General features: G+C 45.4%; 1 protein-coding gene, 9 non-coding genes and 2 pseudogenes across 10 annotated transcripts; all 12 read left to right on the top strand.

The window, feature by feature from the left end:
* Positions 1-18,941: 18,941 nt before the first annotated feature.
* Positions 18,942-21,196, top strand: LOC125536337 (small ribosomal subunit protein uS3x). Its single transcript, XM_048699535.2, has 6 exons — positions 18,942-19,110; positions 19,196-19,343; positions 19,447-19,618; positions 20,498-20,552; positions 20,636-20,767; positions 20,863-21,196. The coding sequence occupies exons 1-6, from the start codon at positions 19,081-19,083 to the stop codon at positions 21,016-21,018; spliced, it is 693 nt and encodes a 230-aa protein (XP_048555492.1). The 5' UTR covers positions 18,942-19,080; the 3' UTR covers positions 21,019-21,196.
* A 380-nt stretch (positions 21,197-21,576) lies between these two features.
* Positions 21,577-21,720, top strand: LOC125541985 (small nucleolar RNA snoR135). The gene has a single exon (XR_007297773.1). It is a non-coding gene; the product is annotated as a small nucleolar RNA snoR135 (small nucleolar RNA).
* A 75-nt stretch (positions 21,721-21,795) lies between these two features.
* LOC125541984 (small nucleolar RNA snoR135) lies at positions 21,796-21,940 on the top strand. The gene has a single exon (XR_007297772.1). It is a non-coding gene; the product is annotated as a small nucleolar RNA snoR135 (small nucleolar RNA).
* A 46-nt stretch (positions 21,941-21,986) lies between these two features.
* On the top strand, positions 21,987-22,131 carry LOC125541986 (small nucleolar RNA snoR135). The gene has a single exon (XR_007297774.2). It is a non-coding gene; the product is annotated as a small nucleolar RNA snoR135 (small nucleolar RNA).
* Positions 22,132-22,345: 214 nt separating this feature from the next.
* LOC125541830 (small nucleolar RNA SNORD96 family) lies at positions 22,346-22,437 on the top strand. The gene has a single exon (XR_007297676.1). It is a non-coding gene; the product is annotated as a small nucleolar RNA SNORD96 family (small nucleolar RNA).
* A 166-nt stretch (positions 22,438-22,603) lies between these two features.
* On the top strand, positions 22,604-22,695 carry LOC125541834 (small nucleolar RNA SNORD96 family). Its single transcript, XR_007297679.1, has one exon. It is a non-coding gene; the product is annotated as a small nucleolar RNA SNORD96 family (small nucleolar RNA).
* A 121-nt stretch (positions 22,696-22,816) lies between these two features.
* Positions 22,817-22,904, top strand: LOC125541983 (small nucleolar RNA snoR118). The gene has a single exon (XR_007297771.1). It is a non-coding gene; the product is annotated as a small nucleolar RNA snoR118 (small nucleolar RNA).
* Positions 22,905-23,257: 353 nt separating this feature from the next.
* Positions 23,258-23,353, top strand: LOC125541941 (small nucleolar RNA Z43). Its single transcript, XR_007297735.1, has one exon. It is a non-coding gene; the product is annotated as a small nucleolar RNA Z43 (small nucleolar RNA).
* A 240-nt stretch (positions 23,354-23,593) lies between these two features.
* Positions 23,594-23,687, top strand: LOC125541881 (small nucleolar RNA snR60/Z15/Z230/Z193/J17). The gene has a single exon (XR_007297721.1). It is a non-coding gene; the product is annotated as a small nucleolar RNA snR60/Z15/Z230/Z193/J17 (small nucleolar RNA).
* Positions 23,688-24,367: 680 nt separating this feature from the next.
* Positions 24,368-24,455, top strand: LOC125541876 (small nucleolar RNA R16). The gene has a single exon (XR_007297716.1). It is a non-coding gene; the product is annotated as a small nucleolar RNA R16 (small nucleolar RNA).
* A 19,267-nt stretch (positions 24,456-43,722) lies between these two features.
* LOC147984279 (uncharacterized) lies at positions 43,723-46,870 on the top strand (annotated as a pseudogene).
* Positions 46,871-49,021: 2,151 nt separating this feature from the next.
* On the top strand, positions 49,022-49,780 carry LOC147984280 (secreted RxLR effector protein 161 pseudogene; annotated as a pseudogene).
* The last annotated feature ends 22,068 nt before the right edge of the window (positions 49,781-71,848 follow it).

Genomic DNA, 71,848 nt, shown 5'->3' on the forward strand with positions numbered 1-71,848 from the left:
GATTAACACCCATAGTTCACATCGACATGTGACCAGCACCCAAAGGGTTTACTAGAGTCAATAATCTAGTTCACATCGCTATGTGATTAACACCCAAAGAGTACTAAGGTGTGATCATGTTTTGCTTGTGAGAGAAGTTTAGTCAACGGGTCTGCCACATTCAGATCCGTAAGTATTTTTTGCAAATTTCTATGTCAACAATGCTCTGCACGGAGCTACTCTAGCTAATTGCTCCCACTTTCAATATGTATCCAGATTTAGATTTAGAGTCATCTGGATCAGTGTCAAAATTTGCATCGACGTAACCCTTTACGACGAACCTTTTTGTCACCTCCATAATCGAGAAACATATCCTTATTCCACTAAGGATAATTTTGACCGTTGTCTAGTGATCTACTCCTAGATCACTATTGTACTCCCTCGCCAAACTCAGGGCAGGGTATACAATAGGTCTGGTACACAGCATGGCATACTTTATAGAACCTATGGCTGAGGCATAGGGAATGACTTTCATTTTCTCTCTATCTTTTGCTGTGCTCGGGTTTTGAGTCTTACTCAACCTCACACCTTGTAACACAGGCAAGAACTCCTTCTTTGACTGTTCCATTTTGAACTACTTCAAAATCTTGTCAAGGTATGTACTCATTGAAAAACTTATCAAGTGTCTTGATCTATCTCTATAGATCTTGATGCTCAATATGTAAGCAGCTTCACCGAGGTCTTTCTTTGAAAAACTCCTTTCAAACATTCCTTTATGCTTTGCAGAATAATTCTACATTATCTCCGATCAACAATATGTCATTCACATATACTTATCAGAAATGTTGTAGTGCTCCCACTCACTTTCTTGTAAATACAGGCTTCACCGCAAGTCTGTATAAAACTATATGCTTTGATCAACTTGTCAAAGTGTATATTCCAACTCCGAGATGCTTGCACCAGTCCATAGATGGATCGCTGGAGCTTGCATATTTTGTTAGTACCTTTAGGATTGACAAAACCTTCTGGTTGCATCATATACAACTCTTCTTTAATAAATCCATCAAGGAATGCAGTTTTGTTTATCCATTTGCCAGATTTTATAAAATGCGGCAATTGCTAACATGATTCGGACAGACTTAAGCATAGATACGAGTGAGAAACTCTCATCGTAGTCAACACCTTGAACTTGTCGAAAACCTTTTTGCGACAATTCTAGCTTTCTAGATAGTAACACTACTATCAGCGTCCGTCTTCCTCTTGAAGTTCCATTTAATCTTAATGGCCCGCCGATCATTGGGCAAGTCAATCAAAGTCCATACTTTGTTCTCATACATGGATCTCATCTCAGATTTCATGGCCTAAAGCCATTTCGTGGAATCTGGGCTCATCATCGCTTCCTCATAGTTCGTAGGTTCGTCATGGTCAAGTAACATGACCTCCAGAATAGGATTACCGTACCACTCTGGTGCGGATCTCACTCTAGTTTACCTACGAGGTTCGATAGTAACTTGATCTGAAGTTACATGATCATCATCATTAGCTTCCTCACTAATCGGTGTAGTAGTCACAGGAACAGATTTCTGTGATGAACTACTTTCCTATAAGGAGCAGGTACAGTTACCTCATCAAGTTCTACTTTCCTCCCACTCACTTCTTTCGAGAGAAACTCCTTTTCTAGAAAGGATCCATTCAAAGCAACGAATATATTGCCTTCGGATCTGTGATAGAAGGTGTACCCAACATTTTCTTTTGGGTATCCTATGAAGACGCACTTCTCCGATTTGGGTTAGAGCTTATCAGGTTGAAACTTTTTCACATAAGCATTGCAACCTCAAACTTTAAGAAACGACAGCTTAGGTTTCGTGCCAAACCATAGTTCATACGGTGTCGTCTCAACGAATTTAGATAGTGCCCTATTTAATGTGAATGCAGCTGTCTCTAATGCATAACCCCAAAACGATAGTGGTAGATCGGTAAGAGAAATCATAGATCGCACCATATCTAACAAAGTACGGTTATGACGTTCGGACACACCATTACACTGTGGTGTTCCAGGTGGCGTGAGTAGTGAAACTATTTCACATTGTTTTTAACTAAAGTCTAAACTCATAACTCAAATATTTTACTTCCGCGGTCATATCGTAGAAACTTTTATTTTTGTTATGATGATTCTCCGCTTCACTCTGAAATTCTTCGAACTTTTTGAAATGTTTCAGATTTGTGTTTCATCAAGTAGATATACTCATATCTGCTCAAATCATCTGGGAAGATCAGGAAATAATGATACCTGCCGCGAGCCTCAATATTCATCGGACCACATACATCAGTATGTATGATTTCCAACAAATCTGTTGCTTGCTCCATTGTTCCAGAGAACGGATTCTTAGTCATCTTGCCCATGAGGCATGGTTCGCAAGCATCAACTGATTCATAATCAAGTGATTCCAAAAGTCCATCAGCATGGAGTTTCTTCATGCGTTTTACACCAATATGACCTAAACGGCAGTGCCACAAATAAGTTGCACTATCATTATTAACTTTGCATCTTTTGGTTTCAATATTATGAATATGTGTATCACTACGATCGAGATCCAATGAACCATTTTCATTGGGTGTGTAACCATATATGTAAACAGAACAATAATTTATTCTCTTACTTAAATGAATAACTGTATTGCAATAAACATGATCAAATCATATTCATGCTCAATGCAAACACCAAATAACACTTATTTAGGTTCAATACTAATCCCGAAAGTATAGGGAGTGTGCAATGATGATCATATCAATCTTGGAACCACTTCCAACACACATCGTCACTTCACCCTTAACTAGTCTCTATTCATTCTGCAACTCCCGTTTCGAGTTACTACTCTTAGCAACTGAACCAGTATCAAATACCGAGGGGTTGTTACGAACACTAGTAAAATACACATCAATAATGTGTATATCAAATATACATTTGTTCACTTTGTCATCCTTCTTATCCGCCAAATACTTGGGGTAGTTCCGCTTCCAATGACCAGTCCCTTTGCAGTAGAAGCACTCAGTTTCAGGCTTCGGTCCAGACTTGGGTTTTTCACTTGAGCAGCAACTTGCTTGCCGTTCTTCTTGAAGTTCCCTTTCTTCCCTTTGCCCTTTTTGAAACTAGTGGTCTTTGTCAACCATCAACACTTGATGCTTTTCTTGATTTCTACCTTCATCGATTTCAGCATCACGAAGAGCTTGGGAATTACTTTTGTCATCCCTTGCATATTATAGTTCATCACTAAGTTCTAGTAACTCGGTGATAGTGACTAGAGAACTTTGCCAATTACTCTCTTATCTGGAAGATTAAGTCCCACTTGATTCAAGCAATTGTAGTACTCAGACAATCTAAGCACATGCTCACTGGTTGAGCTATTCTCCTCCATCTTGTAGGCAAAGTACTGTCAGAGGCCTCATACCTCTCAACACGGGTGAGGGAGTCCTGGATTAGGGGGTGTTCGGGTAGCCGAACTATACCTTCAGCCGGACTCCACGACTATGAAGATACAAGATTGAAGACTTCGTCCCATGTCCGGATGGGACTTTCCTTTGCGTGGAAGGCAAGCTTGGCGATGCGGATATTCAAGATCTCCTACCATTGTAACCGACTTTGTGTAACCCTAACCCTCTCCGGTGTCTATATAAACCGGAGGGTTTTAGTCCGTAGGACAACTTCATCATACAACAATCATACCATAGGCTAGCTTTTAGGGTTTAGCCTCCTTAATCTTGCGGTAGATCTACTCTTGTACTACCCATATCATCAATATTAATCAAGCAGGACGTGGGGTTTTACCTCCATCAAGAGGGCCCGAACCTGGGTAAAACATCGTGTTCCTTGCCTCCTGTTACCATCCGGCCTAGACGCACAGTTCGGGACCCCCTACCCGAGATCCGCCGGTTTTGACACCGACATTGGTGCTTTCATTGAGAGTTCCTCTGTGTCGTCACCTTTAGGCCCGATGGCTCCTTCGATCATCAACAATGATGCAGTCCAGGGTGAGACTTTTCTCCCCGGACAGATCTTCGTCTTCGGCGGCTTCGCACTGCGGGCCAAGTCGCTTGGCCACCTTGAGCAGATCAAAAGCTACGCCCCTGGCCATCAGGTCAGGTTTGGAAGCCTAAACTACACGGCTGATATCCGCGGGGACTTGATCTTCGACGGATTCGAGCCACAGCCAAGCGCGTCGCACTGTCTCGATGGGCATGATATAGCTCTGCCGTCGAACAGCGCCTTGGAGGCTGCACACGCATCGGTTCCGACCATTGATTCGGAGCCTACTGCGCCGATCGAGGATCACCGGTTGGATGCTGCCTCAAGGGCTACGATCTCAGAGGCGATCGAGCCGAACTCCAGCCTCGCACTCCGCATGGCCCGTGACTCCGAGGAGCCAGATTCCTCTCCGAACTCCGAGCCCCCCGCGCCCCTGCCGATCGAATCCGATTGGGCGCCGATAATGGAGTTCACCGCCGCGGACATCTTTCAGCACTCGCCCTTCGGCGACATCCTGAATTCTCTAAAGTCTCTCTCTTTATCAGGACAGCCCTGGCCGGACTGCGGTCAGCAAGGTTGGGATACGGACGATGAAGAAATTCAAAACCCACCCACCACCCACTTCGTAGCCACTGTCGACGACTTAACCGACATGCTTGACTTCGACTCCGAAGACATCGATGGCATGGACGACGATGCAGGAGACGAACAAGAACCAGCACCTGTAGGGCGCTGGAAGGCCACCTTGTCATATGACATATATATGGTGGACACTCCAAAGGATGGAGATGGCTATGGAACAGCGGGGGACGATACCTCTAAGAAACAGCCCAAGCGCCAGCATCAGCGGCGCCGCCCTAAATCCCGCCAAAGCAAAAACGGTGATTCCGGCACGGGAGATAATACTACTCCGAATAGCGCCGAAGAACACCCCCTCCAGCAAGATTCAGCACAGGAGGACAGAGAAGACAACCCTCACGAGAGGGCGGCGGACCAAGAGGTTGAGGATGATAATTATACGCCTCCCTCCAAAGACGAGGCAAGCCTCGACGACGACGAGTTCGTCGTGCCAGAGGATCTCGCTAAACAAGAGCGTTTTAAACGCAGGCTTATGGCCACGGCAAACAGCCTCAAGAAAAAGCAGCAACAGCTTAGAGCTGATCAGGATTTGCTAGCTGACAGATGGATTGAAGTCCTTGCGGCCGAAGAGTATGAACTCGAATGCCCCTCCAAGAGTTACCCAAAGCGCAGGCTGCTACCCCGACTAGAGGAGGAAGCACCTACATCACCAGCGCATGACATGGCCGACCGGCCACCTCGTGGTCGCGACAGAGAGGCCTCTTGGTCCTCCACTCAAGCCATGCCCCGACGCCGCGTCAAGCATACTAAGGCACGGGAAAATGTGCCCGACCTGCGCGACATACTGGAGGACAAGGCAAGGCAAACAAGATCGATCTACGGATCGCGCAGGCGCCCCACGGCACGTGACGGTGATCGTCACTCCGAATGCAATAAATCCGGCCGGGCCGAACTCAACAGACAAAGCTCCTTCGAGCTGCGTCGTGATATAGCCCAATACAGAGGCGCCGCACACCCACTATGCTTCACAGATGAAGTAATGGATCATAAAATCCCTGAGGGCTTCAAACCCGTAAACATCGAATCGTACGATGGCACAATAGATCCTGCGGTATGGATCGAGGATTATCTCCTTCATATCCACATGGCCCGCGGTGATGATCTACACGCCATCAAATACCTCCCACTCAAACTTAAGGGACCGGCCCGGCATTGGCTTAACAGCTTGCCAGCAGACTCAATCGGTTCTTGGGAGGACCTGGAAGCCGCATTCCTTGACAACTTCCAGGGCACTTATGTGCGACCACCGGACGCCGATGACCTAAGCCACATAATTCAGCAGCCAGAGGAATCGGCCAGGCAATTCTGGACACGGTTCCTAACAAAGAAAAACCAGATAGTCGACTGTCTGGACGCAGAGGCCTTAGCGGCCTTCAAGCATAATATCCGTGACGAGTGGCTTGCCCGGCACCTGGGACAGGAAAAGCCGAAATCTATGGCAACCCTCACAACACTCATGACCCACTTTTGCGCGGGAGAAGATAGCTGGCTAGCTCACAGCAACAATTTAACCAAGAACCCTGGTAATTCGAATACCAAGGACAAAAGCAACAGGTCGCGTCGGAACAAACAAAAGCGTCGTGTTAACAGCGACAGCAACGAGGATACGACAGTTAATGCTGGATTCCGAGGCTACAAACCCGGTCAATGGAAAAAGCCATTCAAAAGAAATACTCAGGGCCCGTCCAGTTTGGACCGAATACTCGACCGCTTGTGCCAGATACATGGCACCCCCGAAAAGCCAGCCAATCACACCAACAGGGATTGTTGGGTGTTCAAGCAGGCAGGCAAGTTAAGAGCCGAAAAAAAGACAAGGGGTTGTATAGCGACAACGAGGAGGAGCCCAGGCCGCCGAACAACGGTGGACAGAAGGGATTTCCCCCGCAAGTGCGGACGGTGAACATGATATACGCAACCCACATCCCAAGAGGGAGCGGAAGCGTGCGTTACGGGACATATATGCGATGGAGCCAGTCGCCCCAAAGTTCAACCCATGGTCCTCCTGCCCGATCACGTTTGATCGAAGGGACCACCCCACTAGCATCCGTCATGGCGGCTTCGCCACATTGGTTCTAGACCCAATCATTGACGGATTTCATCTCACAAGAGTCCTCATGGACGGCGGTAGCAGCCTGAACCTGCTTTACCAGGATATAGTGCGAAAAATGGGCATAGATCCCTCGAGGATCAAGCCCACCAAAACGACCTTTAAAGGCGTCATACCAGGTGTAGAAGCCAACTGTACAGGCTCAGTCACACTGGAAGTGGTCTTCGGATCTCCGGATAACTTCCGAAGTGAGGAGTTAATCTTCGACATAGTCCCGTTCCGTAGTGGCTATCACGCACTGCTCGGGCGAACCGCATTCGCAAAATTCAACGCGGTACCGCACTATGCATACCTCAAGCTCAAGATGCCAGGCCCTAGAGGAGTAATCACGGTCAATGGGAACACCGAACGCTCCCTCCGAACGGAGGAGCACACGGCAGCGCTCGCATCAGAAGTACAAAGCAGCCTCTCTAGGCAGTTCTCCAGTTCGGCCTTCAAAAAGCCGGACACTGTCAAGCGCGCCCGAAGTACCCTACAACAAGACCACCTGGCACGTTCTGAGCTAGCGTAGCAATGCGTCCCCAACCCTAGCCCTCGCGATATAGCGAAACCAGTGCTTCGCGTACATAACTACGCTCTTGAAATACCATGGGCACAGGGGAAGGGGCACTATCACGGCACGCCCGAAATACGGCTTAAACCGCACCAGGGGCTGCCGGATTCCTCTTTTTCTTTTTCTCTCTCACTCTCAGGACTCCATACTTCGGATGACCCGTTCGGCAATTCAACTGTCGCACAAACGATGCAAGATCCAAGAAAGCAGACAAGCTACGCCGCATTATGGAACTCCCAGGTGGTCTCTATTGCGAGCAGTATACCTGTTTTTTAATACAATTCCGCGGCCTGCCCCTGGCCAGGACATGTTAAATAGCCCAATTTCTTTTGCTTATCGCACTATTTGTATCGTTCCGCTTTCATAGCAGCCTTTCTATAAACAATGCATAGCTTTTTGTCTATTTTTTGCATTATCCTCTTTTTATATATATGTTTATCAATAACATGTTGCATCCGTACACTGTGGTACGGCAAAAATACGCCAGGGGCTTCAGTACCCATCAATATGGCGTGAGAAGTCCGTACACTTTCACAAGTGCGGCACCCCAAACTTATAGCACTATATGCATCGGCTCCGAATCATGATTTGGGTCAATAGTTGGGTTTGCCCGGCTCCTATGTTTTGGTGCCTTACGTTCCGCTATATCGGCTAAGGTAGCACTAGGAGAACTACTGCGATTGTGCCCCAGTTGAGCTGGGCTGAGCACCTTAGTAGAGAAAGCTAAAACTGACTGTCATGATGAGGCGAGAGACCGGTCGCTGTTCGAGAGGTTTTTCGAGTCCTTAAAGACTTATGCCACTTCGAGCGAGGAACCGGCTTTGTCCGGCCAAGGCGTGGATAGCGCCCCGAACTCGGTCTTCCGAATACCAGGGGCTTTGCCGAAATTTAAAATTATAGAATTCTATGGCTAAGTGAGAGTGTTCACGCATTATAGTCCGATTGCCTTGTTCGTTGTGCCGAGCGCCTCCCTCGACGGACCCAATCATGGGAAAAAGAGCGCTCAGGTTTATCCCGAACACCCCAGCACTAGTGGCATGGGGGCAGAAGCCGACGACTGGCCATCTCTCAATTTTTTGATAAACGGCCGCATAGAAAGTAATATTTTAAATTCAAGCATTGCTTAGCGCATATGAACAAGTTTTCAGCGCACAGGATAACACGAGCGAGTTCATTCAAAAATTACATCCTTGGTGCATTCATCCGCCATAAGGTGGGCACCGGCTAGAACATCCTTGTAATAGTTCTCGGGCTTGCGATGCTCCTTCCCCGGCGGCGGCCCGTCCCTCACAAGCTTCTCACCATCCAGCTTACCCCAGTGCACCTTTGCACGGGCAAGGGCCCTACGGGCACCTTCGATGCAGACGGAGCGCTTGATGACCTCGAGCCTTGGACAAGCCTCCACCAGCCGCCACACCAGTCCGAAGTAGCTCCCAGGCAGGGCCTCTCCAGGCCACAGCCGAACTATGAAGCCCTTCAGGGCCTGTTCGGCCGCCTTGTGGAGCTCGACCAGCTGCTTCAGCTGGTCGCTCAAGGGCACAGGGTGTCCGGCCTCAGCGTACTGAGACCAGAACACCTTCTCCGTCGAGCTGCCTTCCTCGGCTCGGTAGAATGCGGCGACATCGGATACGCTGCGGGGAAGATCTGCGAATGCCCCTGGAGAGCTCCGGATTCGGGTAAGTAACAAGTAGTTTACTTTTATATGTCTGCTTTGCATAGAGAATGCCTTACCCGCCGCTATCTTTTTCACCGCATCCAATTCCTGGAGGGCCTTCTGGGCTTCGGCCTTGGCAGATTTGGTAGTTTTAAGGGCCGCAGCAAGCTTGGACGCTCGCGTCTTCGAGTCGAGCTCCAAACTCTCATGTTTTTTCATGAGAGCCTGAAGCTCTTGCTGCACCTCGCCGACCTGCGCCTCAAATTTCTCCCGCTCGGTGCGCTCCGTGGACGCTCTCTTCTTGGCCTCGGACAGCGCCTGCTTGAGGGTCGCCACCTCAGTTGTGGCCCCTACAATAAGCAGTATACTCCTGTCATTTTTTGCAATTGCGTCTTCTTATAGGCATTTTTTCTATAAGGTATCTCTTACCTTCTTTCTCCTCAAGCTGCCGTTTGGCAAGGCCGAGCTCTTGCTCGGTCCGCTCGAGGCCCTGCTTCAGGGCACCCACCTCCGCAGTCAGTGCGGCGGTGGCCAGCAGCGAAGCCTGCATACGTATATTGACTCCTTTTTAGTTAGACTCCTGCGATATTTAATAGATCCTCTATTCGGCTTTTCTTTTCGAACGCTAAACATAGCATCAGGGGCTACTGTCTATGCGGTAATATTTTTACATATTTCTACTTACCTCGAAGCCTGTTAGAAGGCTAGCACAAGCTTCAGTAAGTCCGCTTTTGGCGGACCAAACCTTCTGGACCACCGTACTCATGATGGTACGGTGCTCCTCGTCGATGGAGGCGCCCTTAAGCACCTCCAGCAGATTGTCCGGCGCCTCCGGTGGATGGAGGACGCCGGCTCAATAGGCTTGCTCCTCTTGGCAGGAGTTTGCCTGCCGCGGTCCGGAACCGTTGATGATTCCGGCGCGGTGTCCGGCTTAAAGCCGGACTTGGAGCCCTGGGGGGTCTTGTCCCCTTTACTCCTGGAGTCCGGGAGGTTGCCTCGCGATTCCTCCTGGACCACCTCCTCTTGCCCCGGAGCTTGTCACGATGCCACTTCAGCGTCATCCGCAGCACAGGGGGAGGCAGCGGGCGGAACTGAATTCACGTCTGATGAATCCAGGGAGCCGCTCGACGACTCGTCGAGCCCGTCCTTGGGCGGGCCGCATGATTATATTCGACATTAGGGAAAGCTGCGCAACAAAAGGAATATCATGAGTTACTCTGGTATCCAAACACTTACGATTTCGCCGGACGCTTGGCCCTGTCCGGCCACTCCTCTTCGTCCTCGTCGGCGTCGGGGACGTAGTCCGGCGGAGGGGTTTTCCTCTTCTTGGACCCCTCGGCCTCCCCTACTAGGGTGGCCTTCCTCTTCTTTCCTCCCCCCGCTGGAGGGGGAGAGGTCTCTTCTTCTTCCTCCTCCTCGTCTTCACGGGAGGAGTGCATCTCGGACTCATCGGACGACGAGTCCGACACCACCATATGCCGGGAACTCTTTCGAGTCCCCGTGGCCTTCTTCTTCTTGGCCTTCTTCTCCGGCACCACATAAGGTGCCGGAACCAGCAGCTTCACTAGGAGAGCAGGGGCTGGGTCTTCGGGCAAGGGAGCCGGACAGTTAATCAGTCCGGACTTCGCCTGCCAATCCTGTCAAAGGTGAGGGAGTTTAGATCCTGCATAGAGTCAAACTATGAAGAAAACTTAACATCCTGTAAAAGATGAAAATATTTTACCTCGCCAGCAGGACGCTGCGAGCTGAACCCGCGGTCTTCGGAGGCGGATGTGGGAGCCTCGGCGCCTTTGGTTAGCCCCTTCCAGACATCTTCGTATGTCGTGTCGAAGAGCCTGCTCAGAGTTCGGTGCTGCGCCGGGTTGAACTCCCACAAATTGAAGTCCCATTCTTGACACGGAAGGATCCGGCGGACGAGCATGACCTGGACTACGTTGACAAGCTTGAGCTGCTTGTTCACCAGGGACTGGGTGCATTTTTGCAGTCCGGTCACCTCTTCTTCGTCGCCCCACGACAAGCCCGTCTCCTTCCAGGACGTGAGCTGCGTAGGGGGTCCAGATCGGAATTCAGGGGCTGCGATCCACTTCGGATCGCGTGGCTCGGTAATGTAAAACCACCCTGACTGCCACCCCTTCAAGGTCTCCACAAAGGAGTCCTCGAGCCATAGGACGTTGGCTATTTTGCCCGCCATGGCACCTCCGCACTCCGCCTAGTTGCCGCGCACCACCTTTGTCTTGACGTTGAAGGTCTTGAGCCAGAGGCCGAAATGGGGGCGGATGCAGAGGAAAGCCTCGCACACGACGATAAACGCTGAGATATTGAGGATGAAGTTCGGGGCCAGATCATGGAAATCTAGGCCATAGTAGAACATGAGCCCGCGGACAAATGGGTGGAAAGGAAAACCCAGTCCGCGGAGGAAGTGGGGAAGAAATACTACCCTCTCATGGGGCCTTGGGGTGGGGAGAAGCTGCCCCTCCTCAGGAAGCCGGTGCGCGATGTCTTTGGACAGGTATCCGGCCTTCCTTAGCTTTTTGACATGGCCCTCCGTGAAGGAGGAGACCATCCACTTGCCTCCCGCTCCGGACATTGTTGGAGAAGGTTGAGGTAGGAAGTGCGGGCTTGGGCGCTGGAGCTCGGGTGCGCAGAAGATGGATAGGCAAAGGAGGAAGAAGGCGTAGGTAAAAAGGTGGATCCTTATCCCCTTATATGAGAGGATGCGGCTATGCGTCCCCACTAGCCTAGTAAAACTCGCTTGCCTCCCAAGCGCCGTGATAAATGGCGCGGTTGGGTTACCCACGTCCGTATTGATGAGAATCCCGTAAATGGGGGACACGATCTCTGCTTTGACAAGACGTGCCAAGGAAACCGCCTCACAAAACACGCTGAGGTGGAAAAGTGAAAACGATTCGAATAAAGGCTTGGCCGTAGTGTGATGTCACGCTGCGGAATACGTCAGCAGATTAGATTTGTGTTAATATTATTCTCTCTGTGGCAATACGTGGAAACTTATTTTGCAGAGCCGGACACTACTCTTGGTGTTTACAAACTTTTATGAAGAATTTGGAGGAGGAACCCGCCTTGCAATGCCGAAGACAATCTACGCGCCGGACTCATCATCATTGAAGCCTGGTTCAGGGGCTACTGAGGGAGTCCTGGATTAGGGGGTGTTCGGGTAGCCGGACTATACCTTCAGCCGGACTCCAGGACTATGAAGATACAAGATTGAAGACTTCGTCCCGTGTCCGGATGGGACTTTCCTTGGCATGGAAGGCAAGCTTGGCGATGTGGATATTCAAGATCTCCTACCATTGTAACCGACTTTGTGTAACCCTAACCCTCTCCGGTGTCTATATAAACCGGAGGGTTTTAGTCCGTAGGACAACTTCATCATACAACAATCATACCATAGGCTAGCTTTTAGGGTTTAGGCTCCTTGATCTCGCGGTAGATCTACTCTTGTACTACCCATATCATCAATATTAATCAAGCAGGACGTAGGGTTTTACCTCCATCAAGAGGGCCCAAACCTGGGTAAAACATCGTGTTCCTTGCCTCCTATTACCATCCGGCCTAGACGCACAGTTCGGGACCCCCTACCCGAGATCCGCCGGTTTTGACACCGACAACGGGCATGAGTATGAAATACCAATTTCAACTCTTGGAACATCTTATATGCTCCATGGCGTTCAAAACGTCTTTGAAGCCCCGATTCTAAGCCGTTAAGCATGGTGCACTAAACTATCAAGTAGTCATCATATTGAGCTAGCCAAACATTCATAACGTCTGCATCTGCTCCTGCAATAGGTCTGTCACCTAGCGAAGCATTAAGGACATAATTCTTCTATGCAGCAATGAGGATAATCCTCAGATCACGGATCCAATCCGCATCATTGCTACTAACATCTTTCAACTTAGTTTTCTCTAGGAACATATCAAAAATAAAACAGGGGAGCTAAACGCGAGCTATTGATCTACAACATAGATGTGCTAATACTACCAGGAATAAGTTCATGATAAATTAAAGTTCAATTAATCATATTACTTAAGAACTCCCACTTAGATAGACAACCCTCTAATCCTCTAAGTGATCACGTGATCCAAATCAACTAAACCATAACCGATCATCACGTGAAATGGAATAGCTTTCAATGGTGAACATTATTATGTTGATCATATCTACTATATGATTCACGCTCGACCTTTTGGTCTCAGTGTTCCGAGGCCATATCTGCATATGCTATGCTCGTCAAGTTTAACCTGAGTATTCCGCGTGTGCAAAACTAGCTTGCACCCGTTGTAGATGAACGTAGAGCTTATCACACCCGATCATCACGTGGTGTCTGGGCACGACAAACTTTGGCAATGGTGCATACTCAGGGAGAACACTTTTATCTTGAAATTTAGTGAGAGATCATCTTATAATGCTATCGTCAAACAAAGCAAGATAAGATGCACAAAAGATAAACATCACATGCAATCAATATAAGTGATATGATATGGCCATCATCATCTTGTGCTTGTGATCTCCATCTCCGAAGCACCGTCATGATCACCATCGTCACCGGCGCGACACCTTGATCACCATCGTAGCATCGTTGTCGTCTCGCCAATCTTATGCTTCCACGACTATCGCTACCGCTTAGTGATAAAGTAAAGCATTACAGCGCAATTGCATTGCATACAATAAAGCGACAACCATATGGCTCCTGCCAGCTGCCGATAACTCGGTTACAAAACATGATCATCTCGTACAATAAAATTTAGCATCATGTCTTGACCATATCACATCACAACATGCCCTGCAAAAACAAGTTAGACGTCCTCTACTTTGTTGTTGCAAGTTTTACGTGGCTGCTACGGGCTGAGCCAGAACCGTTCTTACCTACGCATCAAAACCACAACGATAGTTTGTCAACTTGGTGATGTTTTAACCTTCGCAAGGACCGCGCATAGCCACACTCGGTTCAACTAAAGTTGGAGAAACTGACACCCGCCAACCACCTGTGTGCAAAGCACGTCGGTAGAACCAGTCTCGCGTAAGCGTACGCGTAATGTCGGTCCGGGCCGCTTCATCCAACAATACCGCCGAACCAAAGTATGACATGCTGGTAAGCAGTATGACTTATATCGCCCACAACTCACTTGTGTTCTACTCATGCACAACATCAACGCATAAAACCTAGGCTTGGATGCCACTGTTGGGGAACGTAGTAATTTTAAAAAATTTCCTATGCACACGCAAGATCATGGTGATGCATAGCAACGAGAGGGGAGAGTGTTGTCCACGTACCCTCGTAGACTGAAAGCGGAAGCGTTAGCACAACGTGGTTGATGTAGTCGTACGTCTTCACGGCCCGACCGATCAAGCACCGAAACTACGACACCTCCGAGTTCTAGCACACGTTCAGCTCGATGACGATCCCCGGACTCCGATCCAGCAGAATGTCGGGGAAGAGTTCCGTCAGCACGACGGCGTGGTGACGATCTTGATGTTCTACTGTCGCAGGGCTTCGCCTAAGCACCACTACAATATTATCGAGGACTATGGTGGAGGGGGGCACCGCACACGGCTAAGAGATCAATCATCAACTGTTGTGTCTTTGGGGTGCCCCATGCCCTCGTATATAAAGGAGCAAGGGGGGAGGGGGCGGCCGGCCTAGGAGGAGGGCGCGCCAAGGGGGGAGTCCTACTCCCGCTTGTTGGAGTAGGAGAGAAGGAAAGAGGGGGAGAGGAACAAGGAAAAGTGGGCTGCACCCCTTGTCCAATTCGGACCAGAGGGGGCGCGCGCCTCCTTCCTTTTGGCCTCTCTCCTCTATTCCCGTATGGCCCAATAAGGCCCATATACTCCCCGGCGAATTCCCGTAACTCTCCGGTACTCCGAAAAATACCCGAATCACTCGGAACCTTTCCGATGTCCGAATATAGTCGTCCAATATATCGATTTTTATGTCTCGACCATTTTGAGACTCCTCGTCATGTCCCCGATCTCATCCGGGACTCCGAACTCCTTCGGTACATCAAAACTCATAATATAACTGACATCGAAACCTTAAGCGTGCGGACCCTACGGGTTCGAGAACAATGTAGACATGACCGAGACACGTCTCCGGTCAATAACCAATAGCAGAACTTGGATGCTCATATTGGCTCCCACATATTCTACGAAGATCTTTATTGGTCAAACCGCATAACAACATACGTTGTTCCCTTTGTCATCGGTATGTTACTTGCCCGAGATTCGATCATCGGTATCGCAATACCTAGTTCAATCTCGTTACCGGCAAGTCTCTTTACTCGTTCCGTAATACATCATCTCGCAACTAACTCATTAGTTGCAATGCTTGCAAGGCTTTAGGTGATGTGCATTACCGAGAGGGCCCAGAGATACCTCTCCGACAATCGGAGTGACAAATCCTAATCTCGAAATACGCCAACCCAACAAGTACCTTCAGAGACACCTGTAGAGCACCTTTATAATCACCCAGTTACGTTGTGACGTTTGGTAGCACACAAAGTGTTCCTCTGATAAACGGGAGTTGCATAATCTCATAGTCATAGGAACATGTATAAGTCATGAAGAAAGCAATAGCAACAAACTAAACGATTAAGTGATATGCTAACGGAATGGGTCAAGTCAATCACATCATTCTCCTAATGATGTGATCCCGTTAATCAAATGACAACTCATGTCTATGGTTAGGAAACATAACCATCTTTGATCAACGAGCTAGTCAAGTAGAGGCATACTAGTGACACTTTGTTTGTCTATGTATTCACACATGTATTATGTTTCCGGTTAATACAATTCTAGCATGAATAATAAACATTTATCATGATATAAGGAAATAAATAATAACTTTATTATTGCCTCTAGGGCATATTTCCTTCACAAATATAAGCTTCCAATCCTCAAAAAAAATATCGATCTTTACGCCCCGACCATTTCAAGACTCCTCGTCATGTCCGTGATCAAATCCGGGACTACGAACTACCTTCGGTACATCAAAACACATAAACTCATAATACCAATCGTCACCGAATGTTAAGCGTGCCGACCCTACGGGTTCGAGAACTATGTAGACATGACCGAGACTCATCTCCGGTCAATAACCAATAGCGGAACCTGGATGCTCATATTGGTTCCTACATATTTTACGAAGATCTTTATCGGTCAAACCGCATATCGGTATACGTTGTTCCCTTTTTCATCGGTATGTTACTTGCCCGAGATTCGATCGTCGATACCTTAATACCTAGTTCAATCTCATTACCGACAAGTCTCTTTACTCATTCCGTAATGCAACATCCCGTAACTAACTCATTAGTCACATTGCTTGCAAGGCTTATAGTGATGTGCATTACCGAGAGGGCCCAGAGATACCTCTCCGACAATCGGAGTGACAAGTCCTAATCTCGATCCATGCCAACTCAACAAACACCATCGGAGACACCTGTAGAGCACCTTTATAATCACCGAGTTATGTTGTGACGTTTGGTAGCACACAAAGTGTTCTTCCGGTATTCGGGAGTTGCATGATCTCATAGTCATAGGAACATGTATAGTTATGGAGAAAGCAAAAGCAACAAACTAAACGATCATCGTGCTAAGCTAACAGATGGGTCAAGTCAATCACATCATTATCTAATGCTGTGATCCCGTTAATCAATTGAGAACTCATGTCTATGGTTAGGAAACATAACCATCATTGATTCAATGGGCTAGTCAAGTAGAGGCAAACTAGTGACACTCTGTTTGTCTATGTATTCACACATGTACTAAGTTTCCGGTTAATACAATTCTAGCATGAATAATATCATGATATAAGGAAATATAAATAACAACTTTATTATTGCCTCTAGGGCATATTTCCTTCAATCACACCACGCCCCTTTTGTTGCTCGACTCTGCAGAGTTACCATCGAGTGCCAAGGGTGGTACCTCATAATGCACTCCAGGTGATGACTCTGTAGTGTAGCTATTCGGTCGTGGTCATCGATGGTGATTCCTCGTTGACCACTCCTGATACGACTCTGTCGTGCAACCCCTCAAGTGTGAACCTCAAGGGTGGTTCCTCTTACGTTCACCTTGATGATTTCAATAGTGGAATTCACCGAGGGTGATTCCTCATGTTTTCCCCTTGATGTTTGGACACCCGGTTACCTTGACTTTACTTGAGACCTTGGTCAAAGTCAGTCGGGCCCGGAGAGCAACCACAAGATAATTACGTGGCACAGCCGGGCATTCTGGGCCCTTGCCGTAAGTCCACGAGACGGGGTGACGGGGTCACATCGATCATGAGTCTCTGCTTGTCTCCGCAAGCTAATAATACACTATGGTTTGGGCATTTGTTCTGAGTTGGCCTTTGGCCTTTACGCACTAACCACCATGCGAGAATAGTTATGGGCCTCAACGACGTAGTATCAACCGAAGCTTTGTCAGATGTCCAGTTCAGCATTGCGGCACGGCTGGGCCGACACCATCCATGTAGAGGTGAAGCTTAGACCCGCCCTGCACGCAACGACCCAGAGTGCAACGGGCGATGGGCCCAGCCCCCGGAGTGCTTAGGATGTAGACCGGCGGGGACCTCTCTGCTGAGCCTAGATAGGGCTATGACGTGTTGATCTTCCGAGGACGGGCATTGATCCAGAAAAGTGTGTCCGACCAGAGTAATCAAGCGTGTTGGAAAACGTGGTGCACCCCTGCAGGGAAGAATTTCTATTAATAGTCGTGTCCACGGTAACGGACGTTCGGACTTATATCCTGATCTTTTACAACTAGAAATGCATACTTGAGATATGTGGCCCCGAGATTGCTTTCTCGCAGGGAGTCGAGGAAGGATCTGTGGGCATTAATACTACAACATGCTTGTTAATTATAAATTGCTATTCTTTACTCTTCCACATGCTGCAAGATGCTTGGAGCTGCTTGAAGATGCTAGTCTTCGATAAGCTAGGCCTTGGCTAGGCCTTCCTCTCTATTCTGACATTCTGCAATCCATAAACGAGGTGAACCTGAGATGTCCTCATCATGTACTATTCATAACATGATTTGACTTTTTTTAAGTTGCAGGTCTAATTTGGGTTGAAATCCAGAACAATAAAAGTAGTTTTTTCCCACACACTAAATTTTTTGTATGATTTTTAGGACGCGAATATCTAGCAATCATCAGCCAACGAACAAATTTGATCACCATGGGGGCGATCAACCAGTGAATGTTTTCGTTCACTAGGTTGGTGCCATGGAGCAAGCATACCAGCGGCCCATTGTGGAGCACATATGATTTTTTTTGTTATAAGACAATTTCAAAACTTGCCATCTGATCAATACACAAAATCTCTAAAAATGTCATGGACTAAACAACTACTTCCTAACATTTTACAACCAATCTGAGAATCAGCTATATATTGAATAGTTCTATACCACAAAATGATATTTTGACTTAAATCGCCAACCATGAAAAACCTAAATATGCCAAAGCCCAACAAACTATGTTTGCCATCACTTCCACCGATAAACAATGACATGATCTTGAGAAAACTTGAAGTAAACATTTTTTCTAGGAATGTGTCATGATACTTTGCAAAATTGCCATGGCTTTGGGAGCTTTATATCTTAAATTTGCAACTGGACATATTCGGAAATTACCATGTCAGAAATTTCAGAATGTGTACGTTGGTGGAGAAGGCTGGTGTGGGAAGTTCCGGGGAGGGGGAGGCGCCCGACGACTAAGAGTGGAGAGGAGGGATGTGATAATAATGGAGAGGTCAATAAGATTTGTGCATTGCATCTGACGACAGTACGTGCGTTTGGCAGGAACGTAAAAAAATCTAACATTCCCTGGATAACATTTTCACTTTAGAGCGTGTGTGATGTGCATTTGGACAATCGGTGCGCCGATAGCCAGGGAACTGCCAGAATGGGCGACGGCCCGATAGATAGCCACGGCGGCCCGACCGGCCTAAACATTTATGCAGCAAAACCCTAACGCCCGATCGATCTATTATATATTCGCAGCCGCTCCTCAACATTTCTATCCAAACCTAGGGTTTATCTACCGCCGCCGCAGCCAAATCATCTCCGTCCCCCTCCCACTCCCCCTCCCGCTCCCCCTCCTTTCTCCAACATGGCTCTCCAGATCAGCAAGAAGCGAAAGGTACGAGACCGAGCCCTCTCCCTTCTCGATCCCCAACTTGATTAGCACGACATGTAGATTCTTACGCGCCGTTGCTCGCTCGCAGTTCGTCGCCGACGGCGTGTTCCTGGCCGAGCTGAACGAGATGCTGACCCGCGAGCTCGGGGAGGACGGCTTCGCCGGCGTCGAGATCCGGGTCACCCCCATGCGCACCGAGATCATCATCCGCGCCACCCGCACCCAGAACGTCCTCGGTACGTGCATTTGCCGACCGCAAGCATCCCGTGCCTGCCTATTGTTTTCGACGCCGGATCTGAGGTTTTGTTGCTCCGGTGGCTGGCGATGTTTGACGTTCAGGCGAGAAGGGCCGGAGGATAAGGGAGCTGACTTCGGTGGTGCAGAAGCGCTTCAACTTTCCGGACGGCGGTGTGGAGCTCTACGCCGAGAAGGTCCTGAACCGCGGCCTCTGCGCCGTCGCTCAGGCCGAGTCCCTCCGCTACAAGCTGCTCGGTGGCCTCGCCGTCCGAAGGTTATTCCTGAACCCACACGCTCTGGAACTTATATTAATTACATAGTGTACTACCATGTCATCTTCACAACATGTCTGGCTCATTAACGCCGGACTTGTGTTCGATGGTGACAGAAATCAATTGTAACCCTCCATTGCTTTCTGTAAGCAGTTGATGCATTTTGCTAATGTTTCCATTGCTTTCTGCTTTGGAGAGAACATGACCAATGAATCTTCTTGAAGTTAGGGTTCTCGTTCTGCCGTTTGCCGGACGTCATCTATAAAGCAAATAGGTCATTTTATGCCAACTTTGTGTCGGAAGATGACTAAATTACCTGTGCCAACCAGGCTTCATTTGCTGAGAAGCTTTGTCTATAGGTTTCTAATGCTTTCCTAACTGGTTGGCCACATTACCTATAATTGGCTTTCACAAGTCACTTGTGTCAGGATATAAAATTGCTTAGCTGAATCATCTTATTGCGAGTCTTATCAATTGTTATTCGGGTGCTCTCTTTCTACTTGGTGATTGTAATTAATTGTTGCCCTCTATTGCATTTTGTAATCAGTAGATGCATGTTGCTACTAGTTTCTAATTTGGAGAGAACAGTACCAACGAATCTTGTGCCGTAGTTTGCCATGTCATCTATAAAGCAAATAGGTCTCTATGCCAACTTTGTGTCGGAAGATGACTAAATTACCTGTGGCAACCAGGCTTCATTTGCTGGGAAGCTTTGTCTATAGGCTTCTAATGCTTTATAACTGGTTGTCCTCATCACCTTTTGGCTTTTGCAATTCTTTTCTTATGTTACGGCTGGAAGTTAAAATTGCTAACTGAATTGTCTTACTATTATCAGTTGTTTGTTGGGTACTCTTTGTCTAATTTAGTTTATGTACTTGCAGAGCATGCTATGGTGTACTCCGATTTGTCATGGAGAGTGGTGCGAAGGGCTGTGAGGTACCTTTTCTGTTGACAATAGTTTTTCTTGTTTTGATTTGAGGCAATTTAGCTCATGTCCTTGGAGCATTCCTGATTTCTAGGTTATTGTGAGTGGGAAGCTTAGGGCACAGCGTGCTAAGTCCATGAAGTTCAAAGATGGCTATATGATCTCTTCTGGCCATCCTGTCAACCAGTATATTGATGGAGCTGTGAGGCATGTTCTTTTGAGACAGGTTTGGGGCCTACTTCACATGGAATTAGTTGCTATAAATAAATGGTGTTGTTAGTTCACATAACTTAGCTGATCTTATATCTTATTTGCTTTCAGGGTGTGCTGGGTATCAAGGTTAAGATCATGCTTGACTGGGATCCCAAGGGGAAACAAGGACCATCTACACCTTTGCCTGACCTTGTTACCATCCACCCTCCTAAGGATGAGGATGAGTTCCTGAGACCTCTTGCAGCAGAAATTGCAGTTGCTTAAAAGTGAAAAAATTGGTTCTGCCTAGGGGTATATAGGAGTTTAGGTTGACTGACGCTATGGTTTCGGATTATGTAGTTATACTTTTTATTTATGATGGTCGTGTACTGGTATGAAAGGGCTTTACCTTTTGAAGTTCAATCATCAGTATCCAATATATGCTTCAAGATTTCATGTTGCATGGTATTGTTAGAATGCATGGTCTGATATACAGTGATGTGTAAACCTTAGTGCTACAACTTGCTTGGTATATCTGTGTTATCTTCTGTTTATGTTATGCAAGTCAAAAAACTATGATCAGTAATTTGTAGGTTCCATGCTGCCAAGTTTTATGCACATCATGCAGGATAGTGGTGATGACTGCAGTAAGATTTTATATGCTTTCTGCAACAATCACTTCCCTCTCAACTAATCTGACTTTTCTCTGTTTTTTTGCGATTGTTTTCTGTTTCCATAACAGCATTACAATACACTTGCCTTCTCTGTTCTTTGTCTTGATGAATGCTTTTGAGTCTATTTGCTTAGCAAACGAATTTGTTACACTTTTCCTCCCTTTTAGCTTTTGCAGGATAAGTGTGTATCAGTTAAATGCTTTTTCTATGCATTTCTGGCTGAAAGTGTTTCCTGCTATATTAATTTGTGGAAAGTGGGCAGTTGGGTTGAGCTTGATAATCTCTTTCGCCAACAATCATTTTCCTCTCATTAGCCTTCCAAGATGACTGCATCTGAATCTATCTGCTTTGCATCGAAAGTTCTTTTGCTATTTTCTCCCTTGTTGCCTTTGCAGGATAAGTGTGTATCGGTTAAATGCCTTTTGATGTGCATTTCTTACTGAAAGTGTTTCCTGCTATATTAATTTGTGGAAAGTGGGCAGTTGGGTTGAGCTTGATAATCTCTTTTGCCAACAATCATTTTCCTCTCATTATATTCTTCAAATGTATCTCCATTGTTATATATATCCCCATACTGCCTTTGCAGGATAAGTGTGTATCGGTTAAATGCTTTTTGTCGTGCATATATTACTTAAAGTGTTCCCTGCTATATTAATTGTAAGAAGGTGGGCAGTTGGGTTGAGCTTGATAATCTCTTTTGCCAACAATCATTTTCCACCCATTTCAAATGTATCCCATTGTTATTTCTATGCTTTCGGTATCTGTACTCTTTTGATAAAAAAATATCTTTCGAGGTCTGCTTGCAGGACTAGTATAATTGGCACTGAACTTTGGTTTTCTCAACAATCATTTTTGTCATTTGACCTTGTTTTCTATTCTAACCTTTTGTCCCCATGTTGAAGTTCTATGTTGAGGTTTTTGAGACATTTGTTCAGGTTTGGCCAGTGATGAAAAACCTATTATTCATACCATCTTTCGGGACTGATTGGTCGCTAAGCGCCCATGCTGTCATTCTGCAATTCTGAGGTCAAATTGAAAACTGTTTGTCTTTGTTTCTGGTTATCCACTCTTTAATTATTGAATACTGTTTGTTTAGTTCCTTGTCTTCCACTCCTTAATTTTTAGTTTTTTTGACACTCCCACAATCCTGAGGTCTTTTTGCTCATGCTGAAGAATTCCATTTAATTGATTTGGTTTGGCTGGTGATGAAAAACCTGTTAATCATACCATCTTTTGGGACTGATAGGTCGCTATGCGTCCATGCTGTCTTCCTGCAATTCTGAAGCCAAATTGAACAGCTCTCAAGTGTCTACTAGTTGAGTTGTCTTGCATTCTTTAATATGTTAATTTTTTTGGACGCTGCGCAATCCAAATTTTTTTAGGGCTACAGATTCCAAATGTTGTGTTGTATGTATGAAGATATGCACTGGGCTCTGAGCAGCAAACATTGTTGCCTTATGATGGAGATGCATTTGCCTAGAAAGCATTGTCTGATGTCTCAACATTGCACTTAACAACCATTTGCTTAAAGTTGCATCAGGGCTGCATTGTACCAAGGCCTTGGTTCTTTGTACCATCGTCTTGCTTGCCAGATTCGGCTGTAGTCAAACCACTAAGGAAGGAAATCTGGTCGGCCTGTCAATATTAATGGGCAACCCGCTTACCAACCGTCCTCCATTTCATATCGTTTTTCTTCCATTTTGCTGTAAAATTCTGCAAGTCTGTTGGGGATGGCATTAGTGCTACCCTGTTGATTATGCAGTTCTCAAGTTCTGGTCATTGTTGATTTTGTCCAGTGTATAAAGCAAGCTTGGATTTTGTGTCTGGAGCATGCTGCAATTCGTGTTTGAGGACGGTGAAGATTGATATTTGGTCTCGTTCGTCGTAACTGGCATCTTCTTGCCTTGCCGACCATTCTGCTATATCACCACCCATATTCTGAGTCCTTTCTTCTAGAACAAAATGCTTTCCCCCCCTGGTTAGATCTTCTGCTGATGTGTTTTTACAATTTAAGCGGTTTGCTTCTGTTAGTGGCCAAGGATTAAACTAAATTATAGACAAGCATATGTCTGAATTTTTTTCATGTGGAACAATCTAATCTTCTCTATGAGGCCAATGATCTTGCTTGATTCATAATGTGAATCTTTCTTTGGGATTCCTGTCATCTTCGTTCGCTATTGGTTTTTCAAGGTTGAATGATGATCACAAGTGCATAGTTCATATGATCAAATAATGATTACTTGAACAAAAATAGTCTTTCGCTCCTATCTGACGACCTTTGATCTCAGCCCTATTCCAGGATTGTTTTTTGCAAGGTGCAGATATCACCGCTCATATTCATCATTTTATTTTTGTATTTTTTTGTAATTAAACCATACTATTGGACAAAAATTGTTTCAGCTCTATTCCATGTTGAAATCATAATTTGTAATTTAGGTAGAAATCTGTTTGTTTTCGTGGTTCTTTACTTTGTCTGAGTTGGGGTTATATGACCGAGCAAAATAGTTGATTTGTTTATTTGTATGGATCTGGGGCCTGTTCGGAATCCACCTGCTCCCTGAAATTTCGGAATATGTGGAGTACCTACATGCGCGCTCCATGATTTTTAACTGAAACTCCGCCTGCTCCTGGAGCGGCCGGTCTCCGAACAGGCCCTTGGGTAGTGATGAGGAAATTCACTCAGTATCATCTTCTAGATGTAATTATTCAATTGCTACGTTCTTACTGAGCTCCTGTCTGTTTGCTATTGAGGTTTCTTATGCTATTTTTGTTGTTTGATCTTTCTTGATGTTCTCTTGGTTTAAATATTTCTTGATGAGGTTTCCCGTCATCTGTGCCTACCCATGTGGTTGGCTTTTGCATCTCATATGGTTTACTTATAAACCCTTTGCAGCCATTTCTCTGGGGTCAAATGGTCTAACTGAGATTTTGTTATTTTTCTCAAAATTTGAATTCTTCCTGCTGGCAATTGAGGATCAGATATCCTACACTCTCAATGGACAATTCCATGTGTGGACTAATAATCTCCGCTTATTATCTGATGCCTTGCAATCTTTGATATGTTTTCAGAACTCTGTACTTTTATTTTAACTTCTGTGAATTAATTTGGTTGATGGCTGTGATTTGAGTTACCTGTGCTTCTGATTAATTGATGAAGCACAAGTGAAAAAACATGCTTGAATAAGAACATGCAAAAACTGTTAAGAATAATTAACTCAAGGTCAATTAGGGGATAATCCCGGCTCTTCCCGTGCATGTAATCTCACGATGTGGGAAACGTCACAACGGTTTCTCCCTGGAGCGTCGCCTCTTAACCGTCGTCTCCAAAGACGTCTGTACATGTTGTATATAAAGGATCCAACACTATCAGTAAAGACATTTGATTCATTTGATTGTCTCTCGATCTTTATTTGAACATGTTATCAGCACGCTCCTAGCGGAGCAACGCGACGGTTCCTGGCTACTGCATCGCCCGTGAGTTTGACGGCTACAGCCCTTGGTTTGCCGTGGTGACGCCCGCGAGTTCGACGGCTACAGCCCTTGGTTCGCCGTGGTGACGCCCGCTACCGCGGTGGCTCTCGGCCCGGTGGAAGCACTTCCAAGCGGCAGCCTTGTGTCGTACATGGCCACGACCTGTTCATGGCACAGCGCATCGTTCGAACGACCTGTTCACGGCAAGACAGAGTACAGAAGAATAACGAGAAGAGAATCGGAGACTCAAGGGAGACTCAAGTCAAGCACCACGCAAATTGGTGTACCAGCTTCTAATTGCTACAGAGGAGCAAGGTGCTACTTCTCCAATTTTCTTCATGGCTACAGAAAATTGCTTTACCACGAACATAATCTTGCCTTGACACTGGACGGCGGACGAAGGCATCCATGGCTAGTGGCATCGCCTGGCTTCAGTCCCCGCTGGACCAAGCCGGTTCCAGCGGCTTCGTCCCTGTTGCGCCGCGCCCCGCGGGCCCTGTTGCCAAAAAACTAATAGAAAAAGCGTAGAAAAGCTCAACAGAAAAAAAGTTGTTGTAGTTCAAAAACATGATTAGCATTGTTCTCAGAGCATCAAACAGCATGCCGTCTGATGCTTCTACTTCTGTCAAACCAGCTTTAGATTGCTCAGCTTCTGAACAATTGCCCTGAAATGTTTGCTCCCGGTATTCATTGAAGGTGTCATTCCCTGAGTCATGTTGGTGATTATTCTTGTTCAATTCCAAAGGGTTCCCAGAATTTGTATCTTTGCTTACAAACTGTTATTAAAGGAGACAACAAAAAAAATAATAAAATCATGTGGCTGAACACTCCATCTGAAACCATCTAAAAACCATAACAGGGTAGAAACAACCCGCAGGTTTGTCTAAAAATTCAGTTTGAATAAAATGTGGTTGAATCCCAAACAAACCTGAAACTAACATATTGGACTTGCATAAAAAAAGTGAAATCAACAAAAAGGGCTATCAAAAAAGTTTTATATATACTTCACATTCTACATTTGTTAAAAACTGTCATCTCAAAAACGACAAAAAAGAAAACTGAACTCTCAGAGCCTCAACTACGAATTTCCACAAACTATAAACTGGATATCGCGAAAAATCAGTCTCAGTTTACCACCACAAAAGGTCTCACTGAAGAATATTTTGCGTCACATAGGTATCAAAATTTGTACACTAAAAAAAATCATTACCCCAACCACAAAAAAATTATCGCTGAAAACCTATTTTGATAGGAACTTCATGTAGAGCATGTCCCCATGATTCAACAAAAATGAACATGATGTACATAGGATCAAACAACACAGGTCATACTCTGACAAGAAAATGCAATTATAGAAGTGGCAATTTAAAACATTTAACATGCTATTTACATCCTGTTGAACAAAGTGAATCGACCTGTATTGTACTTGTATTCAAGCACTACTTTCAACAAAAAAACAGCTTCAGCAAAACCCAACATATAATGAGCTCAGTCTGAAAAAAATACATTCAGACAAAAATTCAGAGTGCATCCCTTTGGTTTGTACTTGTCCAAAATCACGTAGAGAGCCATGTTTCTGGTTGCGGCCCAAATGAAATCATCCACACACACCAATTCCCCGGATGATCGCCCCCTAACCCATCACATGCCCTTCCTCAAGCCTAGTTGCAAGTCGCGTGTGCTTGCAAGTGGCATGAAAAAAATAGAAGACCCCAGTTGCAAGTCGAGTGTCCGCTTGCAAGTGGCATGAAAAAAATAGAATACCCAGTTGCAAGTCGAGGGTCCACTTGCAAGTGGAATAAAAAAGAGAAAGACGCAGTTGCAAGCCGAGGGTCCCCTTGCGAGTGGCGGTTGCAAGTCGAGGGTGCACTTGCAAGTGGCATAAAAAGGAAGAAGATCTGGTTGCAAGTTGAGGGTACACTTGTAAGTGGCATAAAAAAAATAAGACCCAGTTGCAAGTCGATGGTCGACTTGCAACTGGCATCAAACAAGAAGACCCAGTTGCAAGTGGAGAGTTAACTTGCAAGTGGCATAAAAAACAAAAAGACGCAGTTGCGAGTCGAGGGGCGACTTGTAAGTGGCATGAAACAAAATACCCCAGTTACAAGTGGAGGGTCGACTTGCAAGTGGCACGAAAACAGAAGTCCCAGTTGCAAGTCGAGGGTCAACTTGCAAGTGGCATCAAACAACATGACCCAGTTGCACGTCGAGGGCGACTTGCAAGTGGCATCAAACGAAAAGACTCGGTTGCAAGTCAACCCTCGACTTGCAAGTGGCATCAAACAAAAGACCCAGTTGCATGTTGAGGGTCAACTTGCAAGTGACATCAAACAAAAAGACCCAACTGCAAGTCGGGGGTCAACATGCAAGTGACATGAGACAAAATGACCCGGTTGCAAGTCGAGGGTCGACTTGTAAGTGGCATCAAACAAGAAGACCTAGTTGCAAAAGTCGTGGGTCAACTTGTAAGTGCCATCAAACAAAAGACCCCAATTGCACATCGAGGGTCGACTTGCAAGTGGCATCAAACAAAAGACCCCAATTGCATGTCGAGTGTCAATTTGCAAGTGGCATCCAACAAAAAGACCCAACTGCAAGTCGAGGGTCAACATTCAAGTGGCATGAAACAAAATGACCCGGTTGCAAGTCGAGGGCCGACTTGTAAGTGGCATCAAACAAGAAGACCTAGTTGCAAAAGTCGTGGGTCGACTTGTAAGTGCCATCAAACAAAAGACCCCAATTGCACATCGAGGGTCGACTTGCAAGCGGCATCAAACAAAAGACTCCAGTTGCATGTCGAGCGTCAACTTGCAAGTGACATCAAACAAAAAGACCCAACTACAAGTCGAGGGTCAACATGCAAGTGGCATGAAACAAAATGACCCGGTTGCAAGTCGAGGGCCGACTTGTAAGTGGCATCAAACAAGAAGACCTAGTTGCAAAAGTCGTGGGTCGACTTGTAAGTGCCATCAAACAAAAGACCCCAATTGCACTTCGAGGGTCGACTTGCAAGTGGCATCAAACAAAAGACCCCAGTTGCACTTCGAGGGTCAACTTGCAAGTGGCATCAAATAAAAAGACCAACTGCAAGTCAAATCGAGGGTCAACATGCAAGTGGCATGAAACAAAATGACCCGGTTGCAAGTCGAGGGTCGACTTGTAAGTGGCATCAAACAAGAAGACCTAATTGCAAAGTCATGGGTCGACTTGTAAGTGCCATCAAACAAAAGACCCCAATTGCACTTCGAGGGTCGACTTGCAAGTGGCATCAAACAAAAAAGACACGGTTGCAAGTCGAAGGTCGACTTGCAAGTGGCATCAAACAAAAGACCCCAGTGGCACGTCGAGGGTCGACTTGCAAGTGGCATCAAACAAAAGAAAACAATTGCAAGTCGATGGTCAACTTGCAAAGTGGCATCAAACAACAAAAAAATCGAATGCTACATTCCATGACAAAAATCAAAAAGAAAGAAACAGCCCAACCGAAAAAATGAAAACAAAAAAACAACTAAAAACCACAAAAAACCGCTTCCCAGATGAAAATTCATAGCTAGAGCACATATAAAAAGAACATGCGGTCCACGCGAGACAAACATCGACAAAACCAAACGCCAAAAAAACTACTTCGCGTGCACACTAGCGAGTGCTTTTCGAGTACAAATCTTATATCCCACGGAAGAAAATGAGACAAAAACAAAACAAATCAAAGCGGCATCTACGTGGCCCAACAATGATAAAAACATAATACATCAGCCTCCTGTAATGGACAAGCAAAGACGGCTCAAAAACCTGGTGTACTCGCCCCGCTCGAGTCAAACACTAATTTTGTAGCGAAAAATATATATGTACTGGTAAATGTAGATGTGACATAGCTATTCTTGTATTTGAAAATGTTCATAAATTTTAAAAATTCATGTAAATTTTAGAAATAGTCCAAAATTTAAATAATTTTCATGAATTTTAAAAGTGTTCTCGAATTAAAAATTTAAATAATTATCATGAATTTAAAAAAGTGTTCTTGAATTAAAAATATAAAAATATAAAATAAAAGAGAACTAATAAAATATAAACAGAAAAGGAAAAGGAAACAGAAAAATGAGAAAAAAAACAAATCAGAGCGACAGGATTGGAAAACTGCAAGCTGATCGTAAGCTCACGTCACAACTGGCCGGCCCTGTGCACCATAATAGACTAGAACCATTTCTCGAAAAAAGAACGACCGAACACATGGGCTGAACAAACACACGCCTAACACACACACACACACACGAGGCCGGCGGAACACATGGGCCTGAACAAACACACGGACAAACACAGGCGTGCGTGCGTACATCGCGAAAGAAACCAACAGAGCGCTAAAACGAATAATTGTGATTATTTGTATCCAACGGTTCTAGATTTAGATGTGAGATAGCTATTTCGCATCTAGATGTGAAATAGTAAATCTGATTAATTAAATCCTTACACTTCTTCTAATCCATGCTTAGTGTAAGTATCATCATCATGAGAAATCTCCTCCAAAAACCTATGGAAAAAATATGAGGAGATAGATGTTTGATATGTTGCTAAAACTCCTTCAAACCTAGTGGGAAAAATAAGGAGAAAATGGTACAACATATAATGGTCATTGTCTCTTTTAACTCAATACGAGAAACTCATAGAGTTTAGAGAACAATAAATATGTCATTATCTCTTTTAACTCAATACGAGAAACTCATAGAGTTTAGAGAATAATAAATATGCCATATACTTTTCCAAAAATCCAGTGGGGAAAACAGAAAGTATGACATATGATCTCATGTTGATATTGCCTCATTAAAAACCTTTATGAGAACCTGTAAAGTAAACTCATGAAGGAAAAAGAGAGTATAATATGATGCATTGAACACGAACAATTCATGAAGATACCCCCTCTGATTCTTGCAAAATCCCAAGCCGTCACATACCAAAACATAGAAGTTGGTAGAGATCCGCTGAACAAATCAGTCGCATGATTTGACTTGCAAGATATGCAATATAGTGATATTGCTTATTATGTAACCTGTTTGCATTCGAGCAACACAAGAAATATTATCGTTGAGATAATGTTTGGTGAATGTAGCCATCTTCCGAAGACTCTTCATGAGAGGGCTACTAGACCTAGTAGGAACACTAAACTTGTCTACGATCTGACATAGTGGGGATCTGATCGATGTATCCAATGATATTGGTGTTCAAATTTCTCCAAAACTGAAAGACTAGGACAAGATGTTTCATGCCTTGGAGATGAAAGATATTCTTTAGTACCAACCAATTGTGTTTGGTCAATCCAATGGCATATGGAACGTTGAGTCCCAATATCTCTTTTCCAATGAACTACCATGAGAGTTATGGATGGATAAGATTTGTTCACAATGAATTTCTCCAATATATTTTGGATATAGACAACGTAATATACCATAATGTATGAATGAAGGTGCTCAAGTTGTAGTAATGAGCGGTATTTCGGTTTACCCAAATCCTTCATTTAAACTCCGCCATTTAGATGATTACATGTGTCGTCATTACAGACACACAAACATGGATAATCATTATTGTAGGAGTAATCCTTGTGAATAAGGAACTCACTACGTCGGTTGTACCAAATGTACCGACAATAATAATAAGTCATATGGTGACTTATTGATTTTGCACGATGTATGTTGCATTTTGTACTTCGATTCATAATTAAGGTTTCGTCGGGAACCATCTATATCTGAATCTAGTGATCTACATGGATATGTAATCACTATATCTATCAACTGCAAAGATAGATGATTTTGAACTGCCAATGATATAAGTTATCGGAAAGAGATTCCACCTCTAGAGAATAGTTGGATATCTGCGTGAACCCTTGTGCCACAATACTTGCTCTTTGTTTCACCACCTCCTTGTTCTCAATTCTGTTTCCAGAAGAAAACTGGTTTAGGTATTGCTTATGAATACCTTTCCATTATTGAGCAAGATCATTTCTACCTAGATTATACCCTTTGCTTGAGTTTAGTCCGAGTGTTGATCACACTTTGTCATGGCCATGGTCTTTGGATCTGAATCACTTGAAAGGTTTTGCAATCTAGTTGAGAAATGTATGTCGACAATTGTAGACTTTCGGTTATATGATTCTCCAGAATCTATATATCAATATATAGTTGATGGAAATATCGTTACCCATAGTGACTGCTCGTGATTTCCCAATGCGATTGAGTCGGGTATTCCGATGTCCCGGTCATTGTGTGCACTTTGACCTGGGTGTATACTACCCATTAGATGTCTGTCAATGTGAAGTTGACTTGCATTTACTGATTCATAGGCCTTGATGTCCTTGCTTGTGAGAAGCTGAATGCTGATGTACTTCTGCCATACATCTCCCCCCTGTTGCTTTGAACGGGGAGTGGAGTCGATTTTGTTGGTACCTCCACTCTTTCAGGCGTACTTTTACAGGATTGTAGGATTGTGTGACACCTTTATAGTCAGTAAATGAATCTGGCAGGTTATTTGCAATGTGTTGCAAATCTTCTAAACGCATGGTTCAGATCTTTGAGTACGTGGATTTGAGGCAGAAATGTGTTGAACATTCCACTAATTTCCTGGCATTCTTTATGGTACTTGAAATCTCCTCCTAATGCCTGGAAATGTTCCTCATTGAATCAACATACTGGCCTTGAATAACTCCCCATGCGAGGGGCTTGAGGTATTGACGAAAATACAGTTATTCCTCACATATATCCCAACTATATGTTTCCATGTCATATCATTAAGGACTTTGAGCAAGTAGACCATTAAGCAACACCTCATCCCCTTTTAATAGTATTGGCTTTTCCTATGGACTCAATGTGATTTTGGATCACTAAAACTGAAATGAAGAGTCTTGAGCTTTAGCCAATCTTTGTCCTTAGCATTTTGAAGGGGTTCCACATCCTCTTGTCCTTGCCATGCCATTGTTGAACTCATCTAAAATATACTAGATAAATATATTAGTCCAACAAAAGATACGTTGACATTAATTACCAAAATCACCCAGGGAGCACTTGTACTTTCAATCTCTCCCTTTTTGGTAATTGATGACAACATACATTAAAGCTTTAGATTGAAGATATACATGATAACAAGTAAAGCTTCGGAAGGACATGTAACATGCATTGGCTCCCCCTATATGTATGCAATCATGTGAAGTTGGAATATGAGACCATGTGAATGCATAATCATGACAGAGCAAGCAATGAGTTACATGCATCTTGGCTATATGCATCAGAGTAAATGATGTAAATAATAAGTGTACCTCCATGTTCATGAATCGTTCTTGCAAACAATATGTACAATAGCAAGAGATCGTCATGCACATAAGTGTGATGCATATACTTACCTTGTGGTCTTGAGAAAGCTTTGGAAAGAGTAGACTTGAGAAAACAGGGTTAGATAACACAAGAACACTCTAGGTAAAGCAATTTCAGGAAACCACAAGAGTACCAAGACTGGGATGACATGTAAAGTGTCAGTACTAAGTACTTCATTTAGATAAAGACATGTCCCCAAGGGTTTAAAAGATATGCAATGAATTCCCAGGATTTTTCTCCCCTTTAGATAGCACAAACACTTTCACATTCTCCCCCTGAATGTGATATTGGATAATGGGAGAAGGTAGGGTGAGATCAGAGCTGACTACAAAAAGTAAGATTTGCAATATGGATATTAATCATACTAACATGTCTTTCCCCTCTTAAAGACATGTGACTTCTCTCCCCTTTCTCTCCCATGTGATAAGCTTTGATGTGCTCTCTCCCTCCCTTTGACATCAATTTTCAAGAAGGGAATTTCTGGAGCATGAGTCAAATAGGTTTGGTCCTTGAGACACACTACAAAGTAGCATGTAGTTTAATATGCGGGTAGAGGATAAGAATCATTGAGTAGAGCTAGAGAAGCAATGAAAAATATGCAATGTCAAAGAGTTTTCTTAGCAGTGAAATCGATGACACCGAGTAGTTTTCATCGGCAACTCTGAGATATCAGAGCAACTGAGAGTGCGCATCGGTCAGACCGAGCTAGTCCTTTTCGGTTGAACCGATGAACTATATACAAGGAACCCTTGTAATTCGGTCTAGCCGATAGGCTGGAATCGATGTGTCCGAGTTCAATGCAGAGGAAATTTTTTGTCAACTCAGCTCACTCGGCAAATGAAATTTCACAAAGATTTGCAAGGAATTTACTGAAGGATTTGCAATGAATTTAAATACAGAATAGAACAAAATAGATCTAGATGAGGTTTTTTTACAATGGCACCACTACAAAAAAAAGACACATCCGTGACATTTTGGGCTGAACGAATTTTTTTCTGTCATACTTATCACACTTCTATGATGATAATTGTGACAAAACCCGGTATCATCATAGATGTGGTTGGGTGCTACTCCTATGATAAAAAATCATGACATAAAATGGGCTTTTCGTCCTGGGCGGGCCGGAGACGCAGCTGCATGACATTCTTTGGGCCGTCCATGATGGAAAAAAACCATGGTAGAAGCGAGGGCGAGGAAAATATCGGGGAGTTCCCGGTTATGGTGGCTGGTCGAGGGCCAAGCGATGCGTGTTTCTCTCGTATATACGCGCGTGTGTGCGAGGCATTGGGATCTAACTAAACCCGAGCGAGGCGTTGGGCTCTAACTGAACCCGAGCGATTGCACTGCAGGCTACACGTTACTGAACCCGAGCGATCGATCGATCCCTTGTTGTTAACTGAACCCGAGTGATTCCTTCACTACTGCTGCTAACTGAAGCCAATCAAACACTGCTGCCTCCTTCCCTGGATGAACAGTGAGCGTTGTTGAGGGGGTTTGGATGAACATTTCCCGGTGGGGGTTGGATGAACAGGACCCCGTGGTAGTAGAGGTCGTTGCCGCTGGATGAACAGTACCCCGATCGATCGAGCCGATGGATGAACAGGACCCCGTGCAGGGCTGGATGAACAGTAGCCGGTGGAGGACTGGTTAAACAGTAGACGGTGGAGGGATGGATGAACAGTAGCCCGTGGAGGGGTGGTTGAACTGGACCCTGTGGAGAGGGCTGGTTGAACAGTAGCCGGTGGAGGCTGGATGAACATGAGCCCGTGGATGAACAGTCGCAGGTGGAGGCTGGAGGAGGTCAACGGTGGATGAATAGTAGCCCGTGGAGGCTGGAGGAGGTCGACGATGGAGATGAACAGTATCCCGTGGAGTCCCGTTTTGCAGTACGCCAAACCCCTCCCGATGAACAGGACCCCCGTTTCGACCGTAGCGCTCCAACACAAGTCTGTTTCCTCCGTTTTGCGGTACGCCACACCCCCGATCAACAGGACCCCGTTTCGACCGTAGGAGGTCCAACAGATGTCCGTTTACTCAGTTTTGCGGTACGCCAGACCCCTCCCGATGAACAGGATCCCGTTTCCACCGTGGCCGGTCGAACACAAGGCTGTTTCCTCCGTTCTGTAGTACACCAGGCCTCATTTCCATTGCCTGTTCCGTCCAAGCCGGTTGACTCCCGATGAACAACACACATTCCGTTGCCTCCCGATGAACACCACGCATTCCGTTGCCTCCCCATGAACACGACGATGATGCAGTTTCTCCATTCTGACCTAGCCATGTACACGAGCCCTGGCCGTACGTATGCGCGAGTAGGCATTCGAGACCCCGCCCATATGTACGTACATGGCCGTATTTACTTTCTTGCACCCTGGCCGCTGTACGTACGTGCACATGCTACGTGCTCGCCTCTAATACTACACATGCGCGCCTCTACTACGACACGTGCCCTTCCTTGCACGGCCACGATTCATCACTGCAGCCTGCAGACATACCGATCATATGTACATACACGTTCGCGACCAGAATGAAAACACTACATACGCTTCGACCGGGCGGGTCCCGACTGTCAGGCACTTCCTTGCGTGCGAAGATGTAGCTGGTGGGTCCCAACAGTCAGGGGGGAAATGTTTTTTTTTGTGAAATACGGTGGCCCGTTCGGTGGGTCCCTGCTGTCAGGTGGAGGAATCATTATTTTGCGCGTGATAAGGAGGCACATCCTTGCTGCGGCCGTGGACCTAGCTGTCAGCCTCTCAACGTACAGTACTCTTCTGATGGTAGTCGTTCATTGACCACATTAACCACGCCGCGTCGAGAGCACCAAGGCGGTGGACGACGGCGAGGCCTAGGAAGGGAACGACGTGGAGCCAGGGAAGACGCGATAGTGGATGCCCACGCGTAGAGGAGTACGAGGGTTCACTGGTTCAGCTGCGGTGTGAGGCTGCCGTCGCTGCAGGGCCTGGCCAGTAGCGGGAGTAGTAGGGGCGGTGAGGCCTTCGCGGTAGCAGAGCTGGCCACGTGAGGCAAGAGCACGCGGTGGTTTGGACGGCTGGAGCAAGAAAATCAGAGGTTGAAGAAGCAGGACGACCGTTGGATGTTAACAATCCAATAGTCACTGGTGATAGAATCGTTTGTTGACTAAGTTGACAAAGCCCTCCATCCGCGTCAACTTAGTAGGCCCACAAGTCAGCCTCCCACTATGGTGGGTCCCAACTAGCAGGGGGAGTATTCATTTTTTTGTGCGTAATAAGGAGGCACTTCCTTGCGTGCGAAGATATAGCTGTAGGGTCCGAGCTGTTAGCGAGAGTATTCATTCTTTTTTGGCGTAATAAGGAGGTACTTGCTTGCGTGCGTCCATGGACCATGTGGGTCCCAACTGTCAGCCTCTCCATGTACGTCCCTCTTCCGCTGTTGTCGTTTGTTGACAACGTTGATCATGCTGTGCCGAGAACACCAGCGCGATGAACGACGGCGAGACCCAGGAAGGGAATGACCCGAAGGCGGCGAAGCCACAACAGTGGAGGGATGTAGGTGAAGTAGTAGGGGGCGGTGAGGCCTGCACGGCAGCACAACCGGCCACGGGAGGCGGGAGCAGGCGGTCCCGCCGGCGCTGGATTTGGCGGCTGGAGCAAGAAGACCAGAGATTGAAGAAACACGACGGCCGTTGGATTGACATCAAACAGTTACGTCTACTAGAATCATTTGTTGTCGTATATAATAAGTAAAAAAATCTTGCATACGCGTCAACTTAATAGGCCCACAAGTCAGACCATTCCCTTTTTTTTTAATAATTTATATATAACTCATTGCAACTTCTTATGCAATTTATTGCAATCCCTTTTTTTGTTGTCCAGGGCCAGGGCTAAAAATTTAAACGAAATTTCACATATTTCTGTGGGTTCCAAACTATTTTTAATACCAAAATGTCGAGTCAGATTTAAAGTACGTTGAATATATATTTGATTTAGGTTAAAGCCCAGTGAAATTGGAATCTGAAAATGTGAAAAAAATTAGAAATTATAAAGTAATTGCCAATTTGTCATTTTTTTATATTTACATCCCATTTCGTATTACTTTCAAGATTTGCAGGCGTCTTGAAAGAGTTGCAGCCCATTAGGGCGTAGAAAAATAAGTAGGCCTGAATTGGGTATTCTTCAGAAAAAATAAACTGGGCTCATTTTCACAAACAAAAAATACCTGGGCTGGTCATGTGGTGAACATAAAATATAAGCCTGGGCTAGACGGGCCATAGCCCAGTTGAAACCCTGCTCCGTCTCAACAATAACAAAAAATACTGCTTGAGTAACTACATCCCAGGTGTCAGCCGATCTTGTGCTGTTCTCTTGTCTATTGACTATATACACTAACAATGTCGTGGGTCCCAGATGTCAGGAAACCACTACCAGGAAGCATTTTCTTCTTCCATACGCTGACAATGGAGTATATATATATAACAAAAAATGAGGAACTTCCTTGCGTCCGGCCATGGACATGGTGGGCCCCTACTGTCATCCTCTCCACGTACAGTCCTCTGCCGATTCCTCTTGTTTGTTGACCATGTTGACAACGTGAGAGGGCGGCGCCGCGGCGAGTGCAGCAAAGCGCGCGGAGGACGACGGTGAGGCCTCGGAGGTCGGCGTTAATGATTTAGGAGACGGTGGGGCGGCGATGCGTGCGCTGAGGCGCATCCAGCCGTGGGAGGCGGAAGAAGGCGGTCCCGCCGGCGCTGGTTTGGTTTTGGCGGCTGAAGGAAGATAGGATTAAAGAAACACGATAGACTGTAAAAGCAGCAGGAGTACTTAACAACCTTAACTGAAACCAGCAGGGGCACTTAACAACCATAGATGAAAGCAGTATGAGTACTTATACAGATTCAAATGTAAAAAGCACGCCTCGAACAGTGCTACTTTGCCTACAGTTAACCAAAGGGTGAGGCCGCCAAGCCCCAGGACAAGGCCCAGGCGCCACCCCGCGCATCCACAACCTTCTGAAAGCGGCTTCATCTCACAATGTGGTCAATAAACAAGATATTCGCTTTAGAGCCATGGAAAAGTAGGAACATAATCTTCTGTCCTATTCTCCAAGATGGATGGTATACTTCATTAATTGAGACCACCCATGAATAAGTATCTTTTCACCTCCAAGGGGAATGGAGTAGGTCGACATAAACATCATGTTGTGACCAAGCGCAAGTCTGACCCGACCATGGCTAGGCATCTGTATAGGAACGATAGACCTGGGCAGTTCTGTTTCAAGAAGATCACAGCTGTAAAACTGTGCATAAGCAAGAGTTTATGAACAACATATATAACAGGAAACAGCTCGTACCATAAGTTTCTCAACACAGTTGGACCTGTTCAACGAGTGCAGCAGTGGCACACATATCCCATGTGGCCTTCCATCATTGAAACGCCCCACAAGGACCTAAAGACGATCAATAAAGTGTAGGAACTTGTGGATGTCGTCCAAGTCAACTTCAGTGCCATGAGTAACAACCAAGTTCGGCCATAAAAAAAGCAGCGATCTTATTGGTTCATGAACCCAACTCGAAACTTATATCCATGGCTTGTCTTCACTGTGACCATTAAACTGGTGTATTCAGTTATGGTAAGGCCGAGCACCTTGACCATCCTTTAGCATCAATCATCATGCGACCATCCTTTGTACTCACGGTATATTGAGCAGGTTCATTCACACCAAGGCTGCGCATGGTAAGAGAAACTTGGCCACTGTCGCCCAGATTGTTGAATGACTCCCTCATTGCTCTAGGAATTCTCTGTTTGTAAACAAGAAGACATACACAAACAGTTAGATCAACATAGTGAATCATGTGAAACAACATGGAAAGAAAAAAGAATGAAGCACTTGGGCGGCCAATGCTTACCAAGAAGGTGGACATGTCGGTTTTTGTAAGGACTTTGGTATATGAAGTGCGAACTGCATCCCAGTCTGTTGCCCGTGCAACTTTTGGTTCCTTTGCCATTGCACGGGCCGGAGCAGATGCAAGTGCAAGTGTTGGTGCAGGTGCCGAAGCTGTTGCTGGTGCCCGTGCCGGTGCGACCGGTAGTGTCGCCGCTGCTGCCGGAGATGGTGCTCCTTGTAGAGCTGGTGCCAGTGTCGGAGCAGGTGCCGGTGTCGATGCCCGATCCTCCGGTAGATCAGCCTGACCCGCTGACGCGGTCGGTGCCCAATCCTCAGATGGATCAGACTGAGCTGCTGCCGCTTCTAATGCAAGAGCAAGTGCCGGCGCTCGATCCGTTGCTGAAGGTGGTACCGATGTGCGAGATAGCGGCGATCTTGTCTGATCTGCTACAATCAGCTTTCTAACTTGACTAGGCTCTGTGACCGTGATCCAGTCTTTTTCTTCATTTCTTTTAAACGCGAGAAGGACTAATTGTGGCATGTTTGTTAAACCAAACTGCAGTTCATCATAGGGATTTAGCTTGTACTCAAACAACAGACTGATTCAATTTTTCCAATAATATAAGTGATGGACAGTGCCTTCGTTACTGACACAACATAATAAGTGAAACCTGCAAAAATATCCATTGTAGAGCAAACCAAACGGTTTATTCTGTGATGAATGTCACATGGCAAAACCTGCATCGTAAAATTGCAGCAAAAGAAAGAAAACAATACATTAAATCAATAAGATTTAGACAGTAAATCAATAAGATTTACTTGATGTGACACGAGTGAATCCTTACTAGGAAATCACTATGTTGAAGTACTAAACAGAAGATTGGTCGTCCAACTATGCGTGGCATGTAGGGCCCTCGCCTACTCCCACAAGCAGGACAGTCCAAAGGTCGTGACAAATCGTATGGGCCGAACATTTGTGGGACTGGAAATCCTGGTGGGTGCGATAAACCCTGCAATGCATACAGATATTGGACTGTAACCATAATTGATAAACCGTCCTCACAAAAAAGATGATATGGATACTTCAAAATATATAGACTAAATTGAGTGCACAGACATTAACATAGACTGTTCTCAGGACTGACCACACACCAAAAGCGGCAGTACTAAACAATACAGGGTTCACAAACACAAATCAAGTACTAAATAATAGTACTTACTACAGACAAGCAAACTTGCACTAATTAAACTCTGCAGACTATTTCTTGCCACCGACCTACGGGATGAACCCCGCATAACTGACTAGGCCATGGACTTCGTGAGAGATGTCTACCGGCACCATCACCATCTCCTCAACCTTGGAGAACCTAACAGAGTGGTCTTTCCACTCATAAACATGACGATGAAGAGAGTCTGCATCAGATTTGTCGGGAAGCTTTACAAGAACCACACCCTTCATAATCGAAGGCACAACCAGGAAATTGTTGTGGTCAAGTACAGCCTCGAGAACACGCCTGAAAACAATGCTACATGAAAACACTAGTTCAGGACAAGTGGCAACAAGGATACAACAACTGGATAGTTTAGCAGTAGAACTCATCCTCAGGTCTTCCAGTTCACACGACATGACTTTGAGAACTTCATCTCCACCGCGGACCTGGTTCTAATTCAAACAGAAACCAAATATTTTATTACTACCTCCGTTCAGAAATATAAGATGATTTTTGAAATCTTACTCCATATATGACTACATATACGCACATAAATGAGTGAACAAAGACACTAGAACATGTCTTCAAAGGCATGAGAGCAGAGGGATTACTTGCAATATCCATAACACAAGTTACTGATGCAAATATACCCTCTTCAAAGGTAGCATTGATGTTCATAAAGTAGTTGAAAGTAATCTATAAGAAATCAGTGTCAACCTCTCGCATGTTTTGGTCAAAAGAGGAATTTAGAACCGCCATTTGGCACACAAAAATCACATGCAAGATCACCCAGAAAGTGGCACTACCAGTACTGGTACCGCGTGTTAGATGAAAAAACACGATCAAGATCGAGAAAAAGATTGTCAAGAAGAGATATTACATGGACTTGCTTAATGAGGGATCCCGGAGAGGGGGGCTTGGACAGGGCGATGGCTTTGAGCTTGTCTGCAGTAGTCTCGGTGGGGTGCTTGCACTTCTTCCTACCATGAGCCTCAACGGTTTTTGCAAGAGCCATAGACATCACTTCGGCCGGTGCTCCAGCGTCCATCAAGAAACTGTCAAATAGAAATAAAAGAAAAGAAACCATAATCACAAACCCAAAAGAAGAACAGAGAGGGAGTTATAGGATCAGTCTCGGGGTTGTAAGACCGGGCCTTGGCTAGAATCAACACCATTGATGCGCTCACCTTTCCTTCTTTGGGAGAGAAGAACAGTGACAGAAGCAGGTTGGGGCTTTCTTGAAGAAATGAGAAACAAGATGAGGGAGAAGCGAGGGTTGGGTAGAGAGGAAGCTGAGAGAGAAGAGTGAAATGATGGTTGCTTCGTCCGTCCAACTTACTGCTGGAAAGGAGGGGGTTTTGTGATTTGACGGCACATTGGGCATTACTGCGACGCTTCGATCGGGGAAGTCTACCATGCAGTTGGGCACACTACTACGGAGTAATTTAGTGCATGGCTGGTGGACCCTGATGATGGCTGTCCCACACGTCTGCGAAAGTGAGTAGCAAAGTTCCCGACGACCGTCGAGGAGTATCCGCATGGTAGAGCGAGCCCACTGTTTTTTCTAAAGAAAAAAAATGATTACTGCAAGCGTTTCCACTCTTACGACGGAGGAGTGAGAAACATGGTAGCCACTTGAACATACACAGTGCTCCTACTACTAGGCATGTGCAGTGGTTCATACGTCAGTACTACATAATCTTGTTGCTAGTGTAGTAAGATATGACGATAACAAATGATGTTGTGCGCATGTCAACTATATGAACAGTAATGTAACATAGTACCACTTTTTCGACTGTCAGGTCGAGAATGAACGGTGAGATCAATGTTAACAGAACTAGGTCTACAGCGCACGGAGAGTACGGTGCTACAGTACTCCATGAAACATGATCCATATGAAGCACGACGACTCAGTGTTAGGTAGGGTGTATTTGTGCACGGGATGGGAGCAAAAGTTCCCTTCTCGACCCACTTTTGGGTGTTTGGCAGAGTGCATGAAGGGTGCATGAGTCCACACTAGTAGGTTAACACAAATACTTGACCCCTCAAAAAAAAGGTTAACACAAATACATGAAGAGGGAACAACTATATGGAGGTGAGAGTGCAACCAAACACACCCACACGCTTTGTGCAACAGTGACTGATCTGCACCGTCTGATGTTGATCCAACGGTCATGTTGCGTCGAGACATGGACATGCCCATGCAGAGGATGGCTAAACACCACCGAAGTTCCTTTGCTTCTCGAGGTGCACGACGTTGGTGATGCAGGGTGCAACGGCCTGCAGAGCCCGCTCCCGGTCGGTGGGAGCCAGCTCGTCAAAGACGGCGCCTAATGGAATGAATGGATTCCGGTGACGGAGCCCTGAGAGGATTCGCCCGGCAACGGCGACGGCAGCCTGCAACCCCTCCTTGTCCAGCTCCGCCCCCACCATCGCGCGGAGACGGCTCAGCTCCTCGGAGATATATGTGAAGAAGGAGACCAGGTCAGGAAGCCCCAGCTCATTGAAGTCGATGGGTGGTCGAACGGGTTTAGCCCGACGACCGGCATGGTCATGCTGGCACGACGGTAGGCATCGTGCAGCCGCAACACGTGTGTGGCAACTTGGTCCACCAAGTGGCTGAGGCGATCCTGGACCTCGTCATGATCGGCCCGCTTGCGCTCCAGCCGCCTCCCCTGATGGCCTATCGTATCTCCCGCTTTCTGCAGCAATGCTGCCGACGCCTCGAGCATCTTTGTGGTGGACACCTGCCACTTTTGAAGCTCCGTGAACTCCTGCACATAACGGAGGAGCATGGCACTCCTCTCCTCCTTGAGCTCACGGAGCTCCACATACTTGGCCCTGAGCTCCGCATCCATGGCCTCGAGCTCCTGTGTCAGGCGCCTCACCTCAGACTCCGTGATCTGCTGTGCCACCATGGCACCAGGTAGAAGCAATGAGGAGAGGAAGCAAAGGGGGCGAAACGGCTGAAAGGCAATGCAATCTACGGGAAGGTGGAGGGAGCCAGCCGAGGAGCGGGGAATCTTTAGGTTTTGAAAGTGCTAGTGGCACTTATGCTATGTTTTGGTGTGATGACAATGTAGTTAGTTGAACTAATATCGGTTGCTAAAGTTTATCTCAGGTTATTGGTTCTAAGTGCCAGCGATGGAGATGTGCGACCCCCCCCTTTCAAAAAGGACAAAGGCATGGTCTTTCGACGCTTCAAAGGTTTAGTTTTGGTTTGCTTCGAGTCGTAGGAAAGACCGCACTATTAAGAGGGGTTTGTGTGGATAAATGTCGTGTGGGAATGCCTTTGCCGAGCCTTACTCTCTTACCCTTCCCACTCCGACCACCTAAAATGAACCTAGTGTGTGTGCTGTGGTACTCAGAAAGTTGCAACAGAAAGTTACTGGGTACCCCGTGCGCACGGGGTCTTTTGACCCCCGTGCGCACGGGGTACTGTTTAACTCTCTGGGTACCCCATGCGCATGGGGTCTTTTGACCCCCGTGCGTGCGGGGTACTACGTAACTCTCTGGGTACCCCGTGCACACGGGGTCTTTTGACCCCCGTGCGCACGGGGTGGTGCGATTGTCTCTGGATACCCCGTGCGCACGGGGCTGACTTAGCCCGTGCGCACGGGGTCCAACAGGCAGAAATCCCCACCAGCCCATGAACACTATATATATGCCCTTCTTCCACCTCCAACCCTCAACCCTAATGTCTTATTGAGCTCCACCATTGCTACACCCCATTTTGCTCAATACTCTCAATCCCTCCACCCAAACTTGTTGAAACTTTGGGGATTGGGAGAGCAAGACCCGATCTACAACTTGACCAAACCAAATCGCGTTCCCCGCAACATTTCTTCCCCATTGACTTGTTACTCTTGGAGCTTGGGCTCCTAGGCGGTTAGAGGTTCCTCCGGAAGTTTCCTTGCTTGTGGTGTGCTCCGGAGAAGTTTGTAAAGGTGTGGTGGTCGCCTTCAAGACCAACCCCAAGTGTTTCGAGGCTCATCCATTGGGGGTGACTCGAAGGAGAATACGGTGAGCCTTTGGTGGCATTCCGCAAGCTTTGGCTCCGGCACTGCTCCAAACGGAGATTAGCTCTTCCCCAAGGAAGAGTGAACTTCGGGTTAAAATCCGCATCCTCGTCTCACTTGTGGTTAATCCTTTCCCGCACCTTTCTTTGTTGTTGTATGCGTGTTGGCTTGCTAAGTAGTTTTTTGCCTAGCATTTCTCTCTTGGAGCTTGCTTGTCATATAGGTTGCATTCACCTAGTTGCATATCTAGTGAACTCTTTTATCCGCTAAGCCTTAAAATCTACAAGAAAGATTAAAATTTGTAGTCTCCTATTCACCCCCCTCTAGTCGACCGTTTCGATCCTTTCAATTGGTATCAGAGCCTCGTGCTCTAATATAAGGTTTTACAACCTTAGAGGATATGGTCGATCTAGGGAATGAGGGAGGTGGCCTACCCGTTGCGGGGGATGGTCAAAACCAACCCCCCGCCGCAACCGAGACACTTGGTGCTCCTGTCGTTGCTCCCGCCGCTCCTACTAACCCGAATGTCCCCTTGACTGCGGTCGATCTTCTTTCAATGTTTGCGGACCTCAAAGTCTCTATGTTGAAAGAAGTTCGGGCCTCGGTCAAGGAGGAAATTGATGCTTGCTTAAAGCCATCAACATCCGCATCAAACTCGTTTAATCCAAATGAGGTTCATGATGCAGATGACTCAAGGGAACCTCTTGCTTCTCCAGCTCATACTCAAGTTCCCCAGTACAATGCCGTGGAATCCTTTTACTCTCCTCAACCCTTGCAACATCCCCGCATTAATCGTATTGGGCCTCCGCCCCTTTGAAAGCTAATGCATTTGCTAAGTGGAAGCTAGATATGGAGTCTCACATGCGCAGTGCTTCAACTCAATTGTGGTGGATTGTGGTCACTGGATTCAACCCCAAGGACCCAATGAATCTCACTCCAAGGGAAGCAGTTGACGATCAACTCAATGCTACCGCGCACAACATGCTTCGCAATGCTGTGACTGAAGACTATAGTGATTCCATTGATCTTCTCAAAACCGCAAAGGAAATTTGGGATTGCCTTGAGGAGGCTCTTGAAGGAGATGAAGCAATTCGAAGATCTCGGTTGGCCTTGCTCAAACAAGAAGTCAATCTCTTTGTGAGGAATGAAGGTGAGTCTGCAGAAGAGGTTTACCGAAGGTTGAAGTCCCTTGTGCTCAACTTGAGAACCTTTGGGTGCACTTGGGCAAATGATGAATTCATCAAGGACAAGTTCATAGATGCCATGGTTCTCACAGAACATACCATGGTCATGATGGTTCATCAATGTCTGGACTATCACAAGTTGACTTCGGCTCAAGTTGTTTCCACCTTCTCTACCCATGTTCTTTTGGAAACCAAGTCCAAGAAAACATTTGCAATAGCTCAAGCAACCAAGAACTCCAATCTTGCCTTGAAGGATAAGAAAGTGATGAGCCAATCCTCAAGGGAGGAAGAAGTGAGTGAAGAGATATGTGAGGAGGATAATGCTACCTCGTGCCCGGCAAATGATTTTGCAGAAGACTTGGCTCTCTTAGTCAAGAAGTACTCCGGGACCATGGCAAACAAAGGAAGAAATCTTCAACGAAGATCGTTTGGACGAAGGAAATGCTACAATTGTGATAGCCCAAGACACTTTGTTCATGATTGTCCATATGAGATATGTGAAGACAAGTCCGAGAAGCTTGTGCTTAAGAAGAAGAAGTTCACCAAGTTTGCAAAGAGGAAGGATGACAAGGCTCTTGTTCATGAAGAATACATGTCTGGAGATGAAGATGATGGTGATGATGATCAAGTGGGCACGACCGCCTTTGCCATGCATGCCACTACCTCCTCCTTCACCACCGGCCTCTTCGACTCTCCAAAGGAGGACAAGCCATTCACTCATCGGTGCCTCATGGCCAAAGAGGTAAAAACAAAGTCCAAACCCAAGAAACCCGACACCTACACTCCCAATGTCTCATGTGAGATAGTGGAGGATGAGTGTGAGGAGGGTGTGGATAATGATGAGGAATCCTTAATGGATTTCATGAAAACTCTTCATGGTGAAGCTCGTGCTCGTTTTGGCGATCTCCTTAAGTCACTTGCCGAATGCGATGACTTTATTGAGAACGCTGAGAACCTCCTTATAGAGGAAAAAGAGAGAGTTGATCTCCTCGAGCACGAACTTAATGAAGAGAGTGTCATGAGAGCATCACTTGAGGAAGCCTTATCTGCTCATCAAATTGACTTTGTTAAAACCAATGATGCTTTGCAACTTGCTCTTGAGAATAAAGATGCTCTTAACGTTAGAGTTGAAAAGCTTCTAGTTGACCATACAAGACTTGTTGAGGAGCATGAGTTCCTTGTGATTAGTTCCAAGGTTGTCAAAGGTGACCTCATTGCCCTCACCGAGTCTTATGCTCAACTAAAAGCTACAACCATTAAGGCTCACACTTCCGTACCTCATATAGATTTAAATGATGATGCTTGTACGGCTAACTTTGCTCATGATTTCACTTCCCTTCAAGAGGAAAATAAGAAGTTGAAAGCTCAAATTGAGAAAGGGCTTGTATCATGCATCCAAGGGGAGAAAAACCTAAACGATCTCTTGAGCAACCAAAAGGAGTGTGTTGCCAAGGAGGGAGTTGGGTTTAATCCCGCATCTAAGAGTGGTAAGAAAAAGAAGAAGAAGAACAACAAGAAGATCGGTTTGACTCCTTCCCCTCCCCAAAAGGTAGTGTTTGTGCAAGAAGGGCACAAGGAGAAGGAGAAGGAAATGAAGGGTGTTGGGAATGGAAAGGTCATTAGGGACAAGGCCATTCCCAAGAATTTTGCCGGCAAGAACAATCCATCATATGTTCTCATGAGAGGAGATGATGGCTATACCTTTGCAAAATTTGTTGGAACTAACTATGATGATTATGCTTGGACTATTTGGGTTCCCAAGACCCTCGTTGCTAACTCACCATGACCCATTGCAAAATGGGTACCTATAACCAAAGCTTGATTATTGTAGGACTATGTCTCTGGTGGAACTCAATGGGTGATCGACAGTGGATGCACCAATAATATGACCGGAGAAAGGGAGATGCTTGTGGAGTTCGTTGATTCACTCAAGGCCTCTTCGAACATCTCCTTCGGTGACAATAGCAAGGGCAAGGTATTGGGTTTGGGCAAGGTGGTAATCTCTAATGATTCATCTCTTTCAAATGTCATGCTTGTCCAATCCCTTCACTACAACTTACTTTCTACTATTCAATTGGCTCATGCCGGTTATGATTCACATTTTGGTGAATTCCATGTGACCGCCTTTAAGAGAACCAATCTCAAAGTGGTCTTCGTTGGGCATGTTGAAGATAAACTTTACGTGGTTGATTTCTCGAAAGAGAAAACTCATCTTGCAACATGCCTAATGGCCAAGGCCGACGTGGGGTGGCTATGGCACCGTAGGCTAGCCCACGTGGGCATGAGAAATTTACAAGCTCTCTTAAAGGGGGAGCACATTCTTGGACTAACCAATGTGTCTTTTGCCAAAGATTGTCCTTGTAGTGCTTGCATTGCCGGGAAGCTTCATGAAAAAGCTCATAAAATAAAGACTATCATCACCACCTTGAGGCCCCTCGAGCTCATCCATTTGGATCTATTTGGGCCTCCAACATATGATAGTTTGGGAGGAAGGAGATATCGCCTTGTCATTGTTGATGACTTCACAAGATATACTTGGGTGTTCTTTCTCAAGACTAAAGATGAAACTCAAGAAACCTTCATCAACTTTGCCAAAGAAGCTCAACGTCAACATAACTGTGAGACCAAGGCAATCCGAAGTGACAATGGCACCGAGTTCAAAAACTATACAATGGATGAATTCTTGAGTGAAGAGGGGATAAAGCACCAATATGCCGCACCATATACTCCCCAACAAAATGGTGTTGCGGAGAGGAAGAATCAGACTCTTATTGAGATGGCTAGGACCATGCTTGATGAGTACAAATCACCATACAAGCTTTGGGCAGAAGCCATCAACACCGCATGCCATGCTTCAAACCGGCTTTATCATCGCAAGCTCAAGAACAAGACCCCTTATGAGCTCCTAATCGGGAGAAAGCCCAACGTCAAATACTTTCGGGTATTCGGTTGTAAGTGTTTCATTTTAAACAAAAAATCCCGGTTAGCTAAATTTGAGTCTAGAAATTATGAGGGCATATTTGTTGGATATGCATCAAACTCTCATGCTTACCGAGTTCTCAATAAATCCACCAGATGCATTGAGGAAACGGTAAATGTGGAGTTTGATGAATATAACGGCTCCCGCATGGAGCAAATTGTTCCTAGTGTTGTAAGTGATGAGGCTCCTTCACAAGCTATAAGGACAATGGGGATAGGCCACATTCTCCCACAAGAAACACCCCATGTCCAAGTAGAAGGAGTAAGAGCCCCTCTTGAGGATTTTCCACAAGGGAAGTCATCACCGACACCACTTGTACAAGATGCCTTGGGAAGTAATGAACCTATCCAAGAACAAGATCAAGACCCTCATATTCCTGAGCAAGATCAAGAGCAAACTCTTTCGAATAATGAAGAACCAATCGTTGAGGCTCAAGATCAAGCTCAAAGTCATGATCAAGATCTAGATCAACCCCAACCACAAGTGTCTTCATTGTCATCACTTCATACTGAGCAAGAACCTGTGGTTGCAAAGAGAAGAGTGTCTCCAAGGCTAAAGCAATCTCAAGGGCAAGCTTCTTCATCAAGTCCAAAGCCAAGTGAAGAAGAGCTTGACCACAAAGAGCAAAAAGTGGCTGCCAAGCTAAAACATCTTCAACACCTCACCGAGAACATCTACGGAAGCATCAAAAAGGGGGTAACTACTCGTAGACGTTTGGCAAACTTTTGTGAACAGCACTCGTTTGTCTCTTGTGTTGAACCCCTTAAGGTGGAAGATGCCCTTGACGATCCGGATTGGATAGATGCCATGCATGAAGAACTCAACAACTTCACACGCAACAAAGTGTGGACCCTTGTAGAAAGACCCAAGGAATTTCATAATGTCATTGGAACAAAGTGGATTTTCAAGAAAAACAAGATGAATATGGACAAGTAATAAGGAACAAGGCAAGGTTAGTGGCACAAGGTTTCACCCAAGTTGAAGGTTTGGACTTTGGTGAAACTTTTGCCCCCGTTGCCCGTCTCGAATCCATTCACATCTTGCTTGCTTATGCCTCTCATCATGATTTCAAATTATATCAAATGGATGTTAAGAGTGCATTTCTTAATGGTCCTCTTAAGGAGTTGGTGTATGTCAAGCAACCTCCCGGTTTTGAAGACCCCGATCATCCCTCTCATGTTTATGAACTCCATAAGGCACTCTATGGACTCAAACAAGCACCTCCTACTTGGTATGATCACCTTACGGCGTTCCTAAGCGAGAAGGGATTTCGGATTGGGGTAATAGATTCCACTCTCTTTACGAAGAGGGTAAAAGGAGAGTTGTTTGTCTGCCAAATATATGTTGATGATATTATCTTTGGGTCAACTAACCATGCTATTAACATTGAGTTTGAGAATCTTATGACTAAGGAATTTGCGATGAGCATGATGGGAGAGTTGAAGTTCTTTCTTGGTTTTCAAGTGAAGCAATTGAGAGGCGGAACCTTCATCAATCAATCTCGTTATATCCAAGACATGCTCAAGACATTCAAAATGCAAGATGTCAAGCCAATGAAGACACCCATGGCCACAGATGGTCAACTTCATCTTGATCCAAATGGTAAAGAAGTCGATCAAAAGGTATATCGCTCTATGATCGGTTCCTTGCTTTACCTTTGTGCATCTAGGCCAGATATTATGTTGAGTGTGTGTATGTGTGCAAGATTTCAATACGCTCCTAAGGAGAGCCACTATTCGACAGTGAAAAGGATCCTTCGATATTTGGTTCATACCCCAAACTTGGGCCTTTGGTATCCCAAGGGATCATCATTTGAGTTAATGGGTTACTCGGATTCGGATTGGGCCGGAGACAAGGTTGATCGCAAGTCCACATCCGGTTCATGTCAATTCCTAGGGAGATCGTTGGTAAGTTGGTCTTCAAAGAAGCAAAATTGTATATCTCTCTCCACAGCTGAAGCCGAGTATATTGCTGCCGGAAGTTGTTGTGCCCAATTATTATGGATGAGGCAAACTTTGATGGATTATGGTGTCAAATGTGACAAAGTGCCTCTTTGGTGTGACAATGAAAGTGCCATCAAGATCGCCAAGAATCCGGTTCAACATAGCAAGACCAAGCATATTGAGATTCGTCATCATTTCATTAGAGATCATGTGGCCAAGGGAAACATTGAGTTACTCCATGTCAACACCGAGAATCAACTAGCAGACATCTTCACCAAGCCCCTTGACGGAGCAAGATTCCGCAAGTTAAGGCATGAGCTAAATATCATGGATATTAGTAACTTCGGATGAAACTCTTGCTCTCACACACATACTCATGTAATATCTTGCTTAGATGTAGGCACATGTCTAGGGGGAGCTAGCTCAACTCATGAGCTATCTTATCCTAGAAGTGCATAAAACAAACATAGTCTTTCACATAAGCCACTTTAGGTGGTACTTGTGCTTCAAAGATGAGTATTGGTCTTGGGCCCAAGGTTCATATCTTCGCGGTGCCATACCAAGTAAACTCAAACATGGTGGCCTCGGCCACCGCCCTCGCTTGAGGGTTGTATCCGTGTTTGTTTCGCTTGTGTGGTGTGTTGTTTTTTTGGTTTGTTCTCCTCGCTTCTCTTTTGGTACAAGTGCTCCACATATACCCTTTCCATAGTGATAGGATTTTCCTCACGGCGTATTTAGAAATTTAGACCGAGTGCTTTGTGAAGTAGGGGTAAGAGTATTCACCCAGCCCTGTATTTAAAAATCCACTCATGTCAAAGTTCCTGAATATCCCGTGCGCACGGGCCTGTACCGTGCACACGGGCCCCCCGTGCCCACGGGCTCTGTACCGTGTGCACGGGACCCCCATGCACACGGGGCTCACTTACCCCGTGCACACGGGGTCTACGGTTTCTGGTTCTGAAGAGGTGGGGTGGGGGGGGGGCTCGGGTTCATCCCACCCATTTGCCCCCTCCTCTCCCAGGAAGCCTCCAGCGCCGTCGTCGTCGCCTCCACTCGTCGGAGCTCCTCAGGGCTTCGTCAGAGTTCTTCCTTCGTGGATCTGGATCCAGATGGGGTCCTCCTCCGGTTGGTCTTGTCTCCTTTGTTCTATCTCCTTGAGTTCCTATCTAATTTTCTAGCTTTAGGGTTTCTTTGCTCCCTAGATTCGTTTGGCCTCAACTAGTTTGTAGATAGAAGTCTAGTGCTTAGATCCTTTGGTCCCTCTACTGCACCCACTCCCGGAGTTCTTCTGGTAGTGGCTGCCGCTGGGAGACCCTCGTGTCCACGGGGTGTTTGACCCCCGTGCACATGGGGCCCCGTGCCCACGGTCCTGTACCGTGCGCATGGGACCCCTGTGCCCACGGGGTCTAAACCCCCATGCGCACGGGCTATCCAGGAACTTTTGCCTAGATTTTTGTCTATCTCCTTGCCATTCATCTTGCACTTGTACTCATTTGTGCTTCGTGCTTTGTGTTGTTGGGTTTTTGTGTGTGTTTCATACTCCGTTGACAAGAGGTCTGAGCTTCGTCGCAAGCGTGCAAAAGGAGGATCAAAGGACTTCACCATTGCTCGTCATCAGCCGTTTGAAGGCACGGGTCAGGGGTCTGGGATAGGTCAGGGCCGTGCTCGCCGTGCAGCCTCAAAGCGGCCCGTTGTTGAGGCTTCCGATGAATCTGAGGAAGAATATGACTCACAAGATGATGAGATAGAAGAAGAAGATGATCGTGGTGAGGAAGATGAAGAAGAGGAAGAGGAGTCTAGTCCGGAGCAAGCCATTCCGGGCAGGCGTGACCTCCGGAATATGCCTCTTGTCAAATGGACCAAGCCAGAGATCTGGGCTGAGAGACAGAGCCATCTGTATGTTAAGGCCACGAGTATGGGAGTGGATCCCCGTTTCAAGAATGGGTTTCAGCAAAGGATCTATCACGAGCTTCTTATGACCAAGTCAAAGAAGTTTGCTCCTCACAAGCAAGTCAACACTAAGAGTTTGCGCGACAATGATCATCTGTATCCCGGTGTGTACTCCGCTCTTGGACGACTGGGTCTGATTCCGTTTGTCACCTTCAACCACCCCTACAATGAAGATCTAGTGATGCAGTTCTTTGCCACTCTGTACTTCTCCAATGATTCTGCTCGCACCCTCACATGGATGTCCGGAACACATCAGTGCTCAGCTCCTATGGAAAAGTTCTCCGAGATCATTCCCACCCGTTCATGGATGAAGAGTCTGTTTTTGATGAGTTTGGCATTGTTCGGGAAAGTGGGAGCGCACTAAGGATGAGATTGCCTTCGCTTACAAACAAGAGAAGTCGTTTGTCACTGGGTCAATCAAAGACCTCTTACCCCTCTATGACACCATGCGCCATATCCTGCGGTATACCCTCACTCCAAAGGCTGGGGATTCCCATAACATTTAGAGCTCCATGCTTGATGTTTTTGTGTATCTTCATCAAAAGAGAAAGTGGACATTCTGGATTTCAAGTACCACGAGCTACGTCAGTGTGTACAAGAGAACAAGTGTTTGATCTATGCTCCATTCATACAGGCGTTGATTGAGACCGTCTGTCCAGCAAAGTACATTGCTAGCTTCAAGACTTCTGTTCCCAAGCGCAACTCCATCTGGACCCCAGCTGCTCCTGCTCCCTATGTGCCCATCAAGAAGGGGCGCAACCCTAGGCCTGAGGATCGTGCTACTTACACTCCAGGCATGTCCTCTACTGCACGAATCCCTCGTGGTAAGGCCAAGTCTGTTGGCTCTGAGGCCATCTTTGCCAAGGGAGAGAAGAAGTCGCTGTTCAAGACCTTGAGCAACATGTTCAAGATGTGTCAGTCGATTCAACATCGTCAGATCAAGGAAATCAACAAGGAGAAGCTTGTTCAGCGTGAGCAGAAGGCAGCGAGAGCTGCTGCTGGTGAGGAGGTCGGTCCAGGTTCAGAGGACGTCGACAGTGAGGCCACTACTCGGTCCGAGTGGCGTTTTGATGATGATGATGCCTCGAGTGCTCCTCCTCTTGTCTAGTGGGTCTCATGTCGCCATTTGTCTCCTTTTTGTTGTCTTGATGACAAAGGGGGAGAAGTGGGTGTGCGTTCGTGGTGTGTGTTCGTGGGGGTGTTGAGATCTCAAGCCTCGTGTTTCTCGCTGTTGGTTGGTTTTAGTTGGCTTGAGATACTCTTATTTCCTTTCCGTCTGTGTGGTTGTGAGTCTCTAGCGTTATTGTGAGACTCTAGCTTTATTATTGAACCTTGCAATTATCCTCTTATGCTTATTGGGTCTCACATTATTTGCTCACCACACTGTGTCATGAGATCTAGGCACCGTTATAGGTTTATTTTGATGAATCTCATGACTTAAGAATAATGATCTTGGTCAAACCTCCTATGGGTGTACTAGATGCATTCTTGTTTTCGGGCACACATATAGGGGGAGCTATCATGATCATTATTTGTTCCATGGCTTTCTTTCTGTTTATCCTCCATGCCATGCTCTAACCACGTTGTCATCAATGCACCAAAAAGGGGGATATTGAAATTGCTAGTGGCACTCATGCTATATTTTGGTGTGATGACAATGTGGTTAGTTGAACTAATATCGGTTGCTAAATTTTATCTTAGGTTATTGGTTCTAAGTGCCCGCGATGGAGATGTGCGACCCCCCCATTTCAAAAAGGACAAAAGCATGGTATTTCGACACTTCGAAGGTTTAGTTTTGGTTTGCTTCGAGTCGTAGGAAAGACTGCACTATTAAGAGGGGTTTGTGTGGATAAATGTCATGTGGGAATGCCTTTGCCGAGCCTTACTCTCTTACCCTTCCCACTCCGACCACCTAAAATGAACCTAGTGTGTGTGCTGTGGTACTTAGAAAGTTGCAACAGAAAGTTACTGGGTACCCCGTGCGCACGGGGTCTTTTGACCCCCATACGCACGGGGTACTGTGTAACTCTCTGGGTACCCCGTGCGCATGGGGTCTTTTGACCCCCGTGCGCACGGGGTGGTGCGATTGTCTCTGGATACCCCGTGCGCACGTGGCTGACTTAGCCCGTGCGCACGGGGTCCAACGGGCAGAAATCCCCACCAGCCCATGAACACTATATATATGCCCTTCTTCCACCTCCAACCCTTAACCCTAATGTCTTGTTGAGCTCCACCATTGCTACACCCCATTTTTCTCAATACTCTCAATGCCTCCACCCAAACTTGTTGAAACTTTGGGGATTGGGAGAGCAAGACCCGATCTACAACTTGACCAAACCAAATCGCGTTCCCCGCAGCATTTCTTCCCCATTGACTTGTTACTCTTGGAGCTTGGGATCCTAGGCGGTTAGAGGTTCCTCCGGAAGCTTCCTTGCTTGTGGTGTGCTCCGGAGAAGTTTGTAAAGGTGTGGTGGTCGCCTTCAAGACCAATCCTGAGTGTTTCGAGGCTCATCCATTGGGGGTGACTCGAAGGAGAATACGGTGAGCCTTTGGTGGCATTCCGCAAGCTTTGGCTCCGGCACTGCTCCAAACGGAGATTAGCTCTTCCCCAAGGAAGAGTGAACTTCGGGTTAAAATCCGCGTCCTCGTCTCACTTGTGGTTAATCCTTTCCCGCACCTTTCTTTGTTGTTGTATGCTTGTTGGCTTGCTAAGTAGTTTGTTGCCTAGCATTTCTCTCTTGGAGCTTGCTTGTCATATAGGTTGCATTCACCTAGTTGCATATCTAGTGAACTCTTTTAACCGCTAAGCCTTAAAATTTACAAGAAAGATTAAAATTTGTAGTCTCCTATTCACCCCCCTCTAGTCGATCGTTTCGATCCTTTCAGGTTTTCACCATGGGAAGACACCAGTAGACGACTTCTCACATCAGGTAGCAGTGGGTTTTACAGGCGGAGTCATCGTGACTAATTACTTCCACGCCTGCTCCCGTTAATCAAAAAATTAAAAATCCTACCGCGCCTGCTCCCGTCAATCAAAAAATTAAAAATCCTGCCGCGCCTGCCGCACCCAAAGACTAGAGCAACGCCGCGGTGGATATTCAAATTTACCTGCCGGCAAGGAGATAAAAAATGGTGAAAAACAAATGTGGCGGCGGCCTAGCTAATCGGTCGCACTAGCCCAACTAGCTAGCCACCGTGCTTCACTGACGTACTCGGCGAGAAAGGTGGTCTTTTGTGATTTGATGACTCATTTACTTGCTTCGGTGCTACGACCGAGGAGGACCCAGAAAAATGCGTGGTAGGGCATCCCACGTCTCGGCAAGGAAGATTGTATGCGTGCACCATCCGGGAGGACCCCGAAACCACGCGTTAGGGTGTGCGACGTCTCGGCACGGAGGAAAAATGTGCGTGTAAAAATATACTATATCAAACATAGTAGTACCTATGGTTCGACCTCGGGACCCAGCCAGTCAGTCAAAAACACCCCACTAGCAACACAACTTCATCATGCTAACGTGGCACTGAGGATAGGTGTGGTTAGCTCCGTCTCGACCAACCATAACGTCTGTTGTTCTAGGCGATTCTTCTATTTTCCAAGATTTTTTAGTTATAGTAACACCATGGCAAGCTAGTGCCGCTCTTCGTGTGTGCCCGCGCATCTAAAGGTTAGACGATGGAGAGGAGAGAGAGATCGCAGACCTGGGACCCACCAGTAAGTGAGTCAACGGTCATGCACGTGTTGACGAGGCACTCCCTCTACTCTACTCGACATAATACTATATAAAATCAATTTATGGGACAAAGCCAACAACCGTTGTTGTTTCAGGCTATCGACTTATGCTTTGTAGTCCAGGTTGCCAGTTCGGATCTTGTCTTTCAGATTTGTTAGTTTTAGGTCCAAATTTGATCAATGACATGTAGGACCCCAGTGTGTTGGTCCAATATTTCAGTGTAGGATGGTTATTTTGAACAAACACTTTGTGCGGTTAGACAAGTAACGGCACGAGTTACACGTATTTTGCAAGTTTATGAACAAAAATGACAACGACATAGAATATCACATCCACCCCGCATCTTAGATGCTATGGTGATACGAGTTTTTACATCGTTGGAAGTGAGACCGAGTGGCTTGGGAGTAGTCTTTGTAATTATGCACAATTTCCAAACACTCCAAAGGTTTTTTTGCAAATAAAACATTCAGGCCTCGTGTGTGCCGCTGCATCTTGGATCCAACGGCTCCCCATTGCTCATATTAGGTGCTCCCCGTAGCTTAATTAGCCGCTACGGTGATACAAGCATCTAGGTCGTATGATCTGTGATCAGATGGGACATGCGTAGTACTTGTACTTTCTATGCAATTCCCAAACTCTCTCAGTCGTATATTGCAAAAACATTCAAACCTCCTACTGTGGGTCGTTAGATCTCCGTGAACTCGTATCACCATAGAATCTATGGTGTGGGAGCACCCCATATTCTCCCATGCGAGAAAACATCAGGTGCTATCGCAGCTTGGATGCTACGGGGATACGAGCTTTGAGGTCATTTGATCTGAGATCCAATGGCATTTGAGCAGTCTTTGTGCTTGTAAGCAGTGGCCGAACTCTTTGGGGGCTTTTCTGCAGAAAACCATTCGAACCACCGAGGAGTTGTTGGGTCACAAATCCAACGGCTCCGAAGAGCTTGTATCACAAAAGCATCTAAGGTGTGGTAGCACATGATATTCTTACATACATGAGAATACGATGTCCTCCTTCATCTTAGATGCTACAGTGATACGAGCTTCGAGGTCGTTGGATATGGGATCCAAGGACATTTGAGTAGTTTTTGTACAAATTGTGTGCAATTCTCAAACTCATTAAGGTTTCCTGTAAAAATATTAAGACATCACGTGAGCTGCTATATCTCAGATCTACAAGCTCCAAGCAACTCGTATCAGCATATAGCATCTAAGGTGTGGGGGCACATGATATTATCTCGGGGAGGAGGGGGGGTGCACAACCAATCGGTGTTTGGGAGCTAGGGTGGGGACAAATATAATCTAAACAATCCAAAACAGAGCTTCAGAAATTTATCTAAGGTCGAGGGGTTAACCCCCGACAATCTACATAGCTCCGCCTAAACACAACATATCCATGTACTATAGTACTAGACTTAATATTCATGTTTCAGTTTCCTGTTCATTTTAAATATTGAATTGAGGACCATGCATGTCTTACATTTTACTCCCTTCGTTCCTAAATATTAGTCTTTTTAGAGATTTCAAATGGACTGGCACATACGGATGTATATAGACATATTTTAGAGTGTAGATTCACTCATTTTGCTCCATATGTTGTCACTTGTTGAAATCTCTAAAAGACTAATATTTAATAATAGAAGGAGTATTTTTGAATTCGTGTCATACATGCATGGTTTGGAAAAATAGATGCACTATACTTATTGGATTGTTGTTGTGTTCGTGTGTGTGTGTGGTCATATGCTTGATACATACAAAGTTTTCTCACCACCATATTGTTCGTCTTTTAAATTTGAATTTGCAATGAAAAACTTACTAGGATACCATGAAATGTGAAATCAACGTTGAGATCACTATATCACAAACTCACTCTAATTCAAGAAGTCATCATAAATCAATTACCACATCGAGATTACTATTTGCAAGGAAAACACGGGCATTGTAATACACATAGATTCGTTTGTCAATTTAAAAGATTCCTTTCGTATTCTCGAATGGTACCCAATGGCGTACCAGCCAGACCTTGGCTCCTGTTGATCCTAAAAAAAACCGGGCTCGTGTCCTTCTGGTGGCGTGCGTGGTACACACATTAGCCAACCCCAACCAGTCGAGCCTTCGCGTTTTGAGTCAAAATATCTGGTGGCCAGAATTCCAGCCCTAGGAAATTCCCCTCAAGTCCCCGGTCCATAATGACTACCGATGAACAATGGAGGGATGATTTAGTAACTAGACAACGTTACCTACCGTGCCGAGCACGGTTCAATTCCCTCGGTCGCCGCTCCCCAAGGTCACCCGTACTATAGAATTGAGCCCGTTTGTTCGCGCCTAGTACTTGAGTTAATATATCAGGGACCCCTAAAAAAGACTTAATATATCAGGCAATGCACTGGTACGGACGGATTATCCTTTTACTCCGCATATATAACTTGTCTGAAGTCTAACTAAACAAAATGTTTGACCAAATCCTTTCTTAAGAAATACAACAGGACAGATGTATCGCTTGAAAATTTATTGCATGATGCAGGTTATGATACTGTTTCGAATCCTGGATTTTAAATTTCAGAAAATCCAAAAGTGACCAGAAATTCATGAAACTCAGCATGGTCACGTGATATGGCACAAATACTCCTTCGTAATTTTTTCTTCAATTTGAGACAAGCTGCTTATGACAAGTTGCACAAATGAAGAGCCAAGGTATTTTGGAACAAAGACCTGTCATGTTAAGGCAAACGCTTTCACTATTGAAACCATGGGCGTTTACGTGCCGCCATGAGTCCCGCTTCTCATCGGCAGGTGCCGTCCGAGCAAGCGTGGGAGTCGACAGGAGGCGTGCGAGCAGACTGCTACGCCGGCTGACAGGGAGGCGTGCGAGCGGACCGCTGCGCAGGCTCACCGGGAGGTGAGCCCTTTGACCAGGCTCTGCCGCCCACCTTCGTCCCAACTGCTCCCACTTTTAGTGTCGCCGACGTCGTAGTTTAAAATCAACCCTGCACTACCCGGTATCGCTACAATATTCTCTCTTCCTCTCCGATTCTCCTGTCGTCTACCTCTGTAACATCCCATTTTTTTTTTTCAAATTTTGGAATGTTAATAATAAGATATTATTGAGTGAACTGCTATGATTTTCATGGGAGAATAAAACCTTTTGATTCTTGTTTCAAATATTTCAATCCAATTGCTTTTCTTTTGGACACATATGTACCACAAATAAAAATGGAGTGAGAATAAAATGACTTCCTCAAAATGAGGTGGAAGAATATTTTGTGCGAAGTTCTTTGAATATTTGGAGTTCCATTTGAATTGGATCATATTTGGAGTTTCAATGTCATTTAAATATTTCCAAATTATTAAATAAAATATGAGGAGATAATATGACTTCTCCAAAAGTATTATTGGAAATATTTAATATTTCTTGGTCATTTTGGGTATTCATAAAACCCCAAGTTTGTGCTCAGAAATAATTTTATCACGTTCTAAAAGTATTGTTCCTAGACTCTAAGTAGCAACTTCGTAAATGTGAACATGTTAATTCCTGTTGTAAATAAACTTTTTTTTAAACAGCAAAAAAGGGGTTAATTAGTTAATTATGTCCTAGACCAAATTGGGCCAGGCCCATGTAACTCCAACAGGCCAACATCTTCTTCCTCCCGGTGTTCACCCCAGGAGGTCGCCATGGCGTACAATGGCTGCACCCAACGCTTCCCTTCCCTTCGCCGCACCCACTAACCTCCAGAACCGGTCCCCCTCGCCTCCCACGACCCCTCCCCTCAGTAGTGCGCCTTAAGGCACCCCCTAATGGCCATTAGAGCTCGAGGAAACTGCTGCTTTTACTACAGCCATTAACACCACGACGTAGCTCGGTCTGACCCTCCCCTGACCCTCTATAAAAGCCTAGGGCGCCGTCCATAATCTCCTTGCTCGAAGCCCTCTCCTTCTGGAGCATATCCCGCTCCCCATCTCTGTAAATTCCTCTCCGGAGTTCCAAACCGTAGCCCCTGTCCGCACTCGACTTCGTCGCCGTCGGTGAGTCCCAGGACCCCCGCTTATTCCTTTCTCTTTGTCTATCTTTCACGCACCTCGCTGACCACCTTCTCCCGTCGATCCTCTGGTCATAGCGCACCCGAAATCCACCGGCGTTCTGTTTCACTCCGGCCACCATACATGTGTGCTAGACAGGGGCGGAGCTACAGGGTGGACAGGGTGGGCCACGACCCACCCTGGGATTTTGGGCTGGCCTATATAGTATAGGTTATTAGGAGATGGGCCTGGGAAAAAGAAGCCCAGTAAAGGGCCTCGCTGCTTGTCTGCTTGTCCGGAACGCAGCGACGCACATGGGTCAATCCAGTCCACGGCGACTGCCCCAACTTTGATTCGCTGCCAGCCGAGCCCGCCCGCCCGGAAACACCGCCGGATCGCCCTAACCCCGCGGCTTGCCTGCCCTCCTGCCGCTCGGCGGCTCTTGTCCGCGCAGGCGCGCACCACTGCGCAGCAGTGCACTCATCCGCCCTGTTAGCCGAACTGAAAGCCGCCCAATCCACTCCGCTGTTGAGCCCGTCACCTTCTTCCTAGAGAGGTACCCCATCCGCTGTCCACCCCAATCACCCATGGTTGCTCACTTGCTCTGAATCTCTGATTTACACGAATTTACATCACATTTGACAAGATTTTTGGTACAGATCTGAATTTGTCCGGACCCGGCAGCTCCTCTAGTCCTTTGTGCACCTTGGATATACTAGTCTCGGTGCTGGAGGCGTGCAGCAGCCCCGATTTCAATTTGTCCAGAGAGTGGCGTCAGTAGCCATAGAATTATTATTTGTACAACACTACATCGACACATAGGCAAATAACCTTGTCATTGGTTGTAAGACCATATTGATCTATTATATATGGTATTGGTAATTGCTAGAAATGTTCACATGACACATTTGTTGCCAATTATTTAGAAGGACCACCCTGGTTTCAAATCCTAGCCCCGCCACTGGTGCCAGAGGACGGGCACAAGCTTTCCACAGCCATCAACGTCTCTACCTCACCGTCCTGCACATCTTCTGCTATTGGATATTCGTTGGAGATCACCAGAACGACGACGCCGATGACTCCTGACCTGCGGCCGTCTTCTTCTACCTCGCCGGCAGTCTCACGCCGGTAAGCTCTCTCCTTTCTTTTATTTCCATCGTTAACTCTGGAATCACAATGCTATAACACATGAATGGGTATGCACCAATCACAACTTGACACTTGGTGGCAGCCTATTAAATCCCCTATTGCATCTTCACAATAATACCAAACTTTGGAAATTCGTATCTCCCAAACGTATGTCCGATTTCGACAAATAAGATATCCCCGGATTCGTGGGAACCTTTAGTTTTTTCTGAAATTATAAATTTTCACTTTTGAGCAAACTAAAATTTAGTTTTGATTTAAATGGTAAATTGAATATTTTTGCCATATCTTTTAATCTATAATTCATACCCAAAAGCTTATTATATAAAAATTGGCCATTAGAACCATACCTATCTGTTAGGACCATACCTTATTTTTTTAACCATGCTTAGTTCATGTTTTAGCCTCTACACCATCCTTACTCATAATTTAACATCTTCGACCAATTAAATTTTATGCTTAGATAAATCTCTTAGATTGATCCCTACAAATCTCTGTGGTCATATGTTACTACCACACATATTTGGAGTTAGTCAATTATTAGTTTCAATTCCCTAAACTCATAACTTTCAATTCTCATAGTTTTTCAATTCTCATAGTCGACCACAAGTCTAATATTCTAAATAGTTTCTTTAGGGAAATTTGGTTATCAAAACTTGTCTCTCAATCACTCTATATATTAACACCATGATCTTCCCTTGAACCAACTTGACCCACCCTAGAATAAAATCTATGACAAATTCCCATCCAAAGAAACTTCTTATCTCAAACATAGCCACGACATGATAATTTTCCTAAGAATGTGTTTGTATTGTTAATTTGAATCTTTATTTGAATTGTTGTGTGTTGAAGTAGTTTCTTTCGTTGTTAGATATATCGTAAAGTAAAGAAGTGATGATAACAAGTAGGGAATCAACTTCAAGACTCAGGCAAGTTGCAAATTGATCATGCTTTGACCTATATTTTCATATTATGCACATCTCTTTAAATTTTAATACTATGCATATTTTATAAAAGTTTTGCAAAGTATTATTTTTAGCTAGAGCCATAAGGACTAACTACCATGCTTGGCCGCACTTGCACAAATGGGTGGGTTGAAAATCAAACAAGTTTTAAACAAATAAACTTGCCCTCTTTTGGGGCAATATTTTGTGGAAACTTTTGAAAACCAAAACTATATACTATTTTACTTCTACTCCCTGGGCGGAATGGTATTGACGGGAGCGTCTACAAGTGATTGCGCCCATCGGGGTCTTGCAGTGAATGCGCCCGACTGGGGTCTTGCACACAGGTTTTTGGTGGGGTTTGCCGTCCAGGGGAATGAGATCTTTCAAGTACAGTTTGATGTAGCTTCCAGTACAGCCACATGCTACTATGGGCTCTGGCTTAGCTTAGTACTAATGGGAAACCCTTACCTCAGGACCGCCATCGGAGAGGGGCTTTCATTGCCTAAGTTGCGGGCGGCTTGGTCAGGTATAGGGTGCTGTTACGGAAAGGCTTCGTCGAATCTCCTCCTAGTCGTACACCCAAGTGTGTAACGATAAACGGGGTTGGTTGTGTCATGTGGGGAACTTGTACGACCTCAGCAGAGGGTTTAACCTAATCGATTAGCTGTGCCCCCGGTTACGGGCAATTTTGAGCAACTGAAGACTTGGACTGAAGAAGAATCTCCCCTCTCTTTTCTTAAAAAAAATCTATTTTAAGGGTTAAAGTTGAGGAATGAGCATAGTGAATGTGTTTCACTTCAACCTTATGTATGTTTTAAACTATTTTTGGAGAATGAGCACTGGTGCGTATATCCAAGTGTCTCACTCCTACCTTTAAAAACATATTATTTCAAAAGAAGTTTATAAAAATTTAGTATAGGAGAAAATTGGCTTTATGCAAAGGAAACCTCCACCAATACTTACCCTGCATATATAATCTGTTATACTTTCCTTTGCAACTTGTGAGTAGATTCCACGTACTCATCTGCATCTGTCATGTGCAGATCTCAACAGATTAAGAGACGATAGGGTTATGGTCTACACTCAACGAGCCCAGTGGCGTTGATGGAGCCTAACTTAGCGACTACGTATAATTCCGTTGTATTATCTGCCAGCTTGAGCTGTGCCTAAGGTATGATATATATATATATATATATATATATATATATATATATATATATATATAGGGTGGGTCTATTATGATAACACCCCTTAAGACCTTATTCTGCACACCAAAACGCCTTATTCTGCACACCACCAAGATCGCGCCGCCGCCCCTCCCCTCCCCGCTTTCTCCCGCGGCGGCGGCCTGGGAGCGACGCCGCCCTTCCCCTCCCGGCCTTCTTCCGCGGCAGCAGCCGGCAGCGACGCCGTCCCTCCCCTCCTGGCCTTCTTCCGCGGCGGCGGCCTGGGAGCGATGCCGCCCCTCCCCTCCCCGCTTTCTCCCGCGGTAGCAGCCTGGGAGCGACGCCGCCCTTCCCCTCCCGGCCTTCTTCCGCGGCAGCGGCCGGCAGCGACGCCGCCCCTCCCCTCCCAGCCTTCTTCCGCGGCGGCGGCCAGGCAGCGACGCCGCCCGTCGCCTCTCGGCCTTCTTCCGTGGCAGGCACCGAGCAACACCAGCCTATCGGCCTTCTTCCACGGCAGCAGCTCGGTAGCGCCGCCACCGAACTCCTCCGGGCCTGCAATTAGCTGTACTTCATCAGATGTGGATTGGTGCTGCCTCGACATCAAACCAATTCGAGCAAGGAGGAGTGTGCGCAAGGTTGCTTCATCCACGGTAGCTTCTTGGAATAAGTCTTCATCGACCTTCAGAGCAAATCCTCCTTCCCCATTCACCTTGAGCAACGTCCAGACCGCCCATGAACTTCTGAAGGGCAAGTGGACTGCACGGGCGAACGTGAAAGTTGTGCAGGCGGACGAGAAGGGAACTTCCTCCTGTAAACGCAAGGAATCACTGCATCACGAGGTAAGAAGTACACTTCCTCAACCATCTCAGTGTAGTTATCATAGACAAAGTAGTACAAGCAGTACAGCGCGCGATTATGCAGTACAAAACCTATGCAGTGCGGTTGCTTTAGTTTGTTGTGGGGGAAAATGCAGTACGCTTGTATAGGTTCATTACAGATAATGATGCAGTGCGGTTGCTTCAGTTCACCTTGCGGGGTGATGCAGTCACCATGCAATGCTTCGGCAGTACCATTTTGAACACATTGCAGTTCGCATGATTCAGTTCATTTAACCTGACAATGCAGCTCGGTCATTTTGTGTGCAGGAGATGACGTTCAGCAGATACAAAATGCCGCGCATAATTGACAGCACTGAGAACAACAACTTTCAGAAGAGTGGATATTCTTCTGAAAGAGATACTGGCTGGGTTACCCCTGAGATTCCTCGTGGATTCTTCACGACGACAAACAGGGTGCAGTACTCTCCACAAGAAGATTTTTCACATGACGAAGATGTAGTTGAAGATGACGATGATGTCACATTCGTCTGGGAAGGCACTCACCAACGCGATGATGAAGACGATGACGACGAAGATGAGCCGATAACAGTTCTCAACCCAGAGTATAAGCACGAGTTCACTATGTTTGGACAGCATGTCCGAATAGACAATGATGACGCAGTTGAACACGATGTTGCAGCAGATGATGATTATGTCTATGATGATGTGCCACTGCTCCAAAATTTTCAAACCAATCCACCGAGACATCATCACAACACTGGATTACCACCACGTCCACCTGCCGCACCCCAAAACAGAGCTCAGCGTCCACCTGCTGCACCGAAAAACAGAGCTCCAACTAGACCTGCTGCATCAACTTCGACGCTGCGGCCACCAACGGTGCTTGGTCAAAAGTAAATAGCAGGTACAAATCCTCCATCATTTGAGTGGGTTTTCAAAACCTTTTTAAGGTGTATGAACAACAAGCCGCCAATCTGCATGCTCACAGGTACAAAAAATAAAAAACACCTGCATACTTACGTTTTGTTTTGTTTTGTGCACTTATATTTTTTCCATCTATCTTGCAAACACACAAACAACTTAATAAAAAAACATTGTTTGTCTCTTCTCAGACCAGTGTTCTTCGATGAAGGCAGCATTAAAAACTATCCTCCCACAAACTCTGCATAAGCTGTGTCGGTGGCATATCATGAAGAAGTACAAGGACCACCTCGCCTTGCTGTATAAGGCGCACGAGAAGCTCAAGGACGAACTCAATGCAGTGCTGAACCACCCACTAATGCCGTCAGAATTTGAACGAGCATGGAAGAACCTCATTCAGAGGTACAACTTGCAAGACGACGAAGTGATGAATTCACTGTGGGATGACAGGCACGAGTGGATCTCAGCTTACTACAAGGAAATTTTCTGTGCTCGGATGACTTCCACACAGAGAAGCGAGAGCATGAATCGCATACTGAAGAAAATTTTTGTTAGGGAGAAGCATGATCTCCATCTGTTTGCTCAGCAGGTGGACAAGTGCATTCAGACCAGGAAGGCCGTCGAGCACGCAGAGACAGTAGCAAATGAGGTAAACAAAATGTCAATCAAAAACTGCTTAAAAAATATGACTACAAAAAAACAATTTTTTCATTTCTCTGGATCGTAACAGTGCATTTGTGATCATGCAGTCAGAGGTAAAAACAACAACAAAGTTTGGCTTCGAAGTTCAGCTATGAAAAGTGTATACAAGGGCATTGTTTGCAGATTTCAAAGAAACACTCTACCGTAGCACTGCATTCAGAGCAGAACGGTGCCCTGAGAACCCGACAAAGTATCTCGTACACCACTACAACAGATCGGATGCATTTGACTGGGCAAGGCATAATTTCCAAGTGGTCGCCGATGAAGAGAAAGGTGTCTACGAATGTGAGTGCAAACTCTGGAGACACACAGGTGAGACTCCTAGGAAAAAAAATTCTAGATTCTCATAGTCATGCACGAAAGCTAACTTACTGAACTTTAAAAGTACATATGCATGTGTAATTCACAAAACTAAATGAAGTTCACTTTAAAAAATGAACAAATAATGAAAAAAATATATGTTTACTAATTTCATGCAGTTCACTTACAGAACAAAAAAAATTATGTGTTTGTCTGCAGGCCTCTTCTGCGTCCATGCCTTATGCATGCTTTCTCATTTGAGAGTACTCAACATTCCTGAGGTGTACATCATGAAAAGATACACCCGTAACGCAAGATTAGATGCAACGTTTGACAGAAGAGACTACGAACAAACAACACCAGATGGAACCTCGCTTTTTTGCCATAGAAAATTGCTGACAGAAACAACAATGGACCTTGCAAACAGAGCGACAAGGTCCGACGCTGGGTGCCATAGAGCGTTGTCTGGTATGAGGGCACTGATAGAGGAAGTTGACGTCCTCAACGAAGAAGAAGAAGAAGCAGCAAAACTAAAGCAAGTAGAGAAATCCTAGCATGACAATAATGCCGAGCAAGTAGAAAATACTGAACACATCGGAACTGGTGCTATCAAAAAAGAATCAATTCTTCCACCTCCTGTTTCAAACACAAGAGGAAGGAAGAAAGGGGGAGATGCAACCCAGAAAAAGTTGGCATGCAAGGAGAAAAATGATGACAAAAACAATAAGCCACAGCCTGAGCTGGACAGTGATGGTCACCCACTGGGAATAAGAAGGTGCAAGACATGTAATGAAATCATCGGCCACAATTCCAGGACGTGTACAAAAAGAAATGAACAAGAAAAACGAGGACATGGAGATGCACAACAAAACAGAAATTCCACTCACAACACTAAAAAAATAATTCAATACAGTCCTTGTGTTGTTCTTTGTTTCATGTATGCAAGATTTTGATAATGTCCGTTGCTTGTGATCAATTGCTTTCGCAGAAATTAGTTTGCATTAGAACAAGTATCTACACAACTTTGAAAAATTTAATGAGTGACACCAAAACATACTATGCACATACAAAACATAACAGTCCACAAAAAATAGTAATTATATAAAAATAAAATTAATATTGATATATCCGTATACCTTTCTAAACAAACATGAATACAGTTCACAGAACGAACATAAGGCGGTTCAACAAGTGTATGCGTGAAGTGCAGTACATGCATAAATGAAGAACGACAAGGGCCCCAACACACACACTTGCTACACGAAGTGTAGTACTCAACATTGGTGTAAGCAGTACAAATGACAAGGGCCCCAATACATAAATGAAGAACGACAAGGGCCCCATCAAAGGGGACGCGGGCAAAAACCCACCCGGACCCCACACACCCTAAGATAGACAGGGGGGCGACGGGGTATGACGGACTCGCCTACGCATGCGGCGCCGCGGCAAGCCGCGTCGCCGCCTGCTCCGGCTCGTTCCAGGCTCGGCCTCGCAGGGGGATGTGGAGGGGTTGTCACGACCCCCCCTCCCCACCCCCTGCTCAGCCTCGTGCTAATGCACGCAGTGCGCTTGGTTGACAGGCGCAGTGCGGACATTATGTTTTTCCCATCAAAGGGGACGCGCGCAAAAAACGCACCCGGACCCCACACACCCTAAGATAGGCAGGGGGTGACGGGGTATGACGGACTCGCCTACGCATGCGGCGCCGCGGCAAGCCGTGTCGCCGCCTGCTCCGGCTCGTTCCAGGCTCGGCCTCGCAGGGGGATGTGGAGGGGGGGGGTCACGACCCCCCCTCCCCACCCCTGCTCGGCCTCGCGCTAACGCACGCAATGCGTACAAGAACAATACAAAAAATATATAGACAACTAAAAAATTTGGCCCCCCCAACCCCCCCATGTACCTTAACGTACAAACAAATAAAAAAACCAACTACAAAACGCAACTATAGGCTAAAAGTAGTGCGTTTTTTGTTTTGGCAAAAAAGCAGTTCGGTGTCATAAAGCAATGCAGCTTCGGCATGCACACACGTGCAGCACTTTGCTTGAATGCCAAAAAAAATGCAGTTCTCTTATATTGGACAAAGAAGTTCGGCATCAAATGCGATATAGTTTATCGAACACATATCATACATATAAAGCGTGACAAAAATGCCAGTTCGCATAGACCGTGGTCGTCAACAAAAAATAAAATTATACACTTATATATATTGTATCAGTTATTGATATAAAATACACATACATATACAAAATCATCCACATGCACTGCTGCATAAACGAACAAGAAGAAACACAACGACAAAAAAAGTCTTTTTCATACATTGTCTACCTTAGTCAGCACACACAAACACAACATCAAAACTTAGCTATTGTCCACGCACAGCCTTTTGCACCCAGTAGAAAAACAGCGCCCCAAATGACTGTTACTGCGTCTGCGACTGCGTCTGCGATTGCGACAGGGAAGTGAGCCCGAGGTCCGCAATCAGTTCACGTAACTCAAGCGGCATGTCTTCATAACACAACATGTTCAAAGGATTGAACAGCAGCTGGAACATGTACTCCGTCTTCCAATCTTCAGCAGCAGGCTGAAAAAATGAAAACAAATGCAAACAAGTGATTAAAAAAAAGGTTGTCATAAAGAACAAAAAAGTAAAAAGAAAACAGAGAAGCTGTTACGTCGGATTTCAAAATTTTCTCAACTAGACGTTGGCCGTCATACAACTGCGTCATCCTCAGAACATAGATTCCGCACTCATTTGCTCCTTGTGCTGGCACGACCGGGTAAGATGGCTTCTCTGCCAATTTAACCCAGTCAGGAAGGTTCCTCGATTTATACATTTTTTCACCATAAATCGCCTTCAGCAGCTGAGTCATCCTCCTCATCTGGCAAAAAAAAGAAGCACAAGGTAAGAATAACACACATCACGGATCAAAAAGTTGATATTCAAACGAACCCCAAAAAAAAGTTGTTCTCAAACATCTAAAACAATCCCTCTTTTAAGTGCACGTGTCAGAAAAATGCAGTTCTGTCGCGCATATGTTGAAGTTCACTACATAAACAATTGCAGTTTATAAAAAAATACAGTGGGAGAAACACAAAGAAAGCTTTACGCTTGGCAAAGAAAAAATAACATACCACTTCAGTGCAATCTGCGTGGTAGTCAGTCCTGCGCCACCTTGTCGTGACATCAGGATGGCCAGTGTACTTCCTACTGTCATGGATATCAAGGGTCTGGCGATGCTGGTTCATCGTGTATAAGGAATAATGAACATCCTTGAATCGCGGCATCATAATCTGTTCGCATAAAAAAATGAAATCAAAAGTTCTTTCGACACGTACCACCAGGACCACTGTTCCAAAAATAACTATAAAAAGAAATGCAACAAACCAGGAAAAATAAATGACAAAAAACAATGAATTTACCAGTTTTGCATCCAACAGGTTTGCGCCGTCGTTCACAAAAAATTTGAACTGCTTAACTGCATCTTCTAAAACAAACGAGCTATGCACAACTGGCAACACAGGATTTCCGTCATTGTCTCTCGTCACAGAGGTTTCCATTTGAAGAACGTACTGCACACAAAAAAGAACAAAAAAAGGACATGAAAAAAAGAATAAACAATGCAAGCAGGCATGGACATGAAAAAGCCCAGTGCAGTAGGAAAGAATGACAGCAAACGTTTACCATGATAAATAAAGGTGAAAGTAGCAAACGTTCACCGGATTGATAAGCTAAACCCAATTCAGGGTCTTGCTTCCAGTACTTGATGACAAAATCCATGATATACGAATCCATTAAAGCTCCTTTGCCAAATGTATCATAGATATAGTCGATATTGTAAGTATCGACATCACCAAAAGGACCATGCACCATAAAGAACGCATTCCTGCAGTAAACATACACAGATGGGATCAACAAAATTAGAATTAAAATCAAAACACACAAAAAGCATGAAAGGGCACACGCATCACATAAAAAACTTACTCGCGGTATTTGGTTACAAAATCTTTGCTGAGAACAAGATCCTTTATTTTAATCGCCTCATCCATATATCTGAACCTCGGAGGCTTCAATTTCTCTATAGAGCATCTCAACTTAAAAGCCCTCTCACCTGCCCCGTTGTTCGAAAATACTTCAACCTCATCCAAATGAGGACGATTAATTGCTGCACTCCTAGTCCTAGTTGCACGTGCACACGGTGTAACAAAATCATCATCATCAACATCATATACATCATGTGGAGAGCTAGGTCAAGAGACACTTCCACCATCAGGTCCAGATGCCACATTTGTGTTCAAACCAGAATTATCTAGAGAGATTTCAATGACACAATCCTCCATAACCACATCAGAACCCTGGGACTCAAACAGTGACGTACAGCCTTCATGAAGCCCCCAATCAAAACCTAAAAACGTGCAGAAAAAACATGGAAGCACTCAGTACAAAACACAAAAACCAAAAAACATGTATAGAGAAAAAATAGAATGCAGCCCACTGTTGTATACAACAATGCAGCCCGCACTTGTATATAGCAATACATCCCACATATAAATAACAATGCAGCCCACTTCTCTATAGCAATGCAGCCCGCACTTGTATACAGCAATGCAACCCACATGTAAAAGAACAATGCAGCCCACTTCTCTACAGCAATGCAGCCCGCACTTGTATACAGCAATGCAGCCCACATATAAATAACAATGCAGCCCACTTCTCTACAGCAATGCAGCCCGCACTTGTATACAGCAATGCAGCCCACATATAAAAAAACAATGCAGCCCACTTCTCTACAGCAATGCAGCCCGCACTTGTATACAGCAATGCAGCCCACATATAAATAACAATGCAGCCACTTGCCCATAAAAGAAGCGGAACCAAGCAGTAGTCAAAAATAAAATAAAGCGAGTATAAAGAAGTTCAATAAAACAACCTTTATCTGCAAAAATTAGAAGTGATGTTAAATCAAGGCAACACTTCCTCGATGTTAGCCAGCTATAGAGCATGGCCTTTCTGATGTAGCCAATGTGCTCCACCCCAAACTCAGCAACTCAAACACCATCCCATGTCTGCAAGAATTGAAACATATAGAATCCACAATCATGCCTGCAATAAAAAGAATAAAAAACATCAGTTTCACAAAAATTAAGTGAAAAAAAACTTGAACGGTATGACACAGAAGGGCTGTAAAGAATGCACCCATTTGGCTGCAATGGGACAATGACATGTTTCAACACAAATCCATCAAGTGTGGGAGGATTTAGCGGCTCATCAGAACTCAAGCTACCTTCTTTCCATGCACGCTTGATATTTTTAACCATCCTCCTAAAAACCCTGACCGCATCAGGGCTGCCAGGTTTGTTGAGCGAGTCAAGAAATTCAAACCACCTTTCTTTCACATTTAACGCAACTACACAATAATGACCAACACCATCCCTAGTATCTGGCGGATCAAAAGTTGCAAAAAGGACCTATTGGAAGCATAAAAAAATAAATAAAATTATTATAACAAGAAAAAACAGAACGCTATAAAAACAAAACAGGCAAAATACACATAAAAACGTCTCTCACCATATCCTTTTTATCAACACGCTCCTCGGCTTTTGAAGAGAACATCATTTTAACACTCCTGCCTACAGTACCACCATTCCAAATATTTGTTTGCAAATCAAAACCAAAAATCAAATAAGCAAAACAAGTCGTCGCACGAAATCAGAAAAGAAAATGAAAAAAATAAAAAAAAATCTGCATTCTTACACAAATATGGTACGGGACAACCATTGTCGGAGATCTCTTAAACTTATCTACCAGCAAAGAAACCCCAAGATCTACAAGCCTTGTAGTGAGCATCCCTTTATCCCAAAAGGATTGACCAACTTCGCCAATGCTAATATCACCCATCTCAGTTTTAAAAGCAATCATGTCCCTGAATTTTTCATGAAAAACTCAAACATAAGATACTAAAAAAATAACAACAAATAAAAACGGGTAAATACAAAAATTAGATAATACATATGAACAAAACAATTTCTAAAAAACCATACTTCTTCTTCTTGTCCTTCCGAGCCCTTGTAACAGCAGCGTACAACTCATTGTATCTTTTCAGAAGAGCTGGATCAATGCTCGACGGTGTCACAACAGGGAGTTCATCATCTGTAATAAAAAAGATGAAGTTCACTTATACAAACAATGAAGTTTAAATATTAAGATAAGGGAATTCTGCTAGCTATTTTGAAAATTATAGACAAAAGATCAAAGTTTCACTTATCATTAAACATCTAATACAGATACCATAGTAATTAAACAACATGAATGAGAAAAACATCAAACTGCACTGTTAAAAAAAATCTCTTGCCTTCAGTGTTAGAGTCTTCAGGCTGCTGTTCTTCAGAACTGAGCAAAATATTTTCTTGCATAGGTTGCGACGAATCCACCACAACCTCACTGGACTTTCCTTCTACAGCAACATCAGCATTCTCTCGATTTACAACAGATTCCTTAGATACTTCAACAGTCTGGTCAACAGCAGCTTCCTTAGATACTTCAACTACATGAGGCTCCACTATAGATACTTCCGGAACATCATTGGACACCAGAGAGACAGGGGAAGCAACAACACTAGCAGCAGGGGCAACATTCTCCGGTGGCTTTTCAATGCCAACATTAGAATCTTCATGCCGACTGGTGGGAACAACATCAT

The sequence above is a fragment of the Triticum urartu genome, chromosome 2A (genome assembly GCF_056163025.1).
Source record: "Triticum urartu cultivar PI428250 chromosome 2A, HENAU_Tu73, whole genome shotgun sequence".
NCBI classification, from domain to species: Eukaryota; Viridiplantae; Streptophyta; class Magnoliopsida; order Poales; family Poaceae; genus Triticum; species Triticum urartu.

Bases quoted from the DNA above. Each gene is read 5' to 3' on its own strand.
- LOC125536337 (XM_048699535.2), top strand. From the start codon at position 19,081: ATGGCTCTCCAGATCAGCAAGAAGCGAAAG. The intron at 19,344-19,446 runs GTACGTGCATTT...TTTGACGTTCAG, and splicing joins CCGCACCCAGAACGTCCTCG to GCGAGAAGGGCCGGAGGATA. The intron at 19,619-20,497 runs GTTATTCCTGAA...ATGTACTTGCAG, and splicing joins GGTGGCCTCGCCGTCCGAAG to AGCATGCTATGGTGTACTCC.